At 39.4% G+C, this 70,568-nt stretch overlaps 5 protein-coding genes and 1 long non-coding RNA gene across 10 annotated transcripts; 5 read left to right on the top strand and 1 right to left on the bottom strand.

The window, feature by feature from the left end:
* Positions 1-19,808: 19,808 nt before the first annotated feature.
* Positions 19,809-24,884, top strand: zfpl1 (zinc finger protein-like 1). 3 transcript variants are annotated; one of them, XM_034684558.1, is made up of 8 exons: positions 19,809-19,985; positions 21,968-22,075; positions 22,161-22,272; positions 22,521-22,714; positions 23,182-23,260; positions 23,364-23,558; positions 23,702-23,825; positions 23,934-24,884. In XM_034684558.1, exons 2-8 carry the CDS (start codon positions 21,974-21,976, stop codon positions 24,118-24,120), a joined length of 993 nt encoding a protein of 330 aa, XP_034540449.1. In that variant the 5' UTR covers positions 19,809-19,985; positions 21,968-21,973; the 3' UTR covers positions 24,121-24,884. The 3 variants fall into 3 exon arrangements, with proteins under 3 accessions (XP_034540449.1, XP_034540448.1, XP_034540450.1); XM_034684557.1 differs by having other exon boundaries at positions 21,965-22,075; XM_034684559.1 differs by lacking the exon at positions 19,809-19,985 and adding an exon at positions 20,446-20,466 and having other exon boundaries at positions 21,965-22,075.
* Positions 24,885-31,640: 6,756 nt separating this feature from the next.
* On the top strand, positions 31,641-35,036 carry si:dkey-273o13.3. 3 transcript variants are annotated; one of them, XM_034684436.1, is made up of 5 exons: positions 32,424-32,589; positions 33,161-33,322; positions 33,414-33,480; positions 33,578-33,682; positions 33,960-35,036. In XM_034684436.1, exons 1-5 carry the CDS (start codon positions 32,546-32,548, stop codon positions 34,752-34,754), a joined length of 1,173 nt encoding a protein of 390 aa, XP_034540327.1. In that variant the 5' UTR covers positions 32,424-32,545; the 3' UTR covers positions 34,755-35,036. The 3 variants fall into 3 exon arrangements, 2 of the variants coding, with proteins under 2 accessions (XP_034540327.1, XP_034540329.1); XM_034684438.1 differs by lacking the exon at positions 32,424-32,589 and adding an exon at positions 32,891-32,894; XR_004631388.1 differs by lacking the exons at positions 33,414-33,480; positions 33,578-33,682; positions 33,960-35,036 and adding an exon at positions 32,866-32,894 and having other exon boundaries at positions 31,641-32,589; positions 33,161-33,222.
* Positions 35,037-37,257: 2,221 nt separating this feature from the next.
* Positions 37,258-42,317, top strand: rom1a (retinal outer segment membrane protein 1a). The gene is made up of 5 exons (XM_034684439.1): positions 37,258-37,360; positions 37,755-37,988; positions 40,380-40,810; positions 40,977-41,223; positions 41,373-42,317. The coding sequence occupies exons 2-5, from the start codon at positions 37,839-37,841 to the stop codon at positions 41,580-41,582; spliced, it is 1,038 nt and encodes a 345-aa protein (XP_034540330.1). The 5' UTR covers positions 37,258-37,360; positions 37,755-37,838; the 3' UTR covers positions 41,583-42,317.
* LOC117813298 lies at positions 39,330-44,952 on the bottom strand. Its single transcript, XR_004631389.1, has 4 exons — positions 44,734-44,952; positions 42,302-42,357; positions 41,341-41,465; positions 39,330-40,723 (listed from the first exon to the last, which is right to left on the bottom strand). It is a non-coding gene; the product is annotated as an uncharacterized LOC117813298 (long non-coding RNA).
* Positions 44,459-60,657, top strand: frmd8 (FERM domain containing 8). The gene is made up of 11 exons (XM_034684435.1): positions 44,459-44,745; positions 47,050-47,147; positions 47,293-47,460; positions 48,914-49,015; positions 51,946-52,004; positions 52,240-52,406; positions 54,777-54,992; positions 55,081-55,204; positions 55,978-56,127; positions 57,723-57,948; positions 58,222-60,657. Exons 2-11 carry the CDS (start codon positions 47,057-47,059, stop codon positions 58,332-58,334), a joined length of 1,416 nt encoding a protein of 471 aa, XP_034540326.1. The 5' UTR covers positions 44,459-44,745; positions 47,050-47,056; the 3' UTR covers positions 58,335-60,657.
* An 818-nt stretch (positions 60,658-61,475) lies between these two features.
* vps51 (VPS51 subunit of GARP complex) lies at positions 61,476-69,927 on the top strand. The gene is made up of 11 exons (XM_034684434.1): positions 61,476-61,887; positions 63,604-63,733; positions 63,845-63,991; positions 64,085-64,304; positions 64,596-65,502; positions 65,593-65,808; positions 65,922-66,005; positions 66,116-66,250; positions 66,338-66,459; positions 68,873-68,960; positions 69,037-69,927. Exons 1-11 carry the CDS (start codon positions 61,708-61,710, stop codon positions 69,295-69,297), a joined length of 2,490 nt encoding a protein of 829 aa, XP_034540325.1. The 5' UTR covers positions 61,476-61,707; the 3' UTR covers positions 69,298-69,927.
* The last annotated feature ends 641 nt before the right edge of the window (positions 69,928-70,568 follow it).

Here is a 70,568-nt window from a genome sequence, read left to right as displayed (position 1 = left end):
GTGCCAAACTGAGGGATCTTTACAGTTTTAATATTTCAGTCAGAATGCTTTGGTTCGTAGTAAGTCAATACTTTGGCTCTAAAATATATCACTAGTGCAACATATCAGAACCAATTTCAGCTGTATTTTGGCTTCATTAGTTTTACAGTGGGAGAAGATGGAGGCAAGTTGTCCACATCTTTATACAGTCAATATTTGATATCATCTGGGGCTGAAAAATACAAGTTTAAAGCAAATATTGAGGCTTGGTATTTCCCAGCATTCATGTTCAGATGGTTTATTCAAGACATCTAATTCAATTTAAAAAAAAAATGAACACTACTAAACAGATGTGTTGTATTTGATAGTGCAAAACTGTACCTGTAATCTACCTTTCCAGCAACAATTTTTACCACCTGTTATCACATTTGGTATTATAAATAAGCCAAAAAATGTTTAAGCAAGATGTAAGATTACACAACATATTTCATTACTTTTACCTAGGTTGACCTAGTATCATACCCTGTATCATCTAGTCCGTGACTGAGGTACCAACATGTTCTCTAACTTTCCAAGTTGTTGTGTTGAATAATATCTGAATTCTCCCCGATGAAAGCCCATTTTTTATTTACATCAACATCATGGGGATAAAGTGTCAGGGGTTTGATTGGCATAGTGGATAATGCAAGTTTTCACATAAAAGAAGAACATGATGAATGAAATGACAATATATCTGCTTTGGTTGCATACATTTGAATATCATATTTTAAGAAATGCAACTCTCAAGTCATAAAACATGCATGACTGACCTGAACCTCAAAATTGTCTCGCTAAAAGAGACCAATTTATTGTGGAAACTTCTGGAGAATCAAAAAGTTTTCAGACTGCAGAATCATGCTGGAGATGAAAACACTTTCCTTAGAAATCAGTCAACTTTTGTGGTCTACAATCAGTGTGGAGAGGAGGAATATTTAACCGGGATTGCACCATGGCTGAGAGAGAGCCAGCTTTTGTCTGAAGAAAAGCTTGTTCTGGCCTTGTGGTCACTGAGAAAGGCTTCGGTGCCAGCAGTGCATATGTCTCTGCTGGGTTTGGACAGGACACTTCCCCTCTCAAGCACCTTTTGTGCTCACTGAGATAAAAGAGTATCCTATTGTCATGGTCAGCCAGATCACAACTCAAATAACTCTGACCTGAAGGTTGGGCTGTAACCTATTTCTTGCCTCACTTCGGCACGATTTAAGACCATTCTCCGTAAATCTTTTTCTGCTGTGGGAAAAAGGAAGGGGGGAGATAAATATGTGAAATACAATATTGGAAATGAGACAAAAAAAAGGAGGGAGGGGGGATCACAGAGAAAAAGATTGCAGGGATGTTGGCAATGGGAGTCCCAGCAGAGCCTAGCAGCAGATGGGTTTGCTTGGTTTCTAATGAAGATGGTTTAATAATGTTTTTCCAAGATTTCTACAGTTAAAGGTTGATAAGCTGGCAGCCTGATCAGCTTGGATAAGCCTGATATAATACTGCATTGATTTTGGCAGGAACGCCTTGTCTGAGCCCCTAAGATCCTGAACTGACTTCAATGAATACACTCACAACAAAATTAATGAAAGTTTTTTACATGTAACCGTCTCAGTGGCTCCCTGCAGATTTGGACACATTTTCATCTCCAACTCAGTATTGGGTTCATATTTTTGACAACAGACCAATCAGAGACCTAAAAGAAGACGCTGCAACTCATTACTAAAGATAATACCTCATCTTTGGCTCTGCTGTAATCACCAAATCTAATCTTAGGACTCAAGGCCCTGTGATATAAATAGAGAAAACAAACCATGCTCCCAAATACCCTCTTTATCTGGAGAGGAGATCACACACACACACAAAGAATAGCAAAAAAACAAAGATGGAAAACCTGAATGTGATTGAGCAGGACTGTGTTGCTGGATGGAATAATGCAGCAGTCCTGACAAAGCTGAGAAGCCTGAGTTTTTTTTCTCTTGGACTACAGCATTTTTCACGACACTGACCGAACAATGTTGGCCTTGGGATGTGCAAATAATGATACAAAACTGAGGACTGGAAGCCAGACATAATTCCTGTCCCCAAGAGATGAAGCTGAGCCTGTTCACTGTAGCTCACTAGTTTGAATGTACAGTATATTGGAATTACAGTGTGCACTCTTTTCCCTGTCCCTGCTTCAATTTTGGTCAGATTGCTAACTGTGGTGTGCTGGGGAAACAGATAAACTACGGGTGAGCACAGATGGATGGACATGAAAACAGTTTAGCTTTTCGTTCTTAAGGTCTTGCAGTGTATATTTTTTCCTCTTTTGCTCATTGATTTTTCCTTTGACATCCAGGATTTCTTGTCTCAGACATTTTATTAGTGCACAGTGATCCTGCAGTAATGCTACACCAGGCTTTTCCTGTAATTTCTGTCTGCTTCGAGCTACCAGAAACACTCGGTGCATGGCAAACTCTGAAAAATAAGTTATCTCCAGCCTGCATTATTTGAACCTGCTGTATTGTTTTCTCGCTCTGCTTCGGTTTCCACCTACATTCGTCTTTAAATTAGTCAATGTAACAAGGAAATAATGGAGACAGATTGTTTGTGTAGGTGTGAGACATTTCCTTTTGGAGTGGATTAAAGCAGAGTATTACCAAAGACAAATTTGTTGCAGCACAAATCTACTGTAGGTAGTCTGACATCTGTATGAAGTGCTCGATTTATTCTGAAGTGGTTGTAATCACCGTGATGTGGCTCAAATTACCAAGGTGGTGCTCCAGACTGGAATAAAATTACATTTTGTGAAGCAATTGAGCTTCTCTGTTTTTTCAATTAGATCAAGGGGGAACTTACAAATTCAGTTGTTCTGGATGGATTCAGATAATAAATACATTTTACAGGATCACTTAATAAAACTAATACCCTTAAGAAAGGCTTATGTGTACGCTAGAGGGATTTGTGCAACTTGGCCATCCTTTGTCTCAGTGGGTGGTGTGTGTGTGTGTGTGTGTGTGTGTGTGTGTGTGTGTGTGTGTGTGTGTGTGTGTGTGTGTGTGTGTGTGTCCATCTTTGCTCTGGCTGTCTGGCTGTCTGGTTAAGAAACAATGAAGAGCACAAATAGGGGATGCTGCCGGCATTTGCTCCTAATTAATCTGTCAAGATTTCTTGGAAACTGTTATATTGTCACATCCTCCCACAGAAAAACCACCACGATTGTTTTTCAGTTTTAATCAAGCAAGGGTTTTGAAAATTGCACTATCTGATTTTCTTTCAAGAGAAAAAAGTCAGCCTACTTGACTATTATCAGGAGATTGTGTTTTTTTCCTTTTTTCCCTTCATGTTTGATTTGTGTGTTTTTATGAATGATTGTCTCTGAAACATCGCATGGTTCCTTTGTTCCTCACAGATGGGAAAATAAGTATTGAGTAGAAAGGATGCCTCGTTACTGTGTGATTACAGATACGCTGTGGGTCAGAGGAAAAATATTATTTGGGGTCTTTCACAGTATGAGTTTTTTCAGAGCACCACTTCAATTATACCAACTGTATACTTTGAAGTCCTGTACTGAAGTTTAACTGTGCTAATATTCAATGTGCATCAACCCAAAACTTGTTACAGTGATTAATATCTTTCTTCCAGCAGTTTTTGTTTAGAGTTACCAAAAAGATTGTATACAAAGCTAAACTCTGAGCTATCGTCAAAGCTCCTGTGATGAGTTTTTAAGAAGTTATGAAATAAACTGAATTTAACAGCAATGCCTTTTTATGGCCTTTTAAAGCAAACCAGACCATTAACAAAATGATCCAATTTCTAGATAGATGGCAATTTCAAGCACGATGAAGGAAACCCTTTCTACTGTGAATACTCATAATGAGTGATGCATGTAAAAGTTAAGGTTGTCAATAAACATGACTTACAAATGTAGCTCTAGCAAAAGTTCAGACAGGAAGACTATAAAGCAATCACAGCAGTTGTTTAACTCTCCTCTCCCTCGTTCAATAGCTCACCCGCTCCAGCTACATGCTCCAGAGCTGTTATTGGTTAATCAGCGGCAGCTGTCATCCAATAGCTCAGTGGCATGCCCTTATTGTCAGCCTATCAACTTTCTGCTATCTCTCTAAATGTGTCTCTCTCTCCAGCTAGTTCCTTCTTGCATTGATGGTGCGCACCCCTCCACCTTCCCATCTCCACCTGGTCTCCGCAAGTCTTCAATTCCTGGAATTCATCAACCGCCGCCACCAGTGTCTGGACTCTAGGGGGATTTCTCCTGCTGCCAAATTCATACATCCTACGCTCACAAAATTATCCCCATAGAGTCCTTATGCCAAAGATTTCTATCAAGTTTCATTATTCATTAAGTTGTAATAAATAACATTTAATATTCAAACTGTGTTTCTCCTGATTGAAATGTACAGGACAAGATAAGCAGGGTTAGTACAGGCATCGCTTTGTCCACATGGACTGCCAAAATCAAAACAAACAGAAACTTCCTTACAGAAGCTTTAAAATGTTTCCTCAGTATAACTCATCTTTTAACAGATTTCTGCTATTACCACGACTTAAAATTCAACTAGTCTATTAACACTGTTGAGCCAGTTCATTTACTCTTAATATAGAAAGTGACAGCAGCTTCTCTAAACTCTTTGATATTTTGCTTGAGCTTTAGATGGTTATAAACCCACAACAATGGCAGTAAACAGTAAGCAGGTAAGACAGTGAATGGTAGACCCTGTCAATTGTGATGTAATGTCTATCAATTTAGTGCTGCATTTCACCACTGGATCATTTTTAATCATTCATCATAATCATCTTTGACAACTTTAGTTTGGGACTAACCCCCCAAAAAATGTGAAAATGGTCTTCATCAGTTTGGTGCGAATAAACTTCTTGACGCATGCAAACAAACTATCCTAAGGGCGGCTTCAGTCAGGGAGCGTGTAAACTGCACAATGGCTGCAGGGTGTGATGGCTCTGGCTCATGCTACTATGGTGTTCATACAAGCTGCGTGTTGGCTGTGCGCGTTGCTACTGTCAGCTCTGTAGTGCTTCATAAGTTTAACCCAGAATAAGGTCGTACACTATCTATTATTAAAATGTCTTGGCTTTAAAAAGGTCTTCAACTGATTCTTTACAAGAAAGAAAGTGGCATGGGATATTCTGTAATGCATAATAATACATGTGACTAAAATATGTATATTAATCACTCTTCACTTGGTAATTTATAGCTTTGAGCAGAGACACACACAGAGAGACAAAAAAAAGGTGGACAAAGAGAACGAGAAATCAAACTGGGAAACATCTCTTATAAGTTATTGTTATTTGGTTATTGTGTACTGAAATTATGATCCCAGAACAATTATACTTCTTTAAATGTCAGAGGTCGCTTTCGGGTGTTATATAGGCTTTGGGGGTTGGTCTTACTGGAAAACAACCATGTTAACTTAATAAAGGGGTTCTTAATTTACACACAGATGCCAAACAGCTAGGGAGAGAGAGGGGTACAGCAATAGACTCAGAGAAGGAGAGGTGGAAATATTTCCTTTAACTTGATGTTATTTAAGGATAAACATAGCCAACGTGCAGCAAATATTATTCTTGACAACTTTTTCAACAACAGTTAAGCTGAGCAAGTGATTTAATTTACAAGACAGCTGTCCAGGCAAAAACTTCAGAATAAAAGTATTGTACAAACAAGGGAAGTCTTTCCATAGAAAATAAAAGATTGGTCTTTTACTTTGAAAAAGAGAAATAAAGCTGATGCAAAGCCAATACAGCCCAAGACTATGGACTGAGATTTGTGCCACTAGAAACTGAAATTGAATAATTACATTGAATTTGAAAAGCATGATTTGAAATTTAATTAATGTTTTGAAACTGAATTTACCAGACTTACACCTTTTCTGTGTATTTTGGCAAATAAAAAAAAAATAATTAAAAAACAATATATTTTCTGCATGCTGCTAGCATGGCTAAATACCTGTGGTCAAAGAGATTTCCTTCTCTATTCTTTAAAAGCCTTCAGAGGGTTTGTTCGGTTTTAGCCTGTTTTTAAGCGAGTGATGCATTTCATAATTTTCTTTTGCAAATGTTCAAAGTCCTTTTTTTGTGGATGATTTCATTAAAAGAAAATTGTAGTAGCTCCCTGGATACTTAAAAGGGGAACCATTGATTTTTTTCCTTTGTAGTTCCCTCCCCTCTTATAGATGCTCACACACCAACCCAGCTGCTGACATCACTTTAACTCCCATTATCCCTCCACCACCTAATTATACACTCAAATATAAGTACCCCATTCTCATAGACCAGCTCCTTTCATAATGAGCAGATTGTCTCTGCAATGCACAAAAATCTAACCAGGCTAATTCATAGTAACAATGAAAGAGGTGGCTGCTTAGTGTTCAGAGTAGGCACTAGGCTGAAGGAGCAGCAACAGTCTTATCTGATTAAGGTCTGTTGAGCTGTCTCCTTTTTTTCTTTTCTTTTTTTTTTTACATCAAGTCAATGTGGAAAACATCCTTCATCACTGACACCCAACCTGCTGGATGTGTACAAGAGGCACAACTTTATCCTGCTCCTTTGAATATGACTTTTTTTTTTGTTGCAAAAACAACCCTTTAACTGTTGGCCAACTTTTAAAACCCTCATGTTCAGTGCCATCTAAATCTGGGCTGTCTCACCGACTCTCAGGTGGGCCTTTTTCTTTCAAGAGTTTTATCTTTGAAAACTCTCAGTGGAACAACTGTTACCAGGCCATGAGTCAGAGAAATTGTTATCACAAATTCACAGTGACTGTTCGTCTTATTATCAAGAGTTATTTTCTCTCCACGACAGTTCCAGTGGAGTGTTCACTTTAAATCTTTTGAGACCCGAGCAGCGCTCTGATATCGTCGACAACGGTATTCTGATCAAACACCTCAGAGGTAGGTAGTACTGACACATCACTTTAATTGCTTGTATCCCTCAGCTATGACTGAACACATCCATTACACTGTCGAATCATTGTCATCAAATGTGCTAAAAACAACTACAACCACTTAGGCTGGGCTCTAACTACCACAGAACCTGATGTTTTCATGCACATACAGGGAAACTTGTGTCCTTCTCTTTACCCTTGAACAAGCACACTCTACAAGATTTTATATCAAGGCTATAAACTACTCACAACAGCTTATCATTCCATTGTGCCAGAGTGAGTATTTACCAACTCATGTACTCTGATAAGTGTCACCTGACTGTCTTTACTGTCAGTGAGAGAAACAAAAGCAGACATCTGGAAGAGTCTGGATGATACAATGTATGGGGAGATGTGGTCGACACAGGTTGACTGTTTTTCAGCAAGAATTGGAGGTGAGAATGTACCTGTTCTTTTTTCTGTCAACAGTAGCATTCTAGCTAACGCTGTTTCATTCACAGAAAATAACATTAGATGTAATGCTGGTTTAGATTCCTTATAAGCTTCTGTATAATTTTTGTTTCTTCTTGATGCTGGTTCACAGAACAATATGTGGTGTGCAGTCAAACACACAGGATCCAGGGCAGGTTTCAAAGGTTTATCATCAAAATAAGGATCAGCTCAATGCTGTCAAAGGTGTGGATGTGGAGAATTTTTGTGATCACAAACAAAAGGAAAAAAAGGAGATACTAAATATCTAAATAAACAATGTCACATAATGATACTGATAAAGATAATTCAGATATAAGGTGTCACTTGCATCAGTAATGCATCCACTCCAGATACATTTCTGAAAACACATGGCACAAACATTCAAACAAAGGAGTCACTGGCACATGCCAGGTTTGGAGGGAAAAGGGGGGAAACAAAGGCTTGGGGGCAGGCTTTTATAGTAATGGGGGCGTGGCTTGGTTGGTCAGATGTGGCCTGGTGAGTTATCATACAGGTGGAGTGGAGACTTGTGATTTAACATCTTCTGTCCCACTGGCTTTTGTGGTCTTGTATGAAAAATGTTATATACATCAAAACAATGTTGATACCACCAAGTTAGTCTTGTATGTCTTGAAATGTTAACCCATCACATTAAGATAAGATAATCTACTCGGAACAACAGTGCCATCCATTGTCTGAACTAGATTTGTCCTCCAGCAGTCAAAAGTGGCGGATCTGGTGGTACTCCCTTCAAGACTAATACAGTCTGATTCCGACGGTGGCCCTGAAGGACAAAACAAATTTACAAAAGATGAAACACTTTTACAAAGTTGGAGACAAATTTACATTTTGGAAAACATTTTATAAAACAAAATTACATCAGCAAAACACTTTTACCAAGGCCAAAACAAATTTACATTTAAGAAAACAAATTTACAAAAGATGAAACACTTTTACTGTTTCTGAAACAAATTAACATTTCATTTTAACAGAAAGAGAATGAACCAAATACCGGAAGTGATCCGTAAGTGATCAAGTGAGGGTCATTTAGTTTGTTTTGATGGAGAGAAACCAAACGGAGCGACATGGTTCACATATTAGGACATCCTCAGGTCTCAGAGTGAGGTGTTAGACCTCAGATGAAAAAGCATCATGTCTCCGCAAAACCTTCATCATGTGTCAGAATTCAGACGAAACGGCCTCAGACCACATAGCCTCAGACTAAACAGAGTCAGGCTAAAAGGAGTCAGACTTAACGCAAAAAGTGTTCCGTCGTTTGTAAAATTGTCTCCAACATTGTAAAAGTGTTTCATCTTTTGTAAATTTGTTTTGTCCTTCAGGGCCACCGTAGATTCCTGACTTTGCTTTTACTTCCATTCTTTACTCTCAGCACTTCCAATGTGGAAGCATAAGTAGTGCTGGACATACAGTCACTATGGAAATAATGGGGTTTCATTAGGACAGATGTCTTTGCTGCATTTTGACTGTGACATTGAATGGTCAAGAGCAATTCAAGCTCGGTTAAACAGGTCCTGGTATAGCCGCTGGGTGATGCGAGTCACAGATGGCTCACTAACTCTCAGACAGCTGCTGGACATTACATCAAACCAGGGTTCACGAATCACGGCCAGCAAAGAGCTGCTCTCTCCTCCTGTCCTGCATCAGAGGGGACAGCACAAAGCCATCAATGTATTAAGCATGGATAAATCTACAACTGGGCTTCATCTTCTGTCATAACTTTCAGTGACAAAGACTCGAGGCCTGTGCCAGGTATGGGGCCAAGGATAGCAGGTCAAATCTTCTTTAAGCAAGTATGTAGCTTTTGAAAAGGTATGTCTGACTAATTCTGTCCAAAAACCTTGACTGTCTCAAGAGAATGCAAAGACAACGAAATAAAAACATTTGGAAGCCAATTCAAAATGGAACTATGCAAACTTGTGTTAAATTTGTGGGGGGTTTATTCGTTCACCAAAAGCAAGTCTTTAGCAGCAGTTATTGGCTTCTCATGTGTACTTTCAAGTTAAGGGACTCTCAGGCTCAGTGCTGAGCAGAGAGATACAGGGAAAATGTGACTCATCTGGCCTAATTAACACTCGAACAGCAGCAAGTACAAACCAAGTGTTCTTTTTGGCGAGCTTTAACACATCCTGTGTGCTCTCAGGCATAAACATGTGAGTACAAATCCAGTGTGAAACTCTGAAAATCACACAGCCAGTGGTACATCCTCAGTATCTGTTTCTGGGATGTAACATGGGTTCAGCTTTCGAGGCCTATCTTGTTTGTTGAATTTAATAATCAATCAGACAACACACAGGGGAACCTTATTACATGCAAAATGAAAAACAATGATTGAACTTTACCATAGTGGCACTTGTTTGTGACTAAACGTTTTGAGAGTCGGGCGCTCATGTGAGAGTAGTCTGAGGAGTGATACTGGAAAAGTGGGGCAAAATCCTGTCCTGAAATCCAGGCAAAGGCAGCAAAGCTTGTAAGTGCATCTCTAAGTTGCCAATCACTTCATAGTAACTTAGAATCCCCTCAGGGTAAGACAAGAGGTGCATTTCGACCGAGAGCTCCGGGGTCTTTAAGCCCCCTAAACTACTTTCCCCGGAACTAAAAGGTTCCTGTGCCCCCATTGTTGTCTGCGTTTCGACCGCAGGCTGAAGTCCCGGGTAGATTGTGCAAATCAGACCAGTGACGTAAGGAGAAAAAAAATTATATTAAATAATATTTTGAAATATCAATAAAAAACTAAACTAGTATGCATTCCCAGGAACTCCCCTCTGTGTTTCAACAACTGTGTAAACTCCACAAATACCGTCACGTTCAACTGAAAGTCCCAGGACCTTTAAAAAGTACTACCCCCAAAGCAGGGGCTTTTCAGGGGGAGATTATCTACCCCTGAACTAAATTTAGACCCTGGTTCCTCCGGTCGAAATGCAAATAGTTCAGGGGTAAAGTCCCTAGTCCCAGGGTAAAGTCCCTGCAGTTGAAAAATGCCTAAGATCTCTCCACCCTGCTCACCCTGTCAGGATTCTAATTTGCATGACTATCCATTCACTATGCATTATCCCTTACTTATCATCAACTTGTTAGCATGTTAACAAGCTGTAACAAGTGTATGCAGAGCCTAGGACAATGTTTGGAGATCCCCTGATGAAAGGCTGCAATAACTCTTCTGACTGTATTTTCATTTATGTTCTACTCTGTTATAAATCAACCCCAGTCAGGGCAGAAACTGTACTCAAGGCTTCAAACATTTCTTTGTCCGTCATAAGATCGTCATTGGACCTTTATCTTGTACTCAAGGGAGGAGCCCACACTGGGGAGTGTCCGTTTAATTTACTGTCTCATAAAGCGTGGCCCTTTGAGATTTAGACGGTGATTGCAGGTCATCTAGAGAACCAATAACGGCAGAGTGCCAGGATGGGGAGGTTACCTTCATCTTCAAAACAGTTTCACTCCCTTTCAGCTGGAGCATTTGATCCTTGCCTGTTCGCTCTTCACGGGTGAAGCTCCATCGTAAACATCAGGCTCTGCATCGACTGATCTGGGCTGCTGTTGTAGGAGTCTCCTGTTATGATTCTGCTGGAAGGAAAGGAGCAAAGACACACTGTTTTTTTCACCGGCAGGACTGGTGTCTTCACCACCTGTCTGTTTCTCCGAGAAGTCTGGATAATTGAACATTGGGTCGATGTGGTCCTTATGCACTTTGGATTTTAATAAAGCCTTGCTGGGACTTCTTCCTAATTGGCTGAAGATGTGCATGGAAATTTTTGCAGACTGAAACGGCAGGAGGAATCAATAATAAGGCTGATAGGGGGTGAATCCATGGTGGAATTTAACACATTTTAGCTGATTAATAGAAACTTTGGAGGATTTTCTGCTGGGACAACATGCTGCTTAGAGCGATATACAGTATAAAGCAGGCTCCTGTCAAATAAATTATTCGTCAGAAAAGGATAGTGTTTATCTTCCAGCCAGTGAATATGTGTCTGTGTGTATTTTTAAGCCAGTGAGTAGGAGAGTGTCTGGCAGTCATAATAAAAGCACCTTTTAACCAACCACTCTTTTTATTCTTTGTTACTAATTATTTTGTGTGAAAATGCAGCCACAGAAGCCACCAAATGAAAACACAAGTCAACACGTACACAAACACACTTTCTATGCACATTATATTCACGACCTGGGAATGCAGCAGGGATGTTGTATGTTTTATCTCTCTCTCTTTCCTCACTGAGTGCAGTGATGAGGTCGGTCTAAGTGCTCCAGACCTCTCAGTCTTTTATCAGATTACTGACTCTAAAATTAAATAGCAGCATGTGCAAAGGTTGGAGGACCATGGAGGAGTCAGACCGAGCAGAGGTAATGTCACTGTGTTTCTGATCTTCATTGAGACCGACACAGACAGAACCACCCTCTCTCTAACACACACACAAACACACATGCATTTCCCTGTATTGATTAGCTGAGAAAAAAAGGGTGAGGTCAGCAGGCATATGTCTGAATTTCTTTCTCTACGTCTCTCACACTCCATTTATCTCTGTCTGATCCAATACTCTCCTTCCCCCATCAGGGGGCCTTGCTTCATCCATATATCTGCGACTCCCCTCCCCTGACCCACTCTCACACTCTGTGCTTTCTTTTTGTCCGCCTCTTTGCCCTTCACTTGACATACATAAATCAATCAGTCAATCCAATTTCATTCAGAGCAGAGCCTGATGGATTTGCTTCTGAGCCACCGTCTTGATAAAGTAACAGTATCCATGGGGTAATTACATTCCAAATGAGATGATGTGGTTATGACTGTGGATTTGATTTAGCTTCATTTTCAGTCAAAGAAACAAGCGTAAAAACAGAACATATACAAACAACAATAACACTCAGAGAGAATAGCATTTCATAGCTTCAGCTAAAATGGGGTAAGGAAAGTAGATCTCATTTGTGTCCCCAGAGAGGTGCCAGAATGTTTTAAGGTACTTGAAATAACTACGGAAAATAAATATAACATATTTTTACTGCATCAAATCATTTTTAAAACTTAACACACAATGAGCAGGATGCTATGTGGACCAAAGGAGGACAGAGTTTTCACTGCTCAGTTAATTACATATATTTAAAATGAGTTTGCTCAACAGTATTTAGAATAGAATAGAATAGAATAGAATAGAATAGAATATGAATGAATGGAATGGAATACAATTGAATGTATTGGAAAAGAATGGAATGAAATAGAGTAGAATGGAATGGAATGGAGTGGAATAGAGGGGAATGGAGTGGAGTAGAATAAAACAGAATGGTATTGAATCAAATGGACATGAATGGAGTAGAAAAGAATGAAGTGGAATTTAAAAAGTGAAAATTAAAAACATAATTCAAAAACAGCATAAAGCTAAAAGTAACAAAACATGGGGTCATTGTCATCTTTACAGACACTTCAGTTAATGTACTCTTTCTTTTTAAAGCTCCTGTGGGGAGTTTTTGACTGGTTAGGAAGTGACAGAAATGAATAGCCATGACTCTTCATGACCTAAAAAAGCAAATGAGACCATCAATGACAAGACTGACAATTTCTATCAGGGAACTTTTAATGCCTGTAACTGCTGTGAGGAGGTAGGTGTCAGTTGAGTATGTGGAAGAAACCCCTTTTTTTTTTTTACATTTTCCAAAGCAAATATTCAAAAAGGAGGCAGAGTAAGTTTTTTTTTTTTTTTTTTATCCAACAACACTTGCACGTATACAGGACAAAATCAGGAGAGATGCAAGAAGTACCGCTTTGTCCTTAGGGGTCGACAAAATCAAACAGAAAGTTCTTTACTGGTGCTTTGAAAAGTCAAAAATTTAAATGTTGAAGTGATCATAATGAGACGGATCATTTGAATGCCTCGAGAACTTTTTTGATGCTAACATCAAGAGAAATGAATTTCCGTCTTGAGATCAATCTATACATTTCTATGGCTGTCCATAAAAAAGATAGGAGAAGGAATGTCCATTTATATATGCTGTATGTGGCATATTCATGATCTGGCCTTGTATTATAGACTTGCATAGTGAAGATGGGCTTTTTGCCTTGTTGTAGAAATGTTGTTGAAACAGACGGCTGTGAGGAACAGAGCTGTGCGATTCTCCAATTTCCAAAAGAAAATTATAATTAATTATTAGCATAGGCATAAACATGAAAGGGAATGAAGCAAAACCTGATTCTGAAACCTTGTATCAAACAATTTCTATCTCAAAGGATATTTATATGTGTTGTCCAAATAAAATTCTATTTTTTGGCAACAGGGGTTTTTGTGCAGTGACTGGTATATCTATGTTTTGGATGGTTGTGTAGAAAATAGCAGGAAAAAGCATGAAAACCCCCTGAGAAGCTGCAATAATTGTAACTGAGTTTAGATTTAAACATGACATAGCATGAAATGTAGAAAATGAACTTCCAGATTTGCAGGATTCAAGAGAATAGAGAAAGGCATCACTCCCATTTGATACACCTGAATTATCCATGCCCTCTTCAAACAACAAAACTTGCTCTGCTGGTTGGAGGCAACCAGAGTTTAGAGTTCAGAATGTTCTTGCTATTGTATTTTCAGTGTTTAAGTACAACATTTTTAAGTAGTATTATATATCAACAGAAGTCCTATCAGCAACTGCCATTACAGACTTCCCCTTAACCTCTCTGATGGAGGACTGGTTCATCTACAGTAGCACATTGAGCTGATTCATGGAACAAGCCATGCCTGAATCTTAACACTCTCCCTCACAGATAGAGCTGATGGCTGATCAATAGTTGCCAGACTCAATCAATCAATGCCCCCCCTCACATCAACCCCAAACCCCTCTACCCAACCCGACAACCTCTACGGTCACTTCAGACCCAGCTGCTTCTGCTCCAGGGCTGATTTGTCCTCCACCGTCTCTGTCATTTGTCTCTAGATTTCCCTTCCATCAGATAGCTGCAGTGCTTTTCAGACGCCCTTTCCACATGTCCTTACCCCCCGACAGTGATTTATACGTGTCCCTGTCATCACCGAGGACACAGTGAGTTCAAGCTCATTTGCACAGTTTGGCTCATACTCATTTTTCCTCTAAAGAAGTCAAAAACGATCAAATTACACAGTTTGCCTTTAAACATAAATGTCGCCCAACAAGGGTGAGACTGATGATATGAAGTGTTGTCATCATCATGACATTTTTTACTTTTTCTCTCTTTTACTCTGATGACTTTTTCCTAATGTTTTAATGTTTTCAGGAAAATTACTGACAAGTATCTGCTATTATGAACAACGTAAATGTGAGAAGTTTGGACGAATCTAACCACATTAAAGTACATTTGCCACTCTGTTGTAACAGTGGGTTTACAATGCATCTGATTTACAGCCAAAAAACAGCAATTAACGTGTTTTCTTAGTGCCAGATCAGTATTTCAGAAACAATTGATCCAAAGTTGCTTAAGCAACAAGGTTTTAATGAGATGAAACAAGTTAATATTATTAATACATGCAGGTTGAACCAGTTGGTGCATTTTGTCACTTCTTATTGGCAAGCACATTAAATACTTGCCAGTAGTGAGATATTTGGTGGATGTTAATTGTAAAACAGATACACACCCCTTATCTGATATAAATGATTTTAATGAAATCTGACTGAACAGGGTAGAGGTCGATAACAGAGGGGAAAACTAATCAAGTTGTGCTTGCAAATCAAGACTGTTAAAGACCAGAACTAGCTTGTATGACATTGAAGACTATGCCAACCGACAAAGAACAAATACATGCAGATAACCATGTTGATTTTAGCTCCGCAACAGACAAACATAACTGTATATCTAGCAAATGGACTTGTACTTAAATAGTATTTTTCTAGCGCTTTTACAGTATTCCTCTTGTTCAAACCACATTCACACACTGATGGCAGAAGATACTGTTGTTGGGAACGCATTCACACAGCGCTGACTATGTCACGGACACCTCAAAATGTGACTGCAGGAGCTGGGATTGAATCCCCAACCTTGTGATTCAGAGATAACTGACTCTACCCCTGAGCGACAGCCCCACCTACAAGAAAAATAATAAGAATACTAGTTTGTATCAAAATGTTTCTTCAGTCACCAGGGAGAAGATGAGAAGATGGATTTTGGATGGTTGACTTCTTTTTTTTTCAATACTGACCACATGCTAATGTGGTGGAGTTAGCCTTGTGTTTGCAATGAAAAACTTTGATGGTACAACTCTGATGCCTTACATTTATAGTTATTCTCCACTTTGTTCTCTCCTCAAAGGCACTGTGAGGAGTTTTTAACTGACTTTGAAATAGTTTCACTCTTACACTGATGCCTCTTCATGACGTAAAGTGAGATATCTGTGATAAGATGTGCCTGTGTTTGGGTCAGGTTTTCTGGGGAAAAAGAAGCAAGTAGATACTCTGCACCCACCTGGAAGTGTATATGTTTGGTACTATGCTGGTAACTTTTGGCAGTGAGAAGTAAGTAAGCAGGACTTTTCTTTCTTTTGATCATTTAAAAAAATGCATTCATGTACTCATGGCTCATTCTGGAGCAGGATTGTTGAAAATACAGTTTCTTTTGAAGTAATGTCTTAGACAGAGAATCTTTAAAACCTTTGGAGATTTTTTCAGTAAAAGAGCAGAAAGGATTTAATGTTTGTGAGGGTGTCTGAATGCTTCACTGCTCTTTGAGGACTAAAGAGATAAACCGTGTGCATATTTACGTTATTCAGACATTTATTGGGACATGGGAGCACACATCATGACGCTGTGATTGGTAATGTCAAACCGATACATCTGGCCACCTTTTGTAAGCTAACTCATGATAATAAATCTGAGTTTACAACGTTTTGCCATTGTTATGTTACAGTTAATACTTTTTTCACAAATCAGTACATGACCTCATCACTCATCAAAAGTTCCTGAAAAAAGAAAAGCAGTATTTAGAAGAAGATTAGATTAGATTAGATTAGATTAGAGAACTTTATTGATCCCCTGTGGGTGAAATTCATATGCCACAAGGGTCTGTTCACAGAATCAACAAACAATAAGACAGTCACACCATATGAGGCCTAATGAACAGCTATGGGTCAGATTCATGGCTAAAAGTGTTCATTAAAAAATATGACTGCTGTAAGAACAAAAGACGTTCTGTGGAGCACTGCGGCATCACCAGTCGCTCACCGAAGGAGCTTCTCAATCCATTAAAAACACTGTGCAGGGGATTGCCTTCAAAGATCAGGACAGTTTTCAATTTAGTCCTAAAGAAGATCTTTATTTCATTCATGTTTCTCCACCACAAATGCAAATGTTGGCAAGGGGCTCATATTTACAGTGGGTGATGGTGCTCATGGGAAAGGCAGTCTTCATTCTGGAAAACACTACAGATTTCTTCTGATGGGTTTACCACTCTCAACACAACATTCAAACTCCTCACAGCACTTTTAAACGTTTAATTAGAGCACAGGTTAATTAATTGTTAATGTCTTTTTTTTCACAGGTGTGCAGGATGTTGGACTTTATACTTCATTAATACTGTGGTAAACAACTTTTTTATTTCATAAAGCATACTTTGATTCAGTGCTTCAGGTCTTGTAAGATGTACTGAACATCTTTGTATCCCTCTTTTGCTTTTATCAGACTGAAGCTGTTCTTTCTTTTGCTTCGTCATATTTTCATTTTCCTCCCATCGCTCCACTCTACAGGCTATCACATGTGCAGTGGAGCGTGAAGAGAAGAATTTGTACCCTCATTCTCATATACATGCATGGCCATTTACACACACAAGCCTACATTCATATACTAATGACAAAAAAGCCATTATTATGCATGAACAGGCACACATCAATGCCATTACCATGTATTTAAAAAATGCTTGTCATGGCTGGATTGAGCGCTACCATGGATGCATGTGTAAGCCTGTTAAGTAGAAACTTTGCAGCACTGAATTATAATAACACAGTTGATGACTATTAAAGACAGACAAGGCTTTTATGACAGTCATTTCCTGCATTTAAAGTCGTTTAATATCTGTTTACATCTATTTATGGATTCATTGATGAGAGACCAACTCAAAAAGTATAGAAACATTTCCTGTTGCCATATTATCCCAGTGATCTGCTGACTACACTTCACTGTTCTCCTGTAAGTCGTCTTCTGCCAGAAGCGTTGATCCTTTCTATTAAAGATCTACACATACATGTAGGGGGATCAACAATCTGTACCTGAGATAACTCCATTCCAGGGCCTGTTCTACTAATGAAAGGTTAATGTCTTTATCTTCACACCCAGTGCTGACTGGTGACTGATTGGAGGCAGCTTTCTGCGTACTCTTAGTCATAGCCAACTCTTTATTGGCTATCAGTTTGCACACCATCTGCTGACTGAACACACAAACTGCATTCAAATACAAACCTGCCAAGTAAATGAAGGCAGAATAAAAGCCCCCCAAAAAAACGCCTATTTTTTTTCTGCAGTCCAGAAAAAAAAAATGTTAGTCACACACTATCCAAGTTATAGAATAGTATTAAATACACAAATGTATACATGTATTCCTACTAGTTTTATTTCTCATACTGTTAATTGCTTTTAAAAGATGCATATGGATCTAAAGGAAGCCTATTGTAGTTTTAAGGTGACTTATCTATATTATGCATCTGCTCTTACCCAATTGCTCCTGCAAGATCAGTTAAGTGTATCTTGTCTGATCAGATGTTTTTAATATAAGACTTCAGCATGAAATTATTAAAGCATTGTCAAAACTTAAAGGAAAAGATCAGATAGATTAGATCAGGTAGCAAAGATAACTTAATATGCAACTGTTTTTGTAATATTAAAAATTTAACAATGTATTAACCATGAGTATGATACAAGAGGTATATATTGTAGATGATAGAGGAAAATTGCACATCCTAAAAATGTAATCAGTAGCCTCCTCCATAACAGGAAGGAGTTTCATTTTTTTCCACATCTTTTTTTACGGTGGCCCTGAAGGACGAAACACATTTACAAAAGATGAAAGACTAACAAAGTTGGAAACAAATGTACATTTATTTTGAACGGAAAGGGAGTGTATCAAATACAGTAAGTGATCTAGGAGTGATCGAGTGAGGGGTCATTTAGTTTGTTTGGATGAAGAGAAACCAAACGGAGCAACGTTTGGTGCTGGATTTATTTCAGTTTAACTGTCAGATCCATCTTTACCAAACAAGGTCTGCAAATAAACTCCATCCAGCTTTCTTTCGGACAACATTTTCACAGTTTTCCATCAGATACAGAGGCCCTCACTTTTGGAACAGTTTACCTGGTCATATAACAAGTAACAAAAATTTCAACTCATTCAAGAAACAAACCATAACATTTCTACTAGGTGAGTAAAGTAATGCAACATGATACAATTTTTAATGCATATTTACAAACACATAATCTCCCAACTTTCCTGACTTATAAATATTCTGTTATTTTGTTTTGTTTGTTTTTTTAACTTTCCCTTCTTTTCTTTTCATCATTATTTTAAATATTAATCTCTCTTATTAATCTTTTTTTGTTTTGTATGTAGATATTCTGTTTCTAAATTGATACTTTGTCTTCGTGTTGATTATTTTCGACAAGCCTGTTAGGGTTTTTTTGGCTCCTCCTGCACATAACCATAGACTGTAAATAAAAGTGGACAGCGTTGCTCCGCCTCTTCCCGTTGTATGGTTCTGAAGCCAAAAAATCCCACTCCTGGGCAAAGCCATTGTGCAGCCAGAGCCTGCAAAGCCACTGTAACAAGCTCCGCCCTACAGCGTAGCGTCATAAGACGCTGTGTGCCCTTTGAAGTTTCCCTCTAGGCGGCTGTGAATCAAAGGAAACCCGGAAGTAAAACCCAGTTTTTTAAACTCTAATAACTAACGAAAAAGGAATTTTTCAGGAAAAAGAGGACTCGGACACAAAACAGTCAAATAATAACTACATATCCCCACAGCATATGGATGTGGGAAACATTCGTACGACGTGTATTTATTTTTTAAAGTTTGACTGAGACGGATTTTTTGACCTATATTGCAGCCAGCCACCAGGGGGCAGACACACTGCTGAAAGCCTCACCACCAGCCTAGGGAACGTCTCCCTTGCACATAACATGTTAGTGGTTAATTCTTAATATCTTGGCTTGTGTTATTCAACATGCAATGTTTGTTTTGTTCTTTCATATGTGCAATAAATAAATAAGTGTGAAGTGCTATACTTTTCCTTCACAAATGTGGGAATGAAATTGCATTGAAATGTACAAAACAGTGAAATTTACCTTGCCCAGCACCCCTAAAAATCCGATCCTAGAATCGCCCCTGGATATCAGTACCACACATACTGTACATTTGTAAATATTAGCACATTCATCCCGGTGCAGTAGATGGCGGACTTCACTTTGTGTTGTTTCTAAAAACCCACGAAGAAGAGTCAGAAGCGGAAGAGACGTGGCACATAAACACACAGAGGAAGGAACCAGCTAGCAACACACAAGTTTCCTGATGACAGCTCTACTTCTATGTGAATCTTACACGGAAGCTTAAATGACAGTCATACAACATTTGGTGAAACGAACAGGACTTAATTAAAGTCTGTGTGACAGGTATCGTCTTCCTATTTATTATTTGAGTCGTAACTTCCTAGCTAGTTTAGCTTGCTAACGTCACCTCACCTGATAACTTCCAGCTAAGGTAGCGGCTAATGTTAGCTCGTATGAAAGCCAAAAAGGTGTTATGGTTGACTGAACCCGTCTGTTAATGTTGAAAATGACTAATCAACTGATCAACTAACTAATGTTAAGTCGGTTAAAACAAAATTATAGGTGTGTAGCCAGTTATGGTCTAAGAAGCACAAGTCATGTCCTGAGATAATTTAAATGGCACACAGTGATGGATGGCATTCAGAAAGAGCTAAGAGATCAATTATATGGCATGCTAACTCAATGCTCGTTTTATCGCTTTGCAGGGAATGATCTAAAAGTCAAAATCCCCCTTTCTTATAGATCAGTAAAACCTTGTCAGGTTATCATTCTCGCATGAGACTGGCCCATCCAGTATTCGTGGCGTGGCTGTAGGTTATCAACAGTAAGTCAATGTATTGAGCAATTAAGCAAAGGCCTGTGTTTACTAAAAGACATCAAGCTTCATTATCAACCTCTGATTGTTCCTAAATATGTTTTAAAGCTGTATGTCATGATGACATGGAACTGAGAAAAACGGGAGAGGGAAAAGAGATGCAACTAATTTATCAAAGTGTATTTTATCTTATATCCCATAATTGTCATTAACTGAAGTCAGATTTGATTCATTCAAATTGACTGTGAAACTACTGATGGCAATAAGTAGTTGGCAGTGGTTGTATTTGGTGTAAATGCATGCACATACTGTAAAAGTAACTCAACTCAACTTTATTTATGTAGCACCTTTCATACATAAAAACATGCAGCCCAAAGTGCTTCACAGAACAACAGAGAGACAGAAAACAACATCAATGGTAAAATTATAAAAGGCATGATTATAAATAAAATACTTTAAAATAAAATGAAATCAATACAGTAAAATTAATGAAATAAGTAATAGTGGAAATAAAATTTAAAAATAAGGTCAGATGGATACAACAAATAAATAGATACATAATTAAATAAGATAAATATATGTTAAAGCAATGATTCAAATAATAATGGTTAAAATAATAATACAAATAATACAAAACAAAAAGTAGTAAGGATAGACCACATCCTGACATCATTGACGTATTTCCCAGCCCACAAGTTGAATAATTTCAATAGTTTATCACAGACAGGTGACACACACTACACACTACACACACATACACACTACACACTACACACACACACTACATACAAGGACTCTACCTCAGCGGCTTTTGCACATTAACTGTTTACTTAATCATTTACTTACCTCATATACTGTCTGCATCTTAATATCATTTGCACTGCTATCTATTTTCATTGTCCATTTTTAAACTGTCACTGCACTACCTGCACTGTTTATGTAGTATTTTTTGTACAACTGTATTTTGTTATATTTTATTGTATTTTATATTTAAATTTTAGATATTTAAAAGCTGGAAGAGAGAAACAGAATCTCATTTTTCCTGTATGTCTCGTATATATAGTGAAAATTAACAATAAAAACCTTTGAATCTTGAATATGTCAAAATATCAATATTTGGCATCAGGGTAATGCTAATTGTATTGCATGAGTCAGGACCACAATATATTGCTGTATAAATATTTTGCCCAAACTTACTTTAGTCACACCAGACACCTCCAGTGTGCCTGATGAAATTTATGCTGTAAGGACAAAGGGGAAATGTGAATTAATGCTTCTTTGGCTCTGTTGGTCTGTACTCATGAGAACGTGGCCCTCAGGACAGACAGACTCAATGCAAGCCCTTTAATGTTATATGCTATCACTAATTAATGAAGACACTTTTTTTTCTTACTTCTTCCCTCTGCTCACACTTAACATGTATATGACTTACATAGCAATGAGAACTACATGTTTTTGTTGTGTGCATTCATAACAAACCTGCATATGTTGTTTGTGCTCTCCCCAGCAGGTGACTATGGGTCTCTGCAAGTGCCCAAAAAGAAAAGTGACCAATTTATTCTGTTTCGAGCATCGTGTCAATGTGTGCGAGCATTGCCTCGTCTCAAACCACAACAAGGTCAGCGAGTTAAAACGATCACATGATTTGAATCATGAAAAGGAATCAAAGTTATAACACAGTTTATCCATTTGCTTCCTTTCAGTGTATTGTGCAGTCATATTTGCAATGGCTTCAGGACAGCGATTACAACCCCAACTGCACTCTGTGTAACACCCCACTGTCTGCCCAGGACACTGTCAGACTCGTCTGCTATGGTAAGATTACCAGCTCAATGAAATAATGTGCCTTTATATTGGAATGAATGGTCTACTCTTTCAAAGGAAGCCATGAGTGTACAAGGAAAATGATCAATTACATATAAATACACATTTTTCCACTTGGTTCAACATATAAATGCCAAACAATGTAGATCAAATTAATTTTCACATTTCTGTGCTGCAGCATCAAACAATGGTATCCCACCTCTGTTGCCATGACTTGAAGCTTATTATTCCTTCAACAGATGTGTTTCACTGGTCATGTCTCAATAACTTGGCATTGCGGCTGCCCCTCCACACGGCTCCAGCTGGATACCAGTGCCCAGCCTGTCAAGGTCCAGTCTTCCCCCCATCTAACCTGGCCAGCCCTATTGCTGATGTGCTGAAAGAACAGCTGTCATCGGTTAACTGGGCTCGAGCTGGTTTAGGGCTGCCACTGGTAAGGGGCTTATATTATATGTGTTGATGTCACAACCATTACAAAGTGAAAATGTATCCCGTGAGAAGGCAAATAATCCACATTAAGAATTGGGAATTTTCTGTCTCTATTTGATGAGAAAATAGAAAAGAAGTGAAACAAGATGGTAAGAGTATGGAAATGGAAGGTGCAGGGAGTCATCGTTAGTATAAAACTGCATTAAATGCGCTTATATTAGAACATTAATTATTTTTTGCAAAAGAATAAATAGAACTGTGTTTGTCTGTTGAGGACCTTACTACGTTCCATTCTGAGACATCTGCAAACTGGCACAAAAATAGATTGTATTTTGCGCAGTGCTCTTTGGATGGATCTAAAAACAGCAGATGACCTTAGAATAAGCAGAAATACTGATGTATGTATGCACTAGTGGACCATTTGTATTGCAGAGTCCTGAGATATTAACATCATTTATCTACATCTTGCAGATTGAGGAGCCTATTGGGGACCTTGAAGAGACTGCAGCTAATGATGTTACAGATTATACCGACTGGTCAACATTTGGTGGTGAGCATTCGTGTTTACATTTCAATATGTGCTTTATATTTATTTATTTATTTACTCTGCATTCATTCAGTGGTTCAATCAAACCCTTTTTGTCTTTTCGCAGCACAAGAGCAAAGTAACATTTACCCCAGCCACTCCTACAACACCAGCCTCAGCCCACAACCCACATCTGTCCCACCTCCAGCTCAAGAGGACCAGGCAGATACCCGTAAAAATGGAGACCCACTCCTGCAGGATCACTCTGTGATCAATTTCACTACTACTGCCACTACCTGTGACACGGTTACATTACACACTGGTAAGTGCTTACAAAATATATAAATCCTTTAATAACCTAAAAAACATTCAAAATATAAAAGGTCAGTTTGTGCTCAAACTGAACTGAACATAAAACTACCCTTTATGTTGAAAGATTCACTAATAACGTGTTTAATTCTCCAGCTTCCTCACCAAGAAAGATCTATGACACACGTGACGTTGGTCACAGCACCGTCACACAGATTGACTTTGATGATGACAAGTACAGAAGAAGACCAACACTGAGCTGGTTTGCTCAAATTCTCAAGTAAGTATCTACATTTGAATTTGAGCTCTCTTTATTTCTTTATCAGCAGGAACAAATGTCATTACACACGTCACTTTGATTCCTGATTATTTTTTCTTTCCCTTTCAGAAACCTCACAGGTGGAAGGCGGACATCTCTGACCTGGAAACAACGCGTCTTCATGCTCCTTCTGGTTGGAGTTCTGGGATTCTTTACACTGATTATCATCATGGCTAAAGTCGGACGTGCCTCTGCGGGCTCAGACCCAAATTTAGATCCTCTTCTTAACCCAAATATCCGTGTGGGGAAAAACTGATAACAAGAATTGATTCCTTCTTTTCCTTCTGTGTTACACAATATACGCCTGTGTAGGCTGAGCTGAAATGGGACTTTTCAATAAACCGTGAGCCCAGCAGAGGGAGCTATTTACCCGAGTGAATGGGGAAAAGAAAGAGACACTGAACCTCTGTAGAATAGAGGTAATCTCTGGCTCCATTCATTTACACAAGGCAGTAGGAGCATGCCACAGCCCTTCACAGACTTAAGAAAATGTCATTAAATTCAGGAGCTTACCTATGATTCTGGTAAAGCTACCCACAGCTCTAAAGGTGACCAAAGCCCTAGAGCTTGTAGTCAAAGGATCCATCAGTTACTGCTTTGAAAAGGCGGTGATGGAGAGAGTTTGTACTTTTACTTACAGTTCCAGCTAACAAGTGTCAGTGATCTTTTGAAGTGGATTTTTTAATTTCAGTAGAAACTAAACTCTCTTGATGTTGAAAAAACGTCTTTTGCTAGCAGAGAAGTCAGACTGTACATTACCAAGAACACAACATTCATATACATATATATGAGTTTATAAAATAATTCCACTTTGGGTTTCTGTTTAAGCTGCCTTTGTGCATTTCTTCTTTGGACAGGACATCCGACTGGAATCTGATAAACCCCAGAGAATAAATACACAACTATTTATGGGTGTCTGCTTCAAGTTTGAAAAGGCATTGCTTTTAGATTTGGCACACATGCTGTATGTATATTTTCCAAATGTTTATTTGACTGTCTATTAAATGGGAATAATTCAGATTTTCAGTATCATATTATTTTGATTTATCAGTGAAGCAATGTATTTACTTGCCTGCAAGGATAAAGGTAAGTTTGAAGAATTTCTGAACTGCCAGGTGTGTAACAGTTGCTCTAGCTCATAAAAGTATTTCAAAAAAACTACTGCTTATTTGAATACAGTTCCTGAAAAAATGTTAATTGATTGTCCAGCTTACATGAACGAGTTAGTGGCGAAAGCGGCAAATTGATGCTGTCACGGTGGACTGATAAGTAAATATGTGATCCTACCATAGACTGTATAAATAATGGACATGGTATCCGTGACGTCACCCATCTGTTCCTGAAGCGCTGTTTTGAGGCCGATCGTCTGCAGCAGCCATATTGCTGCTGTCGAGCAATTGCTGTCGAGCAATTGTGACGTAAAGAGGCGGGCTTTGAGCCTCCTAGCCAACAGCTACAATGTTCCTGCCAGTCAATAAAGTCAGCTGTGCCTCTCATCGGAAGACTCGTAATCTCAATACCTTCAAAATTGCTGCGTTATGAAAAAAAAACACCCCCCCTTCAGTGTGTGCCGATCGAGAAATGAGCTATCCAGACTACACTCTTCTTTTGTACCAGGCTGTAAAAATGTTTATTTCTGCTGTAAAGATCGGCTTTTTTGAATTGGTGTGTATGTGGTTTCCAGTACTTCCGGAGCCAGCCTCAAGCGGATTCTTGATGAACTGCAGTTTTTAGCACTTCCACATTGGACTCATATTTTTAGACCGAAGGTTGCCACTTGGATCCTACATGTTGTATACAAAAGCAGAGGAATGCAAATGTGACATTAGATGGCACTGATAATCCTCATAAGGTTAGTCAGCACTACAAACTAGTCTGCCTTCTTATCAAACAAGGTCCTCTGAAGTTATTGCTGTTGTATGCACCTTATTTCAACAGGCAGGTTAAAGTCAAGTTTAACTCCAAGACTTGAATGAACTAGTCAAAACTCCTGTGTGCTGTGATTGGGCGAACTAAGATGACATTATTAGGGAAATTCATGTTTACCAGCTGTGAACAGTGCTTTTATGTAGGATGCTGAACAGCATCACCATAGCCACAGCTAGCCATGACACTGTCATACAGTTATTTTTGCACATAACTCCTCCTGGTGGTGCATCCAGCTCAGCTCAGGCCAGGCACGATTGGGATGGGACTGAATGAAGTGTGGGGACGGAACCAGTCTGGGTAGCATGAGCTTCCTTTGGTCACAATTAATAGCCACTTTTTTTGAGCTGTTTTAGCTGTATTCATTTCAGTATCAAAATTACAGCAGCAGTGGCTGCATTATCTGTTTTAAATCTTGCCACCTCAATATAAAACTCAGGTCGTCACCTCAGAGATGTGCTGAAGCTGACTGCGGTCTGTGTAATATTGGACTTAGACCTGTTATGTCCCACTAGTTTGGCTATTGGGCTATCACCAACATGTTTAAAGCTGATGATATCCCTTGCAGAATCAACCAGCTTTTTTAGTTCAGTTCTTATTTTTCCATCACCTTGGTTAAAGTTGTAGCAGTTAAGGTTGTTCAAGTCCTTTATTTATAGGTGGTTGGGACTAACAACTGCTGCTCTTCTTTGTTGGAGTGTAAGGGAGCCTTGCTCGTGTAAGGTTTTGGTGCAAATTTTACTTCTTTGTAAAAACAGAACCTTCATAGCTCTTGGTTGTGTGAGGGACTGCTTTGCTACAAATAGTAGAAGAATTGAACCTCTCTTCACGTTTCAAAGAGAGATGAAAAAAAAGACTACAAAAGGCATGCCGCGATATTGAGGAATTGTTTTACAGTGCCAGGCTTTTTTTCTCCCCATGAAGGCCTCTCTTTGTTGGAACAGATGGTGCAGTCCCAATTTGGCCTTAATAGGACAGGCTAATTAAAAAGCCTAGAGAAATAACTGAAATGTGGCAATGTTATTATACAGAATGTTTTAGCAAAAAACTGTCTAAAGAAGTGTAGGTAATTAAGTATGGGAGAGTACTGCGTCACTATGTGGCATATGATGTCATCTTGTATGATGTAACTTTGTCACATCCTGTCCCTTTGGAATTCCCATTATAACCCCCTTTACGTGTTAATTTCAGAGTTCTAAATATTATCTAATACATCCCGTGTAGATGGTATGTGTTAGATGTCTATTCTAACTTTCCATTGCATGTGCCAGGCAGTCGCAGCAGCGTAGGTTTTGTATTGATTGTCATTGGATCTGAGCCACATGACATTGATGCAAGGAAAGCTGCCCGCGGCAATAAAGATACATGCTGCAAAATCACAATGAGGATGACAGATTTGGCAGTTGTACACACCACAAAGCTGCGGTGGGCATAGTTTGATATATTTGTTGCCTTATGAAAAAGGTTTAAGTTGTTCGAGGTTTAATATAACATGATGATGTCTTGTGATGCGTAATTGGCTTTGTCACCTATTGGAGTTCAATGTGTTTGTCAGTAACTCTGAGTTATTAGAGTGCCCATTGCACTGACATAATAGGGACATCCTGATCAATAAGGTGACACTTTTTGGTTATCAGGCACTCTGTCAGCAGCACCCCTGCTCTGTTCTCATGATGACAATCATAGTCAGAAAAATTATCTTTGTGATGAAGTGGTGACATCCTCACTGATTTTTCTTTGTCTTTCTACTTTTAAGGCTTCACCGACAACATAACAGGCACTGATGTATTTTGATGAGTGCGAGAGGATTTAGTGTTTATTCTAAAAGCTGCAGCAATACAAGAAGATAGTTTGTGACATCTAACATCCACCCACATCCATGCCTCGAGTTATACAGGCTCGAACTGAGTTTACCTCTGACATTTTTTTCTTCTGCTGTTACTGCTTTTGATGTTTCATACTGAGGGGATCTATGTTCAAGCTGAGGAATGAATGCTGGGAGCCTGTGTTATTTGGCTGTTGGAATGATTCAAATGCTTGGGGCACCTCAAAATAAAAAAGAGTTGAGATAGGATGATGTACTCTTCAAAACAGAGCTGCTAAAATAGTGTTAAATGTTGATAATTGTGAGTTAGATGGGTATATTAAACAAATCCCAAAATAATGACTGCAATGTGCACATGAGTATGCAACAAGGTCTGTTATATGTCGTCTGCACAAATGTACAGTATGTATTCTCACTTTGCTCATATGCACGGCACACTATGTTACTAATTCATGATGGTATATTTGAATAGCATGCCTGAGCATCATAAACTGAACAATGCACTGGGTTTATTACAGTTCAAAGTAGCCGTAAGCAACAACCTGCCCCCTCCCTCCTCCTGTCACTGGGTGACATGGGAGTCTGTATTGATGTGTGAGTGCATGTGGGTTATGCATGTGCTTCCCAGTTCAATTAGGAGGTGCATCACAGAGAGAGACTCATTTTGTTTCAATGAACATTACTGCCTGTTTCATTCCCGAGGCTTCATTGAGAAAGTAAGTACAGATGTTCGCTGTGGGTTGGATAATAGACAGATCTCTGAATTATTAGCTACACTGGACATAAATTTACTTGTTACAATGAATTTGTTTGTGATGGACTGTTTAAAAGTGATGCCTGTGCATTTCCAAAGCTGCACTTTGGACTTGTGCTTGTGAATACTTTTTGTATGCCTATTTACCAGAGGTGTGGACTTGAGTCACGAGACTTGAACTCGAGTCAGACTCGAGTCACAATTTTGATGACTTTGGACTCGACTTGACAATATCATCAAAGACTTGCAACTCGACTTGGACTTTGGCATCAATGACTCAGGACTTGACTTGGACTTTAGTCTGATGACTTGAAAATTCTAGACATTTTGAGCATTAGGTGAGTTCAAATGACTACAACGTCAGAGGTTCATTTGTTGTTGTACCGCTTAGCATTGATTATATCCTGAATACTGTCTATTTTTCTGTGTGATTAAGTTCTGTCACTCACACTGGTCTTATTTGAGTTTTCTACCTCTTCCAACAAAATGTCAATAAGAGTCAAATGTATACACCGATTGAAGACCATTTTCTCTTTTTCTGTGACTAAGTCTTGTCACACTTGTTTTATTTCATTTTAAAATTAAAACAATTCAAAATGCATTCATTGTATTTGTCAAATGTAATAGATGTTACATTGTTAAAATGGCATTTTTGGTAAACAGGGCTTATGACTTGTAAGGACTCGAAAATGTCAAGCCTATGACTTCGGACTTGACTTGACTTATTTTGTCTTTACTTGAGACTTGACTTGGACTTGCACATCTTTACTTGAAACTTGACTCAAGACTTGGGATTAAAGACTTGAGACTTACTTGAGACTTGCAAAACAATGAATTTCTCCCACCTCTGCTATTTACCCTGCATGTAGCACTGCTTGATTGTGTTATAAATCAGTTTTACCTTAATTGCTTTTTTTTTTTTACCTTTTTTGTGTTTTACATTCGTAAAACTGATGCTGTGCTATTTTATGAAGAAGTAATTGCTAATCATACAGTAAGTAATCACCATGTCCTCTGAATCTACTGCAGTATCTGTCTGTAATTATTTATTTATGATTATGAAATGTTTAAATCAAATTAAATTATAACAACGTTTTAAAGAGAATGTTTTTTCCTCAGGGAGAAATATCTTGACAGTTTTGTAAAGACAACTCGTTACTGCAGTGGCAGTTGATGGAGGAATATTTGAGACATCCTCGTAAGGACACTAGAGGGATGAAAGGGCACAAGTCTGGAATGTCGGACCATCAGGACCACAAGGACCACAAGGAGCACAGGGAGCACAAGGAGCACAAGGAGCACAAGCGTGGAAAGGCTGCTCCCTCAAAATCTCAACAAATGAAACACCATCACCAAAATCAAGGACAGCGTCATCAGCGTAACCTGCAGAAGTTACATCAGTCGGATGACACTGAAAACAATGAGTAAGTTCAGAAATCTAAATCCTGATTTTATTTTTTAAACGATGCTTTCTTATTTCTTTTTAGCTATTATATAAAATTGTAGACAAGATCTCGGTCTTGTTTGTAATAAAGTTGTGTTAGTCATGATCTTCAGATATTCTTAACCTGTCTTGAACACTTTCTTTTTAAAGCAGCGTCCATTCAACGGCAGAGGACAGCATTTTCAGTGATCACCATCCCAACCATCCGCACCGCTACGACAACGACCAGACTCACCGCTCGCACTCCCACCACTACCATCACCAGCAGAACCATCGCCACGCCTCTCTATCAGAAACTACCCCAAGTTCAACTACTGTTTCATCCTCATCCTCCTCTTCTTCCAATTCCTCCTCAACATCACCCTCCTCTTCATCTTCATCTTCCTCCTCCTCTTCCTCCTCTTCCTTTTCTTCCTCTTCCACATCGTCTTCCTCTTCCTCAAGCCTGTCCTCCGAGAGCAGCAGTGAGAGTTCAGATAGATATCCGCCTGTAAAACATTCACAGTCCTGCTCTGACATTTCCAAGAAATACAAGTACTTTGAAGATGGCGACGACACGGCCCCGCTGATCGATAAGAAAGTCTATCAGAACACGATGCCCGCCAAACTGGAGCGGGGCAAAGGCAAGTCCTCCGCTGCTGGCCCAACTCACAGCAACCCTAAGAACACAGTGAAAACAAAAAGAGGGTTAGGAAACAGTGGGAGTTTCCGAAAAGCCAAATCAATGGAGGCTCTGACGAGGCCCAAGGAGGGAGGGTGGGACGAACCTGGAGACGAGAAAGAGTCAGAGAAGGAGAAAGGTGAAGTTCGGAAGAATTTAATGAAGGAGAAGATGAAATTCTCTGCTTTCCTGAATGAGATCACGAGGCAGGTCCTCAGCCCCATGAGACTCACCACGCTGGGGGTCACAGACACTAAACGCCCGAGCAGCCCAGGTCAGAGCTCCGTCAGGTCTGTGAGAGTGGAGAGCAGCACGGAGAAGCTCAGACAGCAGAGTCGACCCACCAGCGCTGACTCAGCCAGATCCAGCAAACACACTCAGACCAGCACAGAGTCTGCTCCTCTGACCCACTCCAAGTCCCTCCAGCAGTGTCACCAAAGTCACCGAGCCACCGACTCAGCACATCACCTGAGCCACCAAAGACCGAAGAGCTGCACCGATGTCAGCTGTTCAAAAAGACCACATGTACACCGTCACCAAGGAAACCATCATCGCTCCAGTCAACGCCGTCACCATGTCGACCAGAACAGCCCAAGTCACCACCATAGAGACCACAACAAGAGTCATCACCATCGCCATGGACGCCACCACAGTCCTGTTTGTCATCATAGCGACCACCACCATCACCATAGTGACCATCCCCATGGAGACCATCACCATCACCATGGAGACCACCATGATCAATCCTATCCCAGTTACCATGGACACCACCATGGTCACTCTCATCACCATGATGACCACCATAGGAAAACTCATCATCACCACCATGGAGACCACTACAGCCCAACACACCGCCATGGAGACCACCGTAGCTCAGGTCGACACCGTAGCAACCGTCAGAGCATCAAACATCACCATGGAGACCACAGCCAAACAACCCATCCCCATAGTGACCATCACACCACAGCGCACCCTCATCATCAGCATCATCATCATCAACATCACCATGACGACCATCACAGTGAGGCTCATGAGCATCACCATGGGGATGACAAAAGTCCAGACCTTCAGCATCACCATGGAGACCACCAGAGACCAGACTGTCCACATCGCCATGGAGACCATCAAGCTGAATCACATCACCATCTCCATGGCGACCACCAACATCTCCATGGAGACAATGAGCATCACCATGGAGACCACCAACATCTCCATGGAGACAATGAACATCACCATGGAGACAATGAACATCACCATGGGGACCACCAGCATCACCATGGAGACAATGAGCATCACCATGTAGAACACCAGCATCACCATGGAGACCACCAACATCAACAGGGAGACAATGAGCATCACCATGGAGAACACCAGCATCATCATGGAGACCACCAACATCACCATGGAAACCACCAGCATCACCATGGAGAACACCAACACAACCATGGTGACCACCAACATCACCATGGAGACCTCCATAGTCTAAGCCACCAGCATCACCATGGAGACCATCACAGTTCAGACCACCAACATCACCATGGAGACCATCACAGTTCAGACCACCAACATCACCATGGAGACAATGAGCATCATCATGGAGACAACCACAGTTTGGGCCATCTGCATCACCATGGGGACCATCAACATCACCATGGGGACCACCAACATCACCATGGGGATCACCAACATCCCCATGGGGATCACCAACATCACCACCAACATCACCATGGGGATCACCAACATCACCATGGGGATCACCAACATCCCCATGGGGATCACCAACATCCCCATGGGGATCACCAACATCACCATGGGGACCACCAACATCACCACCAACATCACCATGGGGAACACCAACATCACCATGGGGAACACCAACATCACCATGGGGACCACCAAATTCCAGACCACCATCACCATGGAGACCAGCACAATCCAGACCACCACCATCACCATGGTGACAACCACAGTCCAGACCATGAACATCACCATGGTGACCCTCAGAGTGACTCTCAGCTGGAGTCGGCGAGTAAAGCGGACTCTCTGAGGAGCAGCAGCAGTCCGTCCAGTCATGAGGAGGAGCAGTCGAGCTTCAGCAGCTCGCCGTTACATAAAGTACGATCTTTGACCTTTGTCTTTGAGTCTGTAGTAGTTCTGCATGTCCTTAAGCTCTGTGTGTTACTTGAACAGCTTACATAATAATGTTCCACTTATTTATTTGTTTATTGAGTGGGCAGCAGCGAGCTCATCTCTTTGGATCACAGAATAGATTAGTTCCGTGTATGAAGGAACATGATCGACACTTTGAACTCTCTGGGATCATTAATCATGTCTCTGAATGTGTTTGTTGTTCTTATAGTTACTCTGTTGTTTTGTTGTTTTTCACAACAGGAAAAAGTAAACGAGCTGGGCAGAATCATGTAAGTGTGAAGTATTTTGGCCTAAGTTTTATAAATGTTAGACGCCATAGTCACGTTACAATCATGACCTAGGTTATGCTACAGAGGGTGAACGGCACACTCAAATAATTCTGTCTGTGACTTTCATATGAAACAATCACCTCCATCCTTTTTCACCTGGTATAAAACAAATCGACTGAGAGTCTGATGTTTCATTAAATGAATTAATCAAATGCCTAGGTGCTTTCCCTCATCTGAAATTCTCTTTTGTGTGTCTATCCTGATAGGATACTACAGGAGCAGAACGAAGGTCTGCATCAAAGTCTTCTAAAGACGGCGGTGAGGATGGAATGTTTAGGAGAAGAATTCATAAGCAGCCAAAAACTTTTGGAGGCAGAACTTCAAAGGACACGTATGGAGCTCAATAACCTCACAGAGAGGTTCAAGAGGTAAAAAAAAAATGCATCAGTGTATGTCATGCAATCACTGCAAAGTTACCACTGCTGATGACCTTCTCTCTCTGTCTGTCCTCTACTCTAGACTACATGACAACTGCTCCTCCACACAACAGACAAACAGTCTGTTAGAGCAAAGGCTTCAACTGGTGGTGAGATTAGAAGTACTTTAATGTCTTATCTTTTATGAAATGATTTAGAAACAAGCATTGACATTGAGGGAGTGGATAACTTTTCCCTCTATGTTAGGCCCAGAGCATGGAAGGAGAACGGGAGAGGTTAAACAGCCGCATCTCAGCACTGACGGAGAAACTAGCTGATGCAAAGCATGCCAACAGAGTTGACACATTCAGCGTAAGATCTTTACATCCCTCTTGATTCCAGTATATGTTCAGTTGCATGGGAGAACAGCCAATTAGGGAATCACCACCATGGCTGTTTGCAACTATGCAAGAATAGGCAGTCCAAGAGGAACCAGTAATGAAATACTGAAAAGCCTCTGGGAATATGATGAGTGCACATACAGGATCTAGCGATGAATGCATTTTTAGTACAAAATATTCAACATTATTGTTTGAATTTTTAACATTTGATCGACCAATGATCCATTTTTAACTTCTTCTCACTGTAGGGAACATTGATGCTGCAAAGAAATGAGCACGATTTTCAGCCAGATGATACCATAACCCAGATTTCTCTCCCCATCACTCCTCCTCCAATTGAGTTCATGGACAATCATAACTTTGGAAATGTCCAAGCGGGCAGTCAGGAGCTTCCTCTGGGGTCAGTTCCAGAGGAGGAGGAATCTGATTGGTCAGAAATGGGAGAAGAGACCCCAAGATTCATACTGACAGGCTCGAACAGAGGTCCTGTGTGGAGACACCAAGACGGAGACATGGACAAAGACAGCGAGTGTGGGGTAGAGGACATTTTTGGGCGACACTCCCCCCGTCCACTACAGATACCTCACCTACAGTTCACCATCCACAATGAGACACACATGTCTGATGGTATGGCAGGCGAGGGCACTTACAGGATCGCCACAAGTCCAATCCTCAGCTCTGCCATCTTGATCCGATCCGCCAGCTTGGAGGACCTCCCTCATGCACACCATGAAATGCAGAAGGAACTAAGAGGCACAGAGGTCATGATGGATCTCCATCACCACGGGGACACAGCCTCAGATAATCAGATCATTCATCACTGGAGAGGAAGCAATGACATAGCCATTGCACGGCCGATAGAAACCAGGATGTCAGAGGCAGAAAGCAGCCTGGTCAGTCTGCAGTCAGCCGAGATGATGCTCAATCACTTCATCTGTGAGCATCAGAGCAGTGAAGGTAATGGTCAGGGCAGAGCTGAGGTGCACGGCTGGACAGGAGGGATTCCAGACGAGGTGTGGAAAGGGGAGCGCACACAGTTGTGAGAGAAACATGAATGCAGTGCTCAATGTGTCAGAAATACTGATTTACTTTGATCTTTATTTTACAAAACAGGTTAATAAATCTCACTTACAGGGGCTCAGTACCACTATTTTTGTCTGAGGAGTATTAAGCTCTGAATTCAAATTGTTAGGCTTAATATATTTACAATGATTGACTATCTCTCACTCAAAATCTGCACTCAAACGAATAGTCTTGACACATTCAAAGTAAATCCTGTAAAAACATTTAAATAATGAGATCGATACACATTGTCATGACACAACTGGAAGCAGATGAATAAAAAATGTATATTAAAAAAATATATATTTTCTGTACCTTGAAACATCCTGTACCGCTTAGACATAGTTATTTGTTGGTAAATATGAATGGATATTTTGTTGTATAAAGATATAAAGTAGGCATTCATTATCCTTGTTCCTTTTTCTCTATGAAAAACTAAAGATATTCATATTACCTGTTTGCTTTAATGTATGAAAAAGTGATGTAGTCATTATTTGAGTAGTTTGACAAAATTGTGTATTTGTAAATGTCTTATACTGTTAGTAGGAACCATAAATGTTGTTGTAAAACAAACTTTATAGAATGCCAAAACTGTGTATTATATTGATTAAATTATGCTAATTATATCTGTATATATGATATAATGTATACTCATTACATATGCAATTACGATATAGCTTTACAAATGTGTGCGTGTAAAAGTATAGTCCTGTCTTTCTTTATTTCCTGTGGTTTAGATAGCAAGCCTGCCTAAGCAGATTGATGATATTGCATTAACTTCTGAAGCATGTGTAAATATCACTCGAGTAACTCTGTCCAGTAACATTTAATAAACCAAATGAAAAATGTAAAACTTATTTCTGATTGACTTTCTCTGCAAATAATCAAATATATAAAAAAGAGAGATGTAGAGAGGATTTGCTTTAAGTTTAGACACTAGGAAATTCAGTTTAGTTCACCACAAATTAAACAGAGTCATGTTATAAAGGAAGAATTTTTGCTGAGCTAATTTTACCATGTCTTCCATGAGACACTTTTTATAGCGTAAAATTTCAAGTGTATGCTAAATATAGTTGGACAACAGATGAAACAGTAGGCTGACCTGACAGAGCCAAGACCGTATGCGCCTCAAAGAAGGCTGTTGAGATAATAGTGAGATAGTAGCTGCAGAGGATACCAGGGTTTTTCCAGAGCAGTGATCCAAGCCTGTGGATGAAGTCACAGTCAACAATAGTTAAATGAAGATTTATGTTACCCTCAAGAGGCATGGTAATGACTTAGGGAGTCCCATTAATATGATAAAGTGCCATCATTAGTTAAAAACTTTAATTTGTCATTTTGAGACTTAAATATCTTCATGAGGAATTACATTCTCATTAGCATGTTGTGTTTATTGCTAGTGCAGTAAGAAGGTGGACATTTTAGATTATTTCTACTCAAAAATCTGTATTACACATTTTTGTTGTCGGCTAAACTTCAGTGAGCTTCTATACTGTTTTTTAAGAGGATTTTGGCAATAAATCCAGGACAGAATGACAGAAGGCAGTTCTAGGACTTTTGTTTTCCTTCCTTTGTCTTCTGTTTTTCTGTCAATTATGTCTCTATTTATCTTGTAGTATGCCAAAGTAATCTAATTGCTGTGTTTTTTGTGCATATAGTGATATATTTCATTACCACCATCAACAGTGATCAGTAAAACAGGATATATAAATAGCATTTTAATTGACATTTGACCATACAGAAGAAAATAGAAAAAAAAGTCCAGCAGTTTCAATTATTAAAACATTACCCCAAGAGTGAACTGTTCCTTGACATACATTCTCAGTCCTTTCTCCCGTTTCCAAGCACTGACCCAGGTTATTGTCTGTTTAGACGTCCTGCTGTGATTCGTCTTATCGTGCCAGATCTTTATTTCTTTCTCTGATATGTGTTGGAGTCAACGTCCGAGGCTAGACAATGATGGACCACTGTGACACACTATGATGACATCAGTTCTTGTTTGTGAAGAGAGAAGAGCCTTTTAAAAGGTTGACTTTAAACCCCTGCAAAGGGAAAAGGGGTTTGGGATCTGACCTTTTACAAATGCCACTCGAGCATCAGAACTTATTCTGTCAGCTGTCCTCACTGCAATTTCAAAACCGACCCTGTGGTGAATAAAGCTAGTCTTTGGGAATGATGACCCTTACTTGTCATTGTGCAGCAAGCAGAGATTTCCTGTCACATAGTCTTTACTACATCACCAATGGGACATTTTTAAAACAATTTTATGATAACCAAAACAAACAAATAATTGGTAAATGTTATATTCTATTTTGATCAATACTTCTTAAATCATGATTTGTACCTAACTATTTATATTGGTCTCATTTTTTGTCCCAAGTTTTTCTCAGACTCAATTTCATTCATTGTATCCATGCATATGAAGTTGTGTTATGAGGATCAGTGTCTCAGAGCTTCATAATATCCATCTCTCTGTCAGGTTCAATTTGTGTTGTCACCCCTGTGTCCCTCTGAACAAGTAATGGGTGCTGAGCTGACAATGGCCTGGATTCATGGACAAGTTTAAGAGGATAGGTTGGCTTTAGAGGTAAGACGCTAACAGAATCCAGCTACCAAATCCAGTGTGCCAAATCCACTGTGTGGCACACTGGAGGGGACGTAGTGGTCTGTGGAGATATCTGGACTTTTTTCAGGACCTTTTGTGCATAAATAAGGTGAACTTTGATACAGTAACGTGTTCAGTTGAGATGCTGCCCTTGAAATTTGAAGCTGTAAAAACTTTTGAGCTAGAATGTTGAGCTAAATGTTGAGCTGTTCTTTTTATTTTTTATTTTTCTGTTTCTCTTTGCAGAGCTTTTATCTGTGTGCTGTAATTGTGATTGTTCTTTCTCTGCTGTTAAGTGTTGAGTTCAACTTCTTGCACCTTGATCCATAAGACTTTCAGAGTCCTGCCTCTCACCTCTTCCTTCTCTTCCTCACAGACAACCACATCATTGTCACCCATCCCCTCATCGTTCTCCTTCCCCTAATTCCCCCGGTAGAGTTCAGATTCCTTCGCTGCAACCATGGTGGTGATGAAGATGAAGTTCCCCTTTCAGAAAAGGGTGAAGCTGGCCCAGGGACTGTGGCTCCTCTCCTGGGGTGCCACGGTGGCTGGAGCTTTGACCTTCAGCCTGGGCTGCATCCTCAAGACCGAGCTTCACAGGAGGGCGGAGGTACTTTTTAAGTCTTTTGCCAAGAATTTTTGAAAATTCCCCAAAAATGTTGTTACATCTGATTAACAAAAATCAATTGTAGTAACACTTAGCAGTTTCACAGCAACAGTTTTTGACCAGTTGTCATGTTTCATAACTAAATGTAGCTGTGTGTGCACGCCAACTGTGTTCACGTAGCCCTTGGTCTGATTGTACCTATGATAGAGAAACTAATAACAAAAAACTGGTTTGGAAATAAAGTCTCCAAACTCAAAGTTGTAATGCAATAAATTAGAAGTAAAGTGTATTAGGTAGTACTAAGTGCTAATTCATATTAGCATAATCAAGTAACGCTGTAACCTGTGTCTGTCTCATTGTTGAACATGAAAAAATATCTTAAAAGGATAAAATGAGTTTGATTCAGTGAAATATGTCCCTGTTGATTGACATTAATAAGACATAGATGCACCTATGATCCACTTAGATGACTGACTCATCATTTACTAAACTAAGCCACACTTAATCGCCCTAATCCACGTTATATCATCAAGGTCAATTCAACTTTGCATTTCATAAAACTACAAAGCTTTAAGCTTTTAAAGTACTTGATAAAGTTTGAATATTATTCAAATATTCAAACAGTCAAGTGCCAAAACACAATAAAGATTTTGCCTTTGATGTTGCAAATATTAATGCAAAATATTGAAGGATCACAAAAAAAGATTCTATTTTGACCTGTTTTCAATTGTTTTACCAATTGATACGTATATGATAATATTCTCATGTCTTTAAAGAGTATAGATGGATGTTTATATTCTGAATAAGGAAAGTAAAAAGATATAAAAGTCATGTCATTCGTAACTGAATAAGCTACATAATCTATAACCCTTCTGAAAACATGTTATAATTCCATGTTACTGTGTGGTCCCATGAAAATATGAAGGGGTGCTGTATCTGAGAGAAGTGTTATGATTATTTTAAGGGCTCTTTATTGGCAGGGGCCCTAAACAATATGAGAACATTTGCAGCCCAATTTGATATTTTTTCATAGGGCCCAAATCCCAGGTAACACCCCAGAACACGTTTGTTGCAGCTGTAAGGTAAAATTGACTCTCATCTATGTGGTTCGTTGTAAGACATACAAAGGCGCACTACATTATGTGCAGTGCTTTACGTGCCCTTTGTATCTTTTCACAGACACTGTATGATGGAAGCTTATTCCACTTAAATCTTCATTGGGGTGGTACAAAATTTCCATTTGTTAAAGTCAAGCATTTAGATAAAACTCTGAGTGAAAATTCATCACTGGGTTATACTACACGAAAACCTAAAGAAATACTTGATTTACTTACAGGCCAATGTAGAAACATTTTATTGAATAGTCTGGGATTGTTTGTCACTGACTTAATAAAAGACTATTAATGTGCTTCATCTTCCCTCAGCAACTCCATTTATTGTAGCTGCCCTTGAGCTAAGAAGCCCATCTAATAAACTTGAAGTGAGCTGCTCAGCACTCAAAGGCTGTGATTGAACTGAAAGGCTCTCAATTATGAATTATTTTGTGACAGGAGTTGTCCACATTTTAGCATTCCAAAATCAGACTCAACTTCATAACGATTTCTCACTTCTTTTCAGGAGAGTGCCTTTCTTCTCTCTATCTCTCTCTTTTAATCTCGGTGTTTCCTTTCAAAGAGCATCTTCATCACACTTCCTTTGAACTTCTAAGCTCTCCAGACTCCCTTTTTTCTCACAAAACTTAAGCTTTGAAGTCAAGATTGTTAACTCAGGCTGAATTAGTTGGACATGTTCATAAAGTGAGGGACAATACATCTATAATTTATACATGTACATCTATAAATCCACCTGTAACTGAATATTCTACCTATAAGCAGATACATATACCCACAGTCTGGTAAGGACTGCTGTGCAAAAATGTGTTTAACTTTGCTTGTTTGATAGTTAAAGCTCCTGTAAGGAAGTTTTGGTTTCTGGCGATTTTGACGCCCCCTGTTGACAAAGTGGTACCTCTTTATCTCTTTGTTGGTTTTGTCTTGTTCTTGTTATATTTTTACAAAAAAAATCTATCTGTCACCTACCCCCTGCAGCATTTTCAGACATGGAAATAAACTATGTAGTAATAAATAAATCTTTATACTAATGGTGTAGTTTGCTGTTGTTGGTCATAAGAAAGCATCAGTATACATTTCAGTCTGTTTTTATCACCAGCTAAAAATTCCCTACTGGAGCTTTAACATGTATTTTCAGATGAATATTGGGGTCATTTTAGGCAAATACATAATGTGAGGGGATATATTTTCTAATGCAACATCATTTAACAAGTTGCTTGATTATCTGCTTGTAGAAAACAAATAGTATTAATGCCTTATATATTTTCCTGTGCCTTACTTACAGGTAATGGATAACTCAGACATACATGTGGTGCCTAACACCCTCATCATTGTTGGTCTAGCCTCTTTGGGAATCAACTACTTTGCTTCAAAGATCTGCCAGGATGCTCTGGATGCCGGCAGATTTCCCCGCTGGAAGACCTTCCTGAAGCCATATTTTGCTGTCTCTTCTTTCTTCACCGTGCTCATGCTGCTGGGGGTCATCATGAGCTACGCAATGACAGGCAGTCTGGAGTCTTCTCTGAAGGGCGGCCTGAGGAACGGCATTCGCTTCTACAAGGACACAGACACACCGGGCCGCTGCTTCCAGAAACAGAACATCGACCAACTGCAGATGGACTTTCAGTGCTGTGGAAACAATGACTTTAGGGACTGGTTTGAGGTCCAGTGGATCAGCAACCGATACCTCGATTTCAACTCCAAGGAAGTAAAGGAGTAAGTTTTGTAATAGCAGTACAGAGCATAGTTGGTTTGGTGTCTCATCTGTGAATATCTATGGAAAAAACAAGGACTTCTAATTACAGTATTGTATCTATAAACAGTCATGAGGTAATATCAAAGTAATCTGAAACATATTTTTATCCTTCTCTTGTTTCCTAAGTCGCATCAAGAGCAATGTGGACGGCCGTTACTTGGTTGATGGAGTCCCATTCAGTTGCTGCAATCCCAGCTCCCCACGGCCATGTATGCAGTATCAACTCACCAATAACTCAGCTCACTACAACTATGACTACCAAACCGAGGAGCTCAACATCTACCTCCGAGGCTGCAGAGAGGCCCTGGTCACCTACTACATGGGCCTGATGAACACCATCGGGACTGGAGTGCTGTCAGTCTTCCTCTTACAGGTGAAGTATGAGTAGATTTACAGAAGTTTGCCAGTGATTTCAGGCAGAGTTGGTAAAAACTGCACTACAATATCCCACTACTATAACTACTCTATGATCTACTTCGCACCTACTCACCAAATTTCTCCCCCTTTGTCCATCACTCTCAGGGCTCTGTGTTGGTGAGCTTGCGGTTCCTGCAGACTTCCATGGAGGCATTGGCAGGGAAGGAAAACACAGAGATTGAGACAGAGGGGTACTTGCTGGAGAAAGGAGTGAAAGAAACCATTATGGAGTACATGGATCCTATAATGAAATTCTTGCTGCTCACCAACAAGGTGGATGAGGGTGCATCGACTAGTACAGCTGCTGCCAGCTAAACCACAGAGGATGTGCACACATGTAAATAATGTTTACACAGAGAGGGCAACTTATGAATAGTTATTGAAATGGAAACACAATACTGATGACAAATGTTCTATGATTCAAAAAATAAGAGACAATATTTTTTATGTCAGATGTCCAACACAGGAGAAGTGAATGTGTACTAAATAACTGTATATTCCTATTCGAATTCTATGCACTGAACTCAACACTATAAACTATAAAGCTTTATGAAAAAATCCCAGGAAGTACCTGTTAACCCATGGTTTTACTTTTTTTCATGCACTTGTCAATACACCTTATAATTAATAACATACTTAAAGGCACATAGCAGATCACATATATACAACTGATAACCCTTTATTGTTATATGTGTTTCACAAAAACACAATAATCCTTTAATTTCCTTTGAACATGTTGTTCATTGGTTGATTTCTGTCCTTGTCAAGATGTATTAAAAGAACTCCTGAATCAGTCAGCAGGTAAACATTAATGTACAACAGTGTACACATATGATGTTTGGTTATACTGGAATTAAATGTGGCTGTAGAGAAATGAGGCACAATGCTCCTTTGTGTTACTAAGGAACAGTACAACAAATGACTTATTAAACTTTGGAGCTACTAATTGCCTTATGAAGTGTAGTAACTCATTGACTCTTTTTGCCTCATCATAGCACACGCAGCTATCTCAAACGTCATCTGTTAGAATTCACCTTCCATAACAGAACCTCCAAGGTGTAACTTTCTTCCTTCTCTCTTCTTGCTGTCACTGTAAGGATATGATTACAAAGACTGATTAATTGCTGTCAGTAATGCAGTGAAAGCTGCTAAGTGTGTCCTCTGGTATGACACCTTTGTTAAAGCTTTTAATCCCATTTGTTAATACCGCACCTGCTGCCCTTGCAGATCTACACCTGCTCCAGGTTGATGATGCAAAATGGACTATGTCAAGGTTTCATTGGCTTATAAACCTCTGAATAATATATTTTGTATTTATTCATTTATTTTCCATTTACAGGGACAATGCAAAAATAATTAATGTTTCTGTAAATATGCCATAGTTAGCCAAAAGGCTAGTTTATATTTGTAGTCCTTTGCCAGATGTTAAAATAGGCTCACCATAATGAACAAGAGTACCAGATTATGTTGAGATACAACTTTCAAAAACAGAGGCAGTGTGCAGTTTTTGTGTGATTTATTTCAGTTCATGGGCAGCTGGTTACATTTTGTGTCTCTGATTTCTATTTTAAACCCATGTTAATAGTTTTATAAAAAGTCCTTTCAAATTATGACTGTGTCTTGAGTGACTTTCTGCAGGTAGTCAGACTTCTTTTGTTTGTACCAGTAGCACTCTTAAAGAGCAAATTTTGATGTGAAATTACAAATAAAACAATTGAAGGCCTCGTTTAGCATTATTGCAAAAGCTCCTATATTTAAAGAAAAGTTTATTGAGCTGTGCAAGTCATTCGGAAATCGATTGAATTATGCAAATATTCTTATTTTACTTATCAATCGTTTTTATTGAGCGTATCTTAGACGAGATATGCCTAATTAATTATAATTTCTTTGAAAACTGTAGCTTGTTAAAACATTTAAAATTAATAGCTGCTGTATTTATTTCCACCTGAAGGCAAAACATCATGATCTGGAACAAAAACATCTTTTACATTTTGAACCTATTACAGAAGCATGACACACTGGACTAGTGTCTTAAAGTACAGCAGTATTTTTAAATTAATCTTGTAGAGCATTTTGTTATCTCACAATCAGACAGCGAGGGCTATTTTTATTCAAAACGGCAAGGCAAGGCTAGGGAACTTTATTTGTATAACGCATTTCATACACGAGGGCAACTGAATGTGCTTTACACTAAAACATTCAATAATAATAATAATAATAATAATAATACTTTATTTATATAGCACTTTTCAATACAAGTAGCAAAGTGCTTTACAGTGGGCAATAAAAACAAGAAGTGCAAAGCAAAATGAAGCTATTAAAAATAAAATGAAATAATAGCTTAAAAACCCTACAAACTTATAAAACAGACCCTTAAAATCAAAGCTAAAATTAAATAAAATAACACATTAAAAGCTTTCCTGTAAAAATGTGTCATGAGTAATGACATAAAGGCATTGGAAACATTCAGACAAGCATAAACGAACACAATTAAAATGAAAATGTAATAAAACAGAAAAGAAAAGGATAATTCGAATATATTAAAAGTGAATTTAAAATTTAAAGATAGGAAGGCAGTGGCAAATAAAAAGGTCTTAATCTTTAACTTAAAAGAGGTGAAAGTTGGAGCAGACCTACAGCTTTCAGGGAGTTTGTTCCAGACATGTGGTGCATAATGACTAAACGCTGCTTCACCATGTTTCGACTAGGGACTGATAGCAGACCAGTACCTGATGACCTAAGAAGTCCAGATGATTCATAAAGCAGCAGCAGATCAGCAATGTATTTTGAGCCTAAACTATTCAGTGCTTTATAAACCATCAGCAGGATTTTAAAGTATATTCTCTGACAGACAAGAAGCTAGTGTAGAGATCTAAGAACTGTAGTGATGTATGCAAAATATAACATATTAACTCTGGCTCCGAACTATTAATATGAGCAGCAGTCCAAGCATACATTCAAAATAATATCCTGCTGGAGTTATCGCAGATTTAATGACGTTTTGTTCACGTGACGTGAAACGACGCGCTCTCACAAATGTGACTCATTTGTTCAACTCATTCTTAAGATCAGACATTTTGAAACCTGTTCCGTTTGAACGAGTTCGAAATGTACACAAGTTATCAGTCATTCTAATTCCAAATGACTTTACTGGTGATTCACTTGAAATATGAGCTATATTGCATTTTGAGATGTTCCAAATTAATTCATTCCTGCTGAAGAGGGGGTCAAGAATTTTCCAGCGTTTATTGTCACACCCAGAAAAGAGTCGTTCAGAATAAACAAATCATTTGCTATTTACACACTAACTGTTGCAGCTGCCCGGAAAGCTAGTTTTAGACAACTGGCTAGCCGTAGCCAGGGCAATAACAGCGGGTTGTTGACCAGCTAATGTGTTTAGCAACGGCGTTATTAAAATTAGAAGGATCCTATCCGGAGAAATAGAAGGAAGCAGAAGGGAGCTTACCGAAAGTGACTGGTAAGTCAGAGAAATGTTCCTTCACTTGGTATTAAGAGTGTGTCAGAGTGTTGGGCGAACCCAAGAGATAGCTAACAAGAAACACATTTTGTGTCAGCTGACGACTGAAATATTTGTTATATCTGAAAAACGACACAAGGACAAAGTTAAAGGTGTCTCTATGATGTTAAATGACAACATTTAATGCGCCAGAAGATAGCATTTTGGCTTCCGTTGCTTTTAAACCAACGGAATTAAATGTAAGTGGCGGTTTATATGTGCCTGAGATTCCTTCAGACTTTGTTTGGGCATGTGAAATTGGTTAAAGACAACCAGTTTCACTTGGACAGAGAACTATCCCGGGCCTCGAGATATTTTAACTACGCTGTATCTTCTGTGTACCAAAGCTGTTGTTACTACACTACTTTAAGTTGTGTTAAATGATGTGAATTCGGGCGAATAACTGTGGGAACAGATGTTATCTCTGACAGGGTGAGGTCAACAGTAGTCGACTGGGATGTTCTGGTTGTTCAGGGTCTTTACGAGCCTCATACCACATAGTGGCGCTGCTGCAAAGTGATGCATTGACTATATTAGCCTGCTTCGTAATGTATTGAAAACATAATTGAAGTAAGTGTATGAAGATGACACACTGTAAGCAGTGGGGGACAAAGCACACAGCTTCATTACTTAAGTAAAAGTATAGATACTCCTAGTGAAATATTAATCCAATACAAGTGAAATTGCTCTGTCAAATTATTACTTAATCAATCAACTCAACTCAACTCAAACTGTATTGTCATTCATCTGGATAGCTTGTATACAGCTGAACGAAATTACGTTTCTCACAGGCAGGTGCAAAGCAGTGCAAGTGCAAACAAAACGACCGACAACAAAGACAGAATATAAAAACAAGACGAAACAACAACGTAAGAACATACTAGAATGGGCTGACTATATGAGTTAAACTAAACTAGACGAACTATGGATAATGGAGTGAATAGATAAATAGATAAAACAGTAAGTGAGACAGTGCAGGGTGCAAATGTTGCAATATAAATATATATTTAATACATAAATAGAACAGCTAAACTATTGGATTGAAATATAGTTGAAGTACTGAAGTACTTGCTTTTAAAAATACTGAGGTATTCAAAGTACTTCTTAAAAAATCTCAAAATGTTGTATTTTTACAAAGCATGATGGCAGTCAAGAATACATAGGGGTACATTCTGTTACATTATGTTTATCTAGAAACCATTACTTGAAATCTCTAAAACTATACCATGGAATAAAAACAGAAACTAAGTTACTCCAAGCACAGACAACTTAGTTTGAAATGTTCATCTGGAATAAAACTAGTTTGTTGTCTACAGACCTCAACATGCTTTCTTAGGTTAGATGGTGATGTTTTGTACGATGTGATGAAATTTGTGTGGTAAAAAGATCAGTGATTTACATCAATACGAATCATTCTTTATTTCAAAAACCTCAAACGTGGGCTTAAAATATAGTCGTGGTGCTTAGGTAGAGAATCATCAACCATCTCATCCATAGCCATCTTTACCACAACTAAATGAACAGACTGATCTGAATAATATTTGATCTGCATTTGCTCTACGCTCAACAGAGGTATGGTTACACCATTGAGACAAGCCAAACACAAGAACACGAACAGTTTACAGTCTTTGGGATCTGATTTCAGAAAAGAGAAGGAAATTCATGAGCTGACTTCAAAGCTAAAGTAGTGAGTAACTAGAGCACTGATAGGAATGTAGTGGAGTCAAAAGTATGATAATTGTCTTTCAAATGTAGTGGAGTAAAAGTGATAAGTACCCCAAAAAAATAATAGTCAAGTAAAGTACAGAAACTCAAAAACTGTACTTAAGTACTGTACTCAAGTAAATTTACTTTGTTACTGTCCAAACATTCAAACATAACTGAAGTGAATAAAGAAGACACACTATAAGTCATCTTAGAAGTTACCTGATTGTTATTTTAAGTATATGTGACACATGTCACACCTTCTGACAACTCCACATTATGCAGCTTACCACTCATGCATGTCAGTAGGGTCCTGCTTGTGCATGTATTTGTATTTTGGCTATGTGCGTGTGTAGCATGTATTAACAACAGATCGAAATTATTTAATATATATTGGAGATTAGTAAAGTATAATGCAATCTGCATAGCTAGATAGGAACAGATGTGTCCATTTGTATTATACATTAACTTTTTAGAAAGTCCAGGGTTTGTATCAAATCTTGTATTGTGCATGTTGTGTTACTGTGTTTATACTGTGAGTGATTCTGACTTGTGTTCCAGATAAGAGATGGAAGGAGATGACTGCAGTTTTCCTCCAGATTCATCGGATGATCACTCACAAAGAGGAAGTGTTGCTTCTTCTGCAACACTTTCCCGTGGTACGTTGAAGCAAAAATAATATCACTAGTCTGCACTACATTTATATGAAGCAAATTAATTCCAGAGGGAATTTTGAGTTGGAAATGTGTTATTTTTTTTTGTGTTAACTTCTTCATTTCACTTTGCTTGTCTGTGTTCCCACAGCTCAAGATGTGCTTATATACCTGTTCGGGGACAGTGCAGTACACTTATCAGTAGAAGGGCTCAGCAGTGTCAGTGTGCAGGAGCTGGGTCGCAGTGTTCGTGAGGCTCTTAATGTTCCTGAGTCTGCACAGGAAGCATTTGCCTTCTGGCTTTGTTCTCCACTGCTCGGTAAGAACTTTTTTCCTCACACTATTTACTCTTATTCAGGACGGCTGCCATGCTTTATCTTTGAGTGCTGTTATGTCAGAATGTTGATGTGTAAATGGATGCTGCTTTCTCTTAGACAAATCAAAATTCAGCTACAAAATTTTGAGATGTACATTATGTGATTTTATTTTATTTTTTGCGCTATGCTAGTCAGTAAATGTTTCTTCAAAAGACCTGAGTCACTCACAGGGTCCTTGTATTAAAAGCTTTTCTTTTTCAAGGCTACAGAATGATAGTCACGATGACTCTGTTGCCCTGAAAAAGAAAGGCTTATAACTCAGTGACCCTCTGAGTGCCTCAGACCTTTTGAAGAAGTTTGAACCTGGATCCCCACACTGAAGAGCACCAGAGAGACACCTTTTTTTCTGCACCTGTTCTGCACCCTGCAGCACTTAAACAATACAGACTGAGTACTGTACTACTTGTATTATGAATAAATTGGTACATGCAAGTTCAGTTAAGTATGTTTAAGTAGTGTTAGGGTAAGAGTTTTAACATCAGGTCATCATCAAACCTGCATTTGCTGGCTTTAGCTTGGATGTCGCTGTTTACCTTTTCAGTTAATGCTGCCTTACTTTAATGTAAGAAGCTGTCGTATCAAATTAAGAAAGAGCAGGAAAACACACACATTGTTTACTTCCCTGTGTAACATTTCTCCCCATCTCCTGAAGTCCACAACTTGGGTGTCATTCTTGACTCCACCCTCTCCGGTCACACATCAAATCAGTCACAAAGTCTGCCTTCTACCACCTGAAGAACATCTCCCGGCTGTGCCCATCTCTCTCCGATTCAGTTGCCCAGACCTTCATCCATGCTTTCATTACCTCCCGGCTGGATTACTGCAATGGAGTCCTGTTCGGGGTACCCAGCAATGCCCTGGACAGGCTCTTATACGTGCAGAACTCAGCTGCCAGGGATCTCACGCACACCAAGCCCACTCTCATTCACCTCCACTGGCTCACTGTAAAGTACCGCATCACCTATGAGCTCCTCCTCCTCACCTACAAATCCCTGCATGCCCTTGCCCCCCAATACCTGGCTGACCTCCTCCACCAACACACTCCATCCCGGAACCTACGGTCTTCGGACCTGGATCTCCTCTCCATCCCCCGGACTAAGCTGCGGACCTTTGGGGACAGAGCATTCAGTGTGGCAGCCCCCACTCTGTGAAACTCTCTCCCTCCTGACATCCGCAGCACCCCAACCCTGGACACTTTTAAGAAAGCGGTCAAAACGCACCTTTTCCTCAAGGCCTTTCCCCGTTAGATATCCCCACCTACCCCCCAGACCCCCTACCTGACCCTGTGAAGCGACCTTGGGTTTCTTGAAAGGCGCTGTATAAATACCTGTTGTTATTATTATTATTATTATTATTATTATTATTATTGACATTTGCCTCTTCCTCACTCCTCAGATTTACAGTTAAAGGCAAGACATCAACCCTACAAGCTGTGTCGGCAGTGGCAGGACTTGCTTTATCGTTTCACTCAGGCCTCAGAAGAAGACATTTCACAAGGTGAGAGTTTGGCCTGTCATGCTGTTAAGAAACATTCTTTATCCAAAGCATGGTGTGGAGGACTCGGCCAATCAAGTCAAATTCCTGCTTGATGTATTTGCCACGTATACCGTTAACCAGGCTTCTTGACTAACTTGTTATGAGAGCGCTTATCTTGACAAAGACAGGAAGAGGGTGGCAGCGGTGCGGTCTGAAGCAGTAAAAGGAAAAACACGTCACTTGTAGTGATGTGCTGTGAATCCAGAGTAAGAGTGAAGATATTCCTAAAATGAAAAAGTCTGTGAACTGTAGGTTGGTGCCCTTACCGAAACAGGATAATATTTATTAACATTGCTAACAAGAATATACATTTGGCCAGATGGCTGCTTTAATTAAAAAATTCCAACTCAAAAACAACAATAAAAATGAGGCCACATCTTGATTTATCACATCAAGTATACCAACCCTGTGTAGGAGGGAAATATGATTAATTAATAGATGTATGGAATGTCATTTAATTGTAAATTATGTACTGATGAATGCACAATCAGTACAGTACATTCTGTGACTCAGTGTGTGTTTGTATGCCAAGCACAGCCCTGTTTCTGTCTGCAGCTGCTCCCTGTGGATTTGTACTTCATTTATGTATTGTTAGTGCTCAGTAGCTTACTCAGTGTAAATAACGTTTAAAGTGCTGTGAGGTTTCTACAGAATAAATCTTAAGAAAATGGAGAGTTTGACTCTCAAGCAACAAACACCTGTGGCTGAACAAGCAAAGTAAAAGTAAGAGCGTGTTGGAAATCAAACCTTGTGAACAGCTCAGAGAGAGAGTGTTTAAAATTGCTGCATATTTGTCAAACAAAATCACACAACAGTTACCACATAAGTTTGGACAGAACGAAATATTAATCCTCTGCAGAGGAGGTGGTGTTTTTTTTTTAGACATTTTGACTTTTTAATCTTTCAGATTCTATCAATATTATCCAGAGGCATGTTGAGGAAGAGGGATTTTCAGCAAACCAGACCAATTAATGTGCAGCAGTGCTGGCAATATATTGGCAAATCCAGTGCACAGACAAACGCCAAAAAGATACATAATCAAAATTGAAAGCGCTATCCCGTCAGAGGTGTCAGTCCAACTACATTAGTGTGCAAATCTTTAGTTATAGTTATACATTTGAAACCAAAGGAGATCTGAAACTGTCAAGATTACAACGTGTTAGGTTCTTAAGAATTTGCTAACACCTAAGAGTCCTAAATTAAAGAGATGTTGGCTTGTAGATCTGATTATTTATTTTCCACTCAAAGCCCTGATATAGTGACTGCAGACACACCTGTGACTGCTGACACACATATTTGCAATGATCAGTCCAGCAAGGCACTTGGTTAGACTGACAGGTTTGGCCTCCGTTAAAGCAGAATTGAAAGAATTCAAATCAGTCAATATAAACAGTAGTTGATTAACAGCATTTTTTTTTTTTTTTTTTTTTTTTTTTTTTACAGATAAGATTATTCAGTTTAACAGCAACACAATAAGGAATTAGCTACTGTTGGTGTGGCTTTATCTGCCTGGTTGTCTTTGTCTTCTGTGAAGTTTGACTACAGGTTTTTGTATTTTGGGCTAATCGTTGGACTTAAACACTGATGAGACGAGAAACAGCTTTGCCCTTCAAAGTACTGATACACACATTGGGAATTTGACAAATTTTTTCCAAAGATGTTCTACACTTTCTGAAACAATTTATAAAATCCTAATATGAATAGACACATAGGTTAAAATAAAATCAACATTAGTGTGGATTTTTTTGTGTACATACACACAATAATAATAATAATAATAATGATAATAATAATAAAGTTTATTTAAAAAGCACTTACCAAAACAGACATTACAAGCACTTTACATCATCAAAACCCACAAAAAAGAGAACAAAGCAGGGGGGGTATATGGGCTGGCAAGACAGTTTAAGAGGAACAGCTGAAAAAAGAGTAAAAGAAACTACTAAAAGCAATTAAAACAAATAAAACGATGAAATCCATGAATAAAAGTAAATGAAAAATAAATATAACATCGTGGATAAAACAATATCACAGGAAGGCCTTTTGATATAAATATGTTTTCAGCCGTGATTTAAAAGAAGATACTGATGCAGCTCGCCTGAGATCCTCAGACAGGTCGTTCCACAGTCGTGGAGCCTGAACAGCAAACGCTTGCTCACCCTTTGATTTCAACTTTGTAACGGGAACTTTAAGGAGGTTCCTGCCTGAGAATCTGGCGCTTGTGGGGTGACAGCAAATCACAGATATATTCGGGGGGCCAGGCTGTGAAGTGCTTTAAAAGTGATAAATAAAACCTTAAAATCTTTTCTAAAAGCAATGGGCAGCCAGTGTAGGGTCATTAAAACCGGAGTAATGTAATCTCTCTTCTTGGTTTTAGTTAAAAGTCTTGCTGCTGAATTCAAGCATGAAACATCCTTCAGGTTGACTTGGATGAGACACAGATTAAGTGTCATACATGAGGTGTCAGACTCTGACTCATGTTGGTGTTGTTTGTCATGACTTTGACCATCAAAGATAAACAGCCCACATTGCTTTTATGTGATATTGAAGGTCTTTCAGAAGGACAGGTAATGGTCTGCAAAGTGCACCAAAAAAAGAAAAGAAAAAAAGAGCAGTGACAGCTCTCCAGTTAGAAAACCAACAAATCCATTATCTGATGTTTTTATAGAAAAAAGAAAGGGTTTCCTCCCACACTACAGGAGAGGACAATAAGCTGTAGCAGAGTGGGTTTGAGGGGGCTTGACTGGCAGATACCCACACCTCTGCTAAAATGTTTGTCTCAATACTCTCACTCCTCCACTCCTCGGGCTGAGTCCCACTCAGTGACAATTTTACAAAATGAGAATAAAGATCTCTCTCTGATGCATTATTGTGCTCTGCTTTTTCCTCAGATGAGCCATATCTCCAGTTCCGCCGTAACGTGTTTTACCATAAATCCAAAGAGCTTCAGGTACTGAGAACTTTCATTTACGTAGATATAAGTGAATTATGTCAGAATGTATATTTATCACCTCTTTCTTTAGATCTCAAGTTTGTCTTAACGGATAAAATCCAGAAGAAGCTTAAATGAAGATTTTGGGTTCATCAATGATTTTTTCCCTTTCTTTAAAAAAAAACAAAACTGTTCTAACGTTGACTCTGAGCTGCAGTTGTCTATTTCTCGTCACTGTCTCTATCCTGAGCAGATAGAAGATGAGGGAGTGCTGAAACTTCTGTACGAGGAGGCCAGGAGTAACATCCTCTCAGGGCGATACCCCTGTGATCCCGAACACTGGACTGACCTTGGAGCCTTGTCTCTTGCTTTCGAAGAGGGAACTGGTCTGAACGTCACACAATTTTCTACTGCTGTAAGGTTAGTTAGATATATTGGCATAAAGAATCTTGTTCAAATTCAGGTTGTTGGTTTTAAATGCTTTTTAAAAGTAGTACAGATGGTTGTATTTCAATTTCCGTGAAGCAATAGTTCAACATTTTATAAAATAGTCCTAATGGCTTTCACACCATTTCACAAAGAGTTAAAAGAGAGGGTTGATACCACAGCACAGGAGAGTTGGAACTTGGAGTAGAATAATTGCTGGAACAGGAAAATGCCAACTTGGCTCTAACTAAAGGAAACAAAATCTGCCTCCCAGCTCCTCCAAAGTTTACTTTTAATCTGCAAAAAATGGTAATGTAGCCAAAGGACTACTTCAAAGTGTTGATCACAACAGGTAAGTGGAATATGTCCATAAACTAAACCTGTACCTGTACTACATAGGGTTGCAAAGGAGTGGAACATTTCCATAGGAAGTTAAGCTGGGGAATTTTGGAAATATATACAAATTGGAAACTTTCCATGGGAATTATGGGAATTGAGGGTAATTTAATGGAAAGGTATCATATCCAAGCATAAATATTTGTTTTGTTATAAGCAGACATCCATCCAAAATAGAAATCATCTGTGCATTTGATGGAGGAATGCACAGTGCATGTAGGGGGCATGGTCTCAATAGCCCTCAAGCAACAGTGTGCTATGTGCATGTGATTGAGGAATAGCATATATATTCAACTGCACTTGCATGAAATCTGTTTTTTTTAGGCAGGATTATGCTAAAATATATTTTCCCCAACTATATTTAACTTCCCTATTTAGAGCCAACCTTCAATTTAGTAAATTCCTGGTTTGGTCCTGTTAATTCCCATGGAAAGTTTCCAACTTTGAAAATTCCCAGAATTTTGCAACCCTAGTACTACAGCCAGACACCAATAAGTTTTGGCTTCACTTCAGGGGAGTGGTTTTGTCATCCATGTTTTTACACAGTCTATAGTCCAGATTGTTGGCTAACTGTGTCCTTTTTATGCTAGGCTAAGCCCACTATTAGTAGTACATTGTACTAACATAAATTAGAGCGGTAACACGTCCCCCTTTAAACATCAGCTAGTAATAGTAAGGCCTATTTCCTTAAATTTCTGTTATTTGCTTGAAGACATATCCATAACTGAAATGAATGACATTTTATTCCTAATGTTTTTTATTAAGCTTTTACTAAAATATGCTGTTGGAATAATTTAAGTCAAAATGTGTTGTAGCTATATAAGCACAATGCACACACACACTGATGTTTCCTTAGAAGTGAGGCAGTTTCAGGAACCTTCTAGGTCAGACAATCACGACTTTGCTGATGTAGATACTTTGTCTTGATTTTTTTCCCACTTGACCTTCTCTTTTTTTGGCTCCAGGCCTGTCTTTTGGCTGCATTTTTCTGAAGTTCACATTTGACCTGGTTTTAGTTTTTTTTTTTAGAAGAAAATGAAGAACCAAGTAATGACCACTGCTGCTCATTTTGTCAGATTGCGAGAGGCGGCTTAATGCACCTCAGAGAATAGACGCTGTGAAAAACACAACAAAATTCACGTACCCTCAACCCAAATTCTCTAAAGGGCTCACAGACTGAGCAGCTTAAGGTTAACTTTGACACAATTAGCGAACACAAGCTGCAATTTGATGAAAATCCACAGGCATTGTGAAAAAAGGTCAACAGAGCCTCTTGAGTTTGATGGGGCTCTGATTTTTTTTAATATGGATAACATTCATACTGTGCCACCACAGCAGTGTTTTCAGGCTGATTGTTAGTTTGTAAGTGTCAAGTGCTAGAATGGATGAGGTGACATTTTTGATTGTAGTGGGATCATCGTGGAAATGTGTTACTGTTTAAAGCCTCTCAAGACTTGATCATGAGAGAGGGTTTAGGAAAAACTGGTGCTAAACAGGTCTCCTCTAACACTGTACAAGTAATACATCTAAATATAGAGTTTAATCACTGTTCCCCTTTTTTACAAACTCCCGACAGTTTCAGGATGTCTACTGATTCTTATGAATTTGTTTTGCTTACAGTGTTTCAGTTACAGGTCTTTGTTTGTGTTTGAGTTGACTCTACTTCCTAAAATAATCTCTCTACAAACAGAGGTATTTCATCATAAAATCACTAAATTCACTTTGTGTTTCTGGCCCTGTTCACACCTGGTATTATCATGCATTCTTGGTGGTCTTATCACACATGGTCACCAGACACACATGTTAAGATGCATTCTGGTGCTAAGTATGAGAGATGTACTTAAAGATATAATTTTGTGATTAGATCTGTGAAAACACATGTTGATACCAGCTATAAACAGGGCCCCTCACTATGAAACTGCACATCATGTCCTAAACGCATTATACACACTCATCTGCTTCCCACAGAGAGAAGAAACTGTCCTCGTTTGTACCAGCGCATGTTGCCATGGGGGGCGGAGGTTTGTTCTCCACACTGAGAGGAAAGTCGAGTCGTCATGCGGGGCTGGAGCAGAACCTCTTGCAGGCGTACAGAAAGATCAGCACATCTGCTGAAAGCGCTCCTGAGCCCACACAGCTCCTACACCAGTACCTCAACACATGTCACACGCTGCCTTATTACGGGTACAAGCTGTTGTAATGAGCGATTTTCATTCCTTTTAAAAATATTTTTGTTATTATAGCTTTGAATTCACATTTACTTCTACAACAGGTGTGCTTTCTTCATGGGAGAGATTGACAAACCAGCGCAAGGGATTCTCCAGAGGGGGAAACGTAAAGCTGTCAACGTTGGGATCTGCCTGGAGGGAGTTTATGTGATGGATGTCAAAGAGAAGGTGAGCACTGGATTGTATTTAATTTTGTCTGTCATATATGCACTCGTGAAAATTCCCTCTACCCCGAAAGTATCTTGTTCACACATGTTGCCTCACAGCATAAAGTGTCCCCTGTTGGACAAAGAGGGTGGTAGGCAGGAAGAAGGAGATGAGTCTTAGGAGGCAGGAGATGACATCAGAAGCATGTTGCTGTCTTTGTTTTGAAAATGATTATTCTTCTTCCACCTCGTATGTTTTTATTCACTTTAATACAAGTCATTCTCCCAGGTTCGTACCAGTCACATGATATAAAGATCTTAATTCCCATCCAGTCACTTGCTCAATTTATGAAGGGACTGGCAAGAGATAAAATAAGGCGGAAAAATTTGTTTGATTGCGTTCACACATGCAGCCAACATCAAAGGTTTTGGGAAGTTTAGTGTATATGTGAAAACAGCTCTTCATATGGGTTGTCTACTGTCTGAGTCAATCATGTTGGCTGGATTTTCTTGATATTTGAGGACTTTTTTGTCATGTTCCTGCATTGTTTGGTATTTTCATTGTTTGTATTTTTATACTTTGCTCTTTTGTATGTTTTTGCTTGTCTGTCAAACCCTTGCTTTTAAAGGTGCTATATGAACAAAGTTATTATAATGATATTATTCTTATTATTTCTCTGAAATAAGAACGCAAAGTCAGGCTAGTAATATAAAAATATAATGCTATTAATCCCACACACAAAGCAGAAATGCTGAAACTACCATATTTCATCTGTTCAACTCGTTTCCTTGCAGCATGTGTTGCTCGGTCTGCGCTTCAATGAGCTTTCCTGGGACCACAGCTACCCTGAGGAGGAGGGCGACTCACACATTCTGTGGCTTGAGTTTGATGGGGAGGAAGATGGCACACCTGTCAACAAGCTGCTAAAGATCTACTCTAAACAGGTACACAATATTAGTGACATTTATCTTCTGCACAACTTTACATAAGATAAGATATACTTTATTGGTCCCACATTGAGGGCAATTATTTTGTTACAGCAGCTTACAACACAGGACAGGGGAATACAACAGTGTACTAACATAATAATAGCAATGATAAAGGTAGAATAGAATAGAATAGAATAGAATAGAATAGAATAGAATAGAATAGAATAAAATAAAATATGGCAGCTATTACAGATATACACACTATGTACACTTATATCAGATAAATAGATAAGGTAAGTTGTTACACGGATACAATTTCACCAGGTTATTTAAAAAAACTTTCATGTAGTGGAATGAAAGATGAGAACAGATGATTAACGGGACACAGCAGTGCTGGTGTTAAACAGTCTAATTGCAGATGGGATGAAGGACCTGCGGTAGCACTCCGTCCTGCAGGATGGGAGTCTCAGTCTGCTGCTGAAGGAGCTGCTCGGGGACCCCACAGTCTCATGCAGGGGGTGAGAGGGATTGTCCATGATGGATGTCAGCTTGGCTAACATCCTCCTCTCATCCACCTCCTCTATGGAGTCCAGAGGACAGGCCAGGACAGAACTGTCCCTCCTGACCAGTCTGTTAAGTCTTTTCCTGTCCCTGTCTGTGCTCCCTGCTCCCCAGCAGACCACTGCATAGAAGAGTGCAGACACTACCACAGTGTCATAAAATGTGCGTAACAGAGTCCTGCACACTCCGAAGGACCTCAGTCTCCTCAGCAGGTGCAGACGACTTTGGCCCTTCTTATACAGGACATCTGTGTTGTGAGACCAGTCCAGTTTATTTTTGAGGTGAACACTCAGGTATTTGTAGGTCTCCACCCTCTCCATGTCCAATCCCTGGATGTTCACTGGTGCAGTCTGGGGTGTCTTCCTGTGGAAGTCGATCACCATCTCCTTGGTCTTGCTGGTGTTGAGCTGAAGGTGGTTTAGCTCACACATACATTAACATGTGTGTTTAACCTTCATCAACCAGCGTGAACACTTTGCTCCAGTACGGCTGAATGTGCAGTTTCATGTTGATAGGTTATTTTGTCACACCTGTTGACATGGACAACTCTACCCCCTCTGCTGTTATTTGTCACTCTCTCTGGTGGAAACACATTCTTAACATGATTTCCAGATGTAGTCTTCTGATGCGCTTCTCGCATCAAATCCCTTTGACAAGAAGAGCGGGTATGTTTCCATCTCTGGAGAGCGTATGGCACCTGGTGTTTGTGAGACCTCTAAGGTCAGGTGCTGCTGCCGGGGCTGTTTGCCCTTAGAGCAGCACAACACTTGATACTAGAGTTGGATCCAAATAGATTGGAAATATGTTGCTGCGCTCACAGTGCCCATGTGATCCTCCATTAATGATTGGGAAGTGGAAAAGAAGGGTCTCAGCCAGCAGAGAGTGCAGAGTTGTTACATAACAGTGGAAGCTGCGACACATAATAACACAGGGCCCTAATCCAAAAGCAATGTGACTTCTAACGGCCTGTGTTTCACTAATGGACCGTCAAAAGTAAAGCGCTGACTTCCAACCATCCGACTTGATCATTTGTGTTCTCTGTCTGATAGGCGGAGCTAATGAGCGGCTTCATTGAGTTCTGCGTGGAGATTAAGTCTGCGTCAGAGGGGGGAGCTGCAGCTGAAATGGACGGTGAGATGAGTTCCCAGCAGCCCGCTGGGCAGGACGGCAGCAGCAGGAATGGTCGCGGAGGACGGCGAGGTATGCTGCGCAGGCAGAGCAGTGTTCTGTGCAGTCGAGTTCACTCACTGAACACTATCAGCTACGTGGACAACGGTGAGTCTGAAGAGTACACAAGGATTTACTGACAATACAAGGGTCTAAAGTATACTGAATGTACTTTGTACTATGTTCCCACCTATTATGCTTTATAGTTGTACAAAAGGAATGCATTTTGTTTACTATTTTATATTTCAAAGACACTTATGCATGAACATTATGAGCCTTTTAAAATACTTTTGAATGGTTGGTCATGAAAATAGAAAATGGAATTGTCAGCTAACGTCCAAATATAACTGTATTGAGATTATTTGTACGTTTGTCTTTCAGGTAAAGAAATCAAACGCTTGAAGCCGAAAAGAGCTGCGTCCTTCTTCGCCCGGCAGCCGTCTGCAGCCGCGTACTCTGCTGTGCAGGTGACAGAGAGTCTGGAGCAGGGTTAAACTCCCTGATCAGCGCCCGCATCTCAAAGACCAAACCTGAACAATGTACACAGAGTTTGAACAGAAAAGACTTTTTACAAGCTTGAGACAATTAACTGATAATATATGAACATGAAAAGGACCAAGCGAGGGATCTTAGTGTGAGTTACAATATTTATCTTCTGAAGTTGTGTAAATTTAGAGAGTACAGTAATGTGAAAAACAAAATGATCTACTAAGAGCAATGCTTCCAAGGTTAAACTGAAGTGGGCTATTTATTAGTTTGGCCTTACATAAAGAACATATCACGTTCTGTGAGCTGCATATAATGGACCTGCTACATTAGTATCAGACAAGCCTTAGAGAAATCCTTAAACCTTTCTGCAGCTCTCTGGAGCTACTACTGCTATTATTCAAAAAATGTTAAACCGTATGTGGGTAGAACCACTGCATTACCTCTATCTGCAACTGAACATCAACATCATCGCAATACATCTTTTTTTTACTCGAACAAGAAACAGTGACACAGTCCTCCTTAACCAAGAGTAACCACAAGCTCTCAACAGTCAGCATGACAGACACTTTCAGGGGACGATCTGAGGGCGTGCTCGATTTATTCTGCTTTCTCAAACTGCCAGTGCCTTGTTCTCATGAAGACGTTATAGAAGAGTACTGGTAGTAACGTTTAGTGGTTGCTGTTGTTGATTATAACGACCATATGGGAGCAGATTTTCTGTGTTGTGGAAGTTTCTTGTAAGTACATGCTTTTGAAGGCTTTGATATGGTTCATATCTTCAGCTGTTTTTATAAGAGGACTGTGCAGGTGCATATCACATTTTCTTAATTGTAAGAGCAAAATAGCTTTGATGTAGTCGAACCATGTTAAAAAAAAAAAAACACAGCATCCTGTTGTAGAAGCTTAAATTCACCTTCAGAGTTTTTTCAGTAGGCAGCATTTAAAAGATATGCACCATTTAAAAAAAACAAACAAGAGGAAAAAATGTGCAAGGAGTTAGTGAAAAGATCCATATTCTTCATCGTGACTGCACCCTAACATGCTGTTTTTCATGCAACTTAAGTTACCACTTGGCATGTGATATTCAAAGTTTGTGTGCCATGCACAGTTTTTCTGACTGAGGTATTACCTGCTTGGTGAGGCCTGGATAACAAATAAAACCACGTCAACAGGTACTTCTCCCGTTTACAGACTCACTCAAATAAGAATTATATCAGACTTCAACCTCCATGTCTCAGCAATCATGGTTGACATAAGTTGAAAGAAAAGGGGAACACTGTCTTTACCGACAAATGCTATGGCTGCCTTTTACAGCTTTGTACATAAAGGAACATTAAAATACCACTATTGATGTAAAAACTGACGCTTCTGGGACAGATTGACGCCACTTGTAGGCGACCATGTGCTTGGTGCATATTGCAATGATTGTCTTATAAAGAGCATATGAATATGCTAGTCAAGTCTCAGTGTGTACACCAAAGCAAGCCCATGTAACATGCTGCAACACAGTGTGCTACCTAACTGGCTCAGAGACAGAATCCACTTTCCAGGAGTCCTCAAGGTCTCCCTCTGACCGCCACCTTAAAGCAGATGCAGGCGGTTCTTGTCTTTTCTGCAAATGTAACTAACAGGATCACGTCAGTGATAACCATGACAGAAGGTGAACATCTTTATGAAACTGCCGTCCCTTGAACACGATGTGGAGTTGTGCAGGTGTCATGTATTTCTCCTGATTCCTCTGAGCATGCAAACAGAATGTTTTTACCTTTCTAAACTTCATGTTGTTATAAATCAGCTACTGTCTGTAACCTTACGGCAGCAGTCCAGTATATTGTTGCTAACTAACACTATGCATGTCACATTGTAGAATAGGCATTCCAACAGACTACACATCATGTGATGCTGCACTATTAATACACTGTTTATAAGTCTTTTGAATCTGCAGATGTTCTTCTATTGTTTGTTAGCTTTATGAGAATATTTTTACTTTCATTTTCATATACTTTTTACACAAGAATGAAGTGAAGTGATAGATCATAATAAGCATTACCTTCTCAACTTTGCAGAAGCATTAAGTGCCTTTTTGTTAGTACTGAGTTGGTGTCTGAGTGACTGTTGCTTGGAAACAAGAAATCCACATTTTTGTGTCATTGCCATTATTAAAAAAAACCTTTTTTTTATTATGTTCCCTTGGTTTGAAAGCAGACAATGCATTTCATCTTTCCTATCTGATGTGAGTGTGTTATTCTGGAAAACTACACTAGGCTGCTGTTGAACAGTGTGATGTGGTTCTTCTCAGTAAAGTGGTTAGTTCTGCCTTCATTCAAATATGTGTAATGTGCTTTTTTTAAGTAAAAGGGGAATCATTGTATTGTGTTTTTATCAGGGCAAGAGGCATTACTAAGTTGATCCATATGTTTAAGATCCAAAAATTTGACCCCCTCCACTTAGCAGACAACATTTTAAATATATATATATATATATATAATGAGAGAGCTTGAAAGTCTTAACTCCGTGAAAAAAGGATACAAAGCAGTGCGTTCCATTTTAATATTGTAAATTTAATGTCTAAATACTGAAGGGCAAAGTTACTCCTGTTAATATGTTTGCCTTGTTATCCCCCGCCCTCTTAGGTACAGTTTTACTCAAGCCTTTGTGGTATTATTGACCATGTCAGTGACAAATAACTATGAAAATATCTGCAAATCCCAGGTCACAATAATGATGTAACACTATATCTATAATGGAATGTTAAGTATTTTGTCCATTTTAAATCCTCGAAGAAGTAAGCATTGGGTTGTATGTGTCCTCTTGAAAAAAAATCCTGTCTTCCATATCTGTCAGGAAGATGAACTCGCACATCTTTCCAGTTTTAAACATGCTCAAGAAATAAATATTTTATAACTTTTTTTAAATGGCACATCTTGCACATTTTTGGTTATTATTTCCATCTAGTTTAATAAGTATATGATCCGCGGAGTACAATAAAAAAAAACAAAAAAACAGTTTTGATTCCGGGATGGGCTGTGTAAATGTCTGACATGCGCAGTGGAACACTTCCAACCGGCTCACTGCAGTGACTTCTCTTGACTACATACAAGCTTTGATGACGTTACACCGGATAGGCAGCAAACCCGGAACTACTCACATTTTCTAGCTAGCTGCTTGTGTTGAAGACAGAAATATGACAGTCTCTAAGTAGCAATTGTCAAAAGCCTAATTATTGACAGCAAACACCTGACCTGTAAGAATACTACTCTCAGTGAAGCGGGATTTTTTATCGTTTGTTGCAGCCTCTCTCGCGGCTACACGCTCGTCACCTTTGTTTACCGTCATTTCATTTGTACATTTCTCAGCTGGTCGGTGGACAGTAACGTGATGGACGGTGATGTGGATGGCCCGGTGGGGGAGGACTCCGGCAGGAGGCGCAGGGTGCACGGCATGCTGAAGATGTACTACGGGCTGAACGAGGAAGGAAAGGCCGAGGAAAAGCCGGAGTCTCTGGATCCCTGCGACATCAACGGGCCGCATTTCGACCCCGAGCTGTTCCTCAACAAGGTGAGGGTCCCCTACTGTCATGTTAGCTACACAGATTAGCTATATATTGAGACATTTAAACGTAAACTAAAAACCTATTTATTCACCCTGGGTTTTATGTAGGGTTTAACAATTGTATTACTTACCTTTTATTGTAATATTGATTTAAATGCTGCTTTATTATTTTAGCAATTTTAACTGTTGTCTTCTTCTATTTTTATTTATCTATTCATTCATGTATTTATTTTATTTATCTACTCCCTTTTTATTGATATTTTTAGCCTTAGTTTTATTTTCAACTCTTATCCTTACCCTTTTAAAAACTATTTTAACTATTTGTATTCTTAATTAATTTTGATGCTTTAACTTTTTTTAATAACACATATTTTATTGTTGGTGTGCATTTGTCTCTATTTTAGTCTCTATTTTATTCTATTTTATTTTTTATTTTATTAGTACTATTTTTATTATTATCATTATTATTATTTTCCCTTATTATGTCTTGCCATTGTTTTACTTCTGCTTCTTTCTTGTTTTTCAATCGCTGTAAAGCACTTTGGGTTGCATTTGATTTGTATGAAATGTGCTTTATAAATAAAGCTTGATTGATTGATTGATTGATGACAGGCGTGCAACTCATATAATGGCTCATGCAATGTATATCGATACTACTTTTACCTTAACCGGTGGTACAGCGAGCTGCTACCTTCATAGGACTAGTATTATTATTATCTACTATTTTATTTATTTTTTGTTAAATTAACCCTCCTGTTATGTTGTCTTTTTAATTTCACATTTTAGGCAACATGCCTTCCAAACCAGCTAAGAGCTAAAAAAAAATCTGGGCAGCATGTGACAGAACGGTGTCTTGGGTTAATTTATCAACCTCACTTCATAAAAACAAACAATTAAAAATAAAATAAAACAAAATGTCATGTAAAACTATTGTATTTATATTTAGGTCTTTCCAATGTACTTTAAAAAAAGGTTTAACAAGAACTTTCATTAACAAGAACTTTCATTAAAAACGACTGAGATATCCTCATTGAAGCATGATCTGTGAGAATTAAAGAACACTATTGCACCAAATTTTGATTTAAATGGTTAAGTAATGGAGTTAATAATGAGATTTAGAAAATGTTTATTGGGATTTTTTTGGGTTCTGACACTTTTGGATAATTAAATATGCCCCCAGTCAAATTGGCCCAGGAACATTTTTCCTGTCCCTAAGAAACGAATATAACAGGAGGGTTAACATACGCTAGAAATGATGCTACTCATTGTTGCTTGTATTGGTACCTGGTGTCTGTCTTACAAACAGCAATACCCACTTTCTGCTGAAATGTCAATAGGCACTAGAAAATGCCAGGGCAAATTTGCACCTATGCTGAATGCTTAAGAACATATCTATAGGATTAGCTTAATTAGTTGTACTAATTAAACTATCACTACATGTCATGGAAATGGCAAACAACTAAGTAAATAGACATTTTGATATTTAGATTATACAGCAAACCAACTGTTAGAGTAAAACAGTGATAACAGATTACATGCAGATGTTTTTGTTTTTGTAGGGCAATCCCAGTGACGCATTTATCACAATTAGTTACCCATCATGAAACACTTTCCCCTTCTTTTTTAATGTATAGGAGAAGTAACTCAACATTATTTAACAATGCTCTGGTTAGAATTGTGTTGAGAATTACTGATCTGTGAATGTTGTATTTGTCTATGCAGCTCAGGAGAGAGTGCTCTCTTGCGGAGCTGATGGATCAGGAGACCTGCATGGTGAAGCAGATCCGCTCTTTGGACAGTGATATGCAGACTCTGGTGTATGAAAACTATAACAAGTTCATATCTGCAACAGGTGAGGGGATGTCTCATTTACTGTTAGAATATACAGTGGTACAGATGTTTGGTGTTGGTGATTTGATCAAAACTGAATGATATATTGCACCATCTTCCCGTCTTGTTGTAGACACTATTAGAAAAATGAAGAATGATTTCAAAAAGATGGAGGATGAAATGGATTGCCTGTCTGCGAACATGGCAGCAATCACTGAGTTCAGTGCCAGTATCAGTGGTACTCTTCAAGACCAGCATGCACAGATCACTAAGCTTTCAGGTAAGTACTGGCAGTTAGTTTTGTGGATGCAGAAGAAGGGGGGGCTTTAAGGTGGATGATGTCAAGTTTTTGTCTCGTCTCGTCTCTCCGCAGGGGTTCACACTCTGTTGAGGAAGCTGCAGTTTCTCTTTGAGCTGCCTGCCAGATTAAATAAGTGTCTGGAGCTGCAGGCCTACGCTCAGGCTGTGAGATCTCACCGCCGTGCCCGCTGTGTGCTGCAGCAGTACAGCCACCTGCCCTCTTTCAAGGGGATCCAGGATGACTGTCATGCCATCATGGACAAGCTGGCACAGGAGCTTAGGCAAAAGTTCAGGTGAGGGTTTCTGCTTACATTCAGATTAGAAACACAAAATCTACCCTGTGCTTGATGCCATAAAAAAGTTCTGCCTTGTAAATACAGTGTCTTGAAAATGACAAATGCTCATCTTGGTTTTTAAGACAGAATATAAAGTCAGTTTTGAAGAAAGTGCCATAACGCAGTTGTTTTGTCACCAATGAATGCTGTGCTTAGCTTTGCAGAATGTGTACAGAGATGTTTATTGTGTTGTATTTCTATGTACCCTGTAGATCAACTCCCTTTTTTCCTGTTTTGTTGCTTTCTCAGGGATGGTGGCTCAAGTGCTAAAGATTTATCGGAGTGTGTTGAGCTGCTGCTTCAGTTGGATGAGCCAGCTGAAGAGCTCTGTGATAAATTCCTGAGCCATGCACGCTCCCGACTTGAGTTGGACCTACAGGGTCTGGAAGCAGAGATAAGACCGTACCCGTCCACCTCAGCCATAAAAGATGTATCTGCACTTCGGTCGTCATCTGCAGCCGCTGGATCTTCCACAGATAACTCCCCTAAAACTAGCGCCTTACCTTCACCCACCTCAAACACTGACATATTGGAATTCATTGACAGAGGCTGCAATGAATTTGTCAGCAGCTTATGTTTAGTTATTACATCCTATCAGGAGCTATTCATCAACCATGCTCAGACAGGTGAGCTAGCAACTAAAAATATTCCACAGATGGCGACTGGCAAACTGCACTCCTTTGTGGATGATCTGGCTGCACGGTATTTCTCTCTGGTGGAGCGGAGGATACAAGAGGAGAAAGGAGTAGCAGATAACTCACTCCTGGTCCGCGCTCTCGACCGCTTCCACCGCAGACTACAGGCAGTAGCCAAGCTGCTGCCGGGCTCCGCAGTACCAAACCAGGGGACTGAGATAGTGATACGGGCGGCGACAGAGCGGGTCAAGCAATATCTCTCTGCCCTGCAGAGTTTCTACATGGACAGCTTGACAGATGTGCGGCAGGCCCTGGCCACGCCTCGGCTCGTTAGCGCTTCAGTTTCTGGAGGTGGGACTCTTCTTGGGGGATCTGCCTCCAGCAGAGATGCTCCGACCAGCCTGCCAGAGCTGCTCTCCTCCCTGTCAGCCTCCATCCTTAATCAGATAAAGTCAGTGCTGGCATCTGTGCATCTCTTTACAGCTAAAGACATCACTTTTTCCAACAAGCCGTACTTTAAGGTGGATAGATTTTTTTGTTAATAGACCAAAAAGCACGTTTCGATTACGCAGGCATTGATTTGATAATGACAGAGTACCTCCTCCTCACAGGGTGAATTCTGCAGTCAGGGTGTGCGGGAGAGCCTGGTGGTGAACTTTATAAAGTTTGTGTGCCAGTCTTCTCGGCAGTTTTGTGAGAGCGCAGGAGATAAAGGAGGTTCGACTCCTCCAGCCCTTCTGCTGCTGCTGAGCCGCCTCTGCCTGGACTATGAAACCTCAACCATCTCCTACATACTCACTCTCACAGATGAACAGTTCCTTGTGCAGGTAAAGTGGCCTGTCATCTTTTTATAAGTTCAGTTGCTTGAAAAAAAATGACCATCAATCACTGTTTAAAAAAGTCTAAATGAAGGTCTTCCTTTTTTTTTTTACTTTCTCAGCACCACAGTCCGGTAACACCTGTTACAAGTTTATGTGCAGAAGCAAGGGAGGCAGCACAGAAACTACTGAACCATTATGTAAAGGTAGGGTTTCACTGACTGTTACTTGTGGTAGTAAAAGAAATATTATTCATCAGTGCAGGATTTTTTTTCTTTTTACACAAATTTGGTTATTGTGTTGTGTTATTTTGCAGGTCCAGGGACTTATAATCTCCCAAATGTTGAGAAAGAGTGTTGAAACACGAGACTGGGTTAACACCATCGAGCCTCGAAATGTCCGTGCAGTGATGAAGAGAGTGGTGGAGGACACTACCTCGATCGATGTGCAGGTTAAAGTTGAATTCATCTTAATATCTTCTGTACACGTTACCTCATGTGAAGAGTCTGTCTCATAAACCCTCTGTGCTCTACCACAGGTTGGTCTCCTGTATGAAGAGGGTGTGAGGAAAGCACACAGCAGTGACTCCAGCAAGAGAACTTTCTCTGTCTACAGCAGCTCCAGGCAGCAAGCTCGCTATGCTGCCAGCTACACCCCGAGGTAAATCAGCTGCAAGTGAGATGATGAAATGTGTGTAGTTCTGTTGCAGTTCTGGCTTGCTTGGTTTATTAAGAGCACTCTAATTGGTGAGAAAGTTTCGCTCCCTCAGGGATATAATAAAAAAAACCTAGACTTAACTGAGAGAGATTTTAGGTGCATTTTGACCAAGAGTTCTGGGGTCTTTTAGCCCCCAGAACTACTTTCCCCGGAAATAAAAGGTTCCTGTGCCCCCATTGTTGTCTGTGTTTCGACCGCGGGCTTGAAGTCCCAGGTAGATTGTGCAAATCAGGACAGTGACGTATGGAGGAAAAAATGTATATTAAATAATATTTTGAAACCTTAATAAAAAACTAAACTAGTATGCATTCCCAGGAACTCCCTCTGTGTTTCAACAACTGTGTAAACTCCGCAAACACCATAACGTTGAACCGAAAGTCCCAGGACCTTTGAAAAGTACTACCCCCCCAAGCAGGGGCTTTTCAGGGGAAGATTATCTACCCCTAAAATAAATTTAGACCCTGGTTCCTCTGGTGGAACCGCTCATAGTTCAAGGGTAAAGTCCCTAGTTCCGGGGTAAAGTTCCTGCAGTCAAAAAACGCCTGTTGACATGAACCTGATGTATAGTCTCTGTTTACAGATTTATCATAAAAATACAGTTGTGCTCATAAGTTTACATACCCTGGCATAATTTATGATTTCTTTGGTAGTTTCTGTTCTCATTACGATATAAAAGGAGTAAACACAGTTGTTGACAATAAATGTCTGCTAAATGACATTGTAAATGGCTTCACCCAATCACTAACCATGAGTGAAAATAAAAGTTTTTCTCTTATCGTTCATATTCTCTGAAAATGGCCAAAAAAAATCACAAATTCTGCCAGGGTATGTAAACTTATGAGCACAACTGTATAATACCTGTAGGCGGGTTTAGTTTTAAGTATGAGAGGTGCTCTGGTCTACGTTTGTGTTACCTCTGTAGTCTTAGTAGTTTTGACTAATCACAGATTAGCAGGCTTTAGTGTATGAAGGAAAAACAATATGACCAGAGATGACATCCCGGCTTCCATCCACATGATTCTGTTGCATTCAAGTGCAACTAGTGACTAACTTTTTGATTAAAAAAAAATTCAATCTGATCAACATATCTGGTTGATGCAGTGTCACACAAGCCAGTCAGCACTTAGAATGTATTATTATGTATTATTAGAGTGGCTACCTATAATGCATCTGATATAGTAGATACAACCATTTGTCAAAAAAGTATTAGGTTGATTTCCCTCCTTGTAAAGACAGACCTGACAAAACTGTTACTCTTTAAAAATCTGCATCATGGTGTTCTTATTGTAGAAAATGTAAGACCCATTAATTGCAAGTAAACCACAAGAAGAACTATCTTTTCTAGGTTCATATCATAGAAGAAAGCCAGAGTGAAGCCTCTGTGTAACTTAATGCTTAAAGTGAAATTGAGACCCACTCAAACAGATGAAGCAGCACTACTTGGGAGAATGTAATGAACCAAGAAATGACAGCGTTTGTTTTGCAGACATATCAGGAGGGGCAAATTTTGCTTCGGTTGTTATCTGAACAAGTCCCAAGTAGCAAATTAGGCTGTAAACTCTGCAGTGCATGAAAAGGAAAGTGGAAGTTGTTTGTCAATAGTCTGCAACACAGAGAAGCAGGCCCAAGTTCCAAGAGGCATATATAATCAACAGACACTAGTGATGGGATAAGGGATTGCCCTGATGTATAACATTATTTAGCGTCATGGAATATAAGTCAATCTCCCAACAGCAGTACATTAAGTTTAACCAACAAGTCGATTCTTGAACATTGTACAAGACTTTAGGTCCAATGTCTTCTGCTGCTGAATGCCGATTTTATTTTCAGTCGGTTTCTCTTGGACTGCATTAATGATGTTGCATTATGCTGTTAACATGAGAATTGACAGAAATATCTCTGTTGGTTTGAAAATAGAGCTAAAGAGAGAGCTAAAGTTCAAACCTTTGCTCCATTCTAACCCCCACACAGCTGACCAGTCGTGGTGTGAAGTAGGCGGAAATGCCAGATTGTCAGTTTTAGACACTGAATTAAATCATCATTGGTTCTCCTCCTATGCTGATGTTTTCATTTTGTGTTCTTTGTACAAAGATGAGAATGACATCAGTGTCTTTGTTTTGCTTTTTGTGACTGAGCAACTTGAAAATGATTTGACTCATGACATATTTTCTGGCTCTGGGTGGCATGGTGTGATCGTGTGTGACAGGCATACAAACAGACACAAGCAGCTAATCTGTATTATCTCCTCCACTTTCACTGTAGGGGGGACAATTGTTACAGAGCCGTCTTTAATCACAAAACAAGGACATGGTTGTAATTGTGGATTTATTTGAGTGGTTTGTCTTTTTGCCTGCAGCGCTCCCATGGATACTAATCTACTGAGCAACATACACAAGCTGTTCTCGGAGAGGATTGACATCTTCAGTTCAGTAGAGTTCAACAAGGTGAGTGCAGAGCTTTTTCATGCTGTGTGAAGCCCCCCATGAAAGTCACCTCATACAAATCTCTCCCCTTCCCCAGGTCTCTGTGATGACAGGAATTATAAAAATCAGTTTAAAAACATTCCTGGAGTGCGTCCGCCTGCGCACGTTTGGCCGATACGGCCTGCAGCAGATCCAGGTTGACTGCCACTACCTACAGATGTACCTGTGGAGATTTGTCTCAGATGAAAACCTTGTTCACTTCCTGCTTGATGAGATAGTGGGAAGCTCCGCCCACCGCTGCCTGGATCCCGCCCCAATGGAGCAGAGTGTGATTGAGGTCATCTGTGAACGAGGTTAAAGCTCGAAGTGCAGAACAGTTTCAAACACTGTTACACAAAAATAGTCTGAATGTCAATACTCACTGAAACCCTGCATCCAAAATCCACCAGCCCTTGTGTTACATTACAGCTCCATGTGAAAATGATGATTCAGATTAATGTGATGAATTGAAATGTTGTGCACAGATACTCAAACTACACTAAGAAGAAACAAATAACACTTGGCTGTTATGTTATAAGAACTCACAACTTCACTGTCAGCAAATGTGGGTCAAAGCTTCATCACACTCCACGCACTTGCCTTACAAAGTGCACAAAAAATCTCTAGTACTTGGTATTAATATTCTAGGAGTCATTTACAAACCATGAAATATTAGAAGAGAAACTTTGTGATCTCCTCCGTCTGCAAAAAATAAGAATGAATTATCCATGATACAGGTTGAACTTTTCCAAGCTTTTATCCCCTGAAGGAAGCTTGTATAATGTGAATGCAGTGTATGAATAAGTAAAGAGAAAAGTTATGTGTTGTGGAAATCTCATGTATTAAAATTAAATGCTTTTAGGGGCCTTTTTTGAATAATTTGCAATCTGAATGTCATCTGATTATGTAATCTGTCTAACACTAAAATAAATAATACAGATTTACGGTGTCTCTTGCCTTCAGGTTTGTTGATTCTCATTTTTTCTCGGTGCATGCTTTCTACAGAAACTATGATTTAGGAAATATCTTCATGTGTTCATGTACAATAAAGTGTAGTAAAATGAAATTAAATATCTTCTTTCAACAGAAATCCACATATATGTAACGGGTAATTTTGATGAAAGTTAAACCTAAATAATTTCAAATGTTTGAAGTATTTCATCTTAAAAAGTTAGCGATTTACTAAGTATTTACTGGTTCAGCTCCCCAGTACATCTCTGACTTGCTCACAGTGTATAACCCGACCAGGATCCTTAGGTCAGCAGGTGGAAGTCTTTTAAATGTACCCAGAGTCAAATCAAAGTCCGGTGAAGGGGCCTTTAGTTATTGTGGTCCATCTTTTTGGAACACACTGTCTGCTGACCTCAGGTCCATAACAACTGTCTCCACTTTTAAAAAAAGACTAAAAAACATATTTATTTTCTCAAGCGTATGAATGATATAATGACTGTTGTGACTGGATGCATGTGCAGCAACAATTGCAGTTTGTTTAATTGCTGTTTCTGATTTATGTTCGGTGTATCCATTGTTTTTCTGTTTTTATTTATTCTATTTGGAAAAATGTAATTTCCCATGTTTATTTTTTTAATT

This window comes from Notolabrus celidotus, chromosome 5 (genome assembly GCF_009762535.1).
Source record: "Notolabrus celidotus isolate fNotCel1 chromosome 5, fNotCel1.pri, whole genome shotgun sequence".
Taxonomy (NCBI): domain Eukaryota; kingdom Metazoa; phylum Chordata; class Actinopteri; order Labriformes; family Labridae; genus Notolabrus; species Notolabrus celidotus.
Note: the sequence above shows the minus strand (reverse complement) of the source record. Positions and strands in the feature narration are given on the sequence as shown.

What these genes read in the sequence shown, in the direction of transcription:
- zfpl1 (XM_034684558.1), top strand. Translation starts at nt 21,974, where the DNA reads ATGGGTCTCTGCAAGTGCCCAAAAAGAAAAGTGACCAATTTATTCTGT. An exon ending in TCGTCTCAAACCACAACAAG is followed by an intron (nt 22,076 to 22,160) that starts GTCAGCGAGTTA and finishes GCTTCCTTTCAG; the next exon opens with TGTATTGTGCAGTCATATTT. An exon ending in CGACTGGTCAACATTTGGTG is followed by an intron (nt 23,261 to 23,363) that starts GTGAGCATTCGT and finishes GTCTTTTCGCAG; the next exon opens with CACAAGAGCAAAGTAACATT.
- si:dkey-273o13.3 (XM_034684436.1), top strand. Translation starts at nt 32,546, where the DNA reads ATGAGGAGGAGCAGTCGAGCTTCAGCAGCTCGCCGTTACATAAA. An exon ending in AGCAAAGGCTTCAACTGGTG is followed by an intron (nt 33,481 to 33,577) that starts GTGAGATTAGAA and finishes CCTCTATGTTAG; the next exon opens with GCCCAGAGCATGGAAGGAGA. An exon ending in ACAGAGTTGACACATTCAGC is followed by an intron (nt 33,683 to 33,959) that starts GTAAGATCTTTA and finishes TTCTCACTGTAG; the next exon opens with GGAACATTGATGCTGCAAAG.
- rom1a (XM_034684439.1), top strand. Translation starts at nt 37,839, where the DNA reads ATGGTGGTGATGAAGATGAAGTTCCCCTTTCAGAAAAGGGTGAAGCTG. An exon ending in AACTCCAAGGAAGTAAAGGA is followed by an intron (nt 40,811 to 40,976) that starts GTAAGTTTTGTA and finishes TTGTTTCCTAAG; the next exon opens with TCGCATCAAGAGCAATGTGG. An exon ending in TGTCAGTCTTCCTCTTACAG is followed by an intron (nt 41,224 to 41,372) that starts GTGAAGTATGAG and finishes CATCACTCTCAG; the next exon opens with GGCTCTGTGTTGGTGAGCTT.
- frmd8 (XM_034684435.1), top strand. Translation starts at nt 47,057, where the DNA reads ATGGAAGGAGATGACTGCAGTTTTCCTCCAGATTCATCGGATGATCAC. An exon ending in TGATGGATGTCAAAGAGAAG is followed by an intron (nt 55,205 to 55,977) that starts GTGAGCACTGGA and finishes GTTTCCTTGCAG; the next exon opens with CATGTGTTGCTCGGTCTGCG. An exon ending in TATCAGCTACGTGGACAACG is followed by an intron (nt 57,949 to 58,221) that starts GTGAGTCTGAAG and finishes TTTGTCTTTCAG; the next exon opens with GTAAAGAAATCAAACGCTTG.
- vps51 (XM_034684434.1), top strand. Translation starts at nt 61,708, where the DNA reads ATGGACGGTGATGTGGATGGCCCGGTGGGGGAGGACTCCGGCAGGAGG. An exon ending in GAGCTTAGGCAAAAGTTCAG is followed by an intron (nt 64,305 to 64,595) that starts GTGAGGGTTTCT and finishes TTGCTTTCTCAG; the next exon opens with GGATGGTGGCTCAAGTGCTA. An exon ending in GTTCAGTAGAGTTCAACAAG is followed by an intron (nt 68,961 to 69,036) that starts GTGAGTGCAGAG and finishes CCCCTTCCCCAG; the next exon opens with GTCTCTGTGATGACAGGAAT.